The 60,948-nt window shown below is 33.8% G+C and overlaps 12 protein-coding genes and 3 long non-coding RNA genes across 15 annotated transcripts; 11 read left to right on the top strand and 4 right to left on the bottom strand.

Annotated features, from left to right (window-relative positions):
• The first annotated feature begins 2,335 nt into the window (after positions 1 to 2,335).
• On the top strand, positions 2,336 to 3,004 carry LOC106121100 (uncharacterized). The gene is made up of 2 exons (XR_001228033.1): positions 2,336 to 2,441; positions 2,786 to 3,004. It is a non-coding gene; the product is annotated as an uncharacterized LOC106121100 (long non-coding RNA).
• A 3,708-nt stretch (positions 3,005 to 6,712) lies between these two features.
• Positions 6,713 to 9,817, top strand: LOC106121300 (uncharacterized). Its single transcript, XR_001228048.1, has 3 exons — positions 6,713 to 6,812; positions 8,158 to 9,389; positions 9,596 to 9,817. It is a non-coding gene; the product is annotated as an uncharacterized LOC106121300 (long non-coding RNA).
• Positions 9,818 to 13,979: 4,162 nt separating this feature from the next.
• Positions 13,980 to 22,477, bottom strand: LOC106120960 (larval/pupal cuticle protein H1C). The gene is made up of 7 exons (XM_013316431.1): positions 22,396 to 22,477; positions 21,892 to 22,109; positions 20,031 to 20,106; positions 19,548 to 19,674; positions 17,193 to 17,315; positions 14,638 to 14,681; positions 13,980 to 14,285 (listed from the first exon to the last, which is right to left on the bottom strand). Exons 1-7 carry the CDS (start codon positions 22,405 to 22,407, stop codon positions 13,980 to 13,982), a joined length of 906 nt encoding a protein of 301 aa, XP_013171885.1. The 5' UTR covers positions 22,408 to 22,477.
• A 523-nt stretch (positions 22,478 to 23,000) lies between these two features.
• LOC106121298 (vitelline membrane protein Vm26Ab) lies at positions 23,001 to 23,719 on the top strand. The gene is made up of 2 exons (XM_013316903.1): positions 23,001 to 23,071; positions 23,278 to 23,719. The coding sequence occupies exons 1-2, from the start codon at positions 23,060 to 23,062 to the stop codon at positions 23,494 to 23,496; spliced, it is 231 nt and encodes a 76-aa protein (XP_013172357.1). The 5' UTR covers positions 23,001 to 23,059; the 3' UTR covers positions 23,497 to 23,719.
• A 1,886-nt stretch (positions 23,720 to 25,605) lies between these two features.
• LOC106121299 (larval cuticle protein F1) lies at positions 25,606 to 26,147 on the bottom strand. The gene is made up of 2 exons (XM_013316904.1): positions 26,045 to 26,147; positions 25,606 to 25,962 (listed from the first exon to the last, which is right to left on the bottom strand). The coding sequence occupies exons 1-2, from the start codon at positions 26,054 to 26,056 to the stop codon at positions 25,744 to 25,746; spliced, it is 231 nt and encodes a 76-aa protein (XP_013172358.1). The 5' UTR covers positions 26,057 to 26,147; the 3' UTR covers positions 25,606 to 25,743.
• A 4,030-nt stretch (positions 26,148 to 30,177) lies between these two features.
• Positions 30,178 to 30,744, bottom strand: LOC106121297 (vitelline membrane protein Vm26Ab). Its single transcript, XM_013316902.1, has 2 exons — positions 30,647 to 30,744; positions 30,178 to 30,529 (listed from the first exon to the last, which is right to left on the bottom strand). Exons 1-2 carry the CDS (start codon positions 30,656 to 30,658, stop codon positions 30,311 to 30,313), a joined length of 231 nt encoding a protein of 76 aa, XP_013172356.1. The 5' UTR covers positions 30,659 to 30,744; the 3' UTR covers positions 30,178 to 30,310.
• A 2,041-nt stretch (positions 30,745 to 32,785) lies between these two features.
• LOC106121135 (uncharacterized) lies at positions 32,786 to 33,510 on the top strand. The gene is made up of 2 exons (XR_001228037.1): positions 32,786 to 32,915; positions 33,186 to 33,510. It is a non-coding gene; the product is annotated as an uncharacterized LOC106121135 (long non-coding RNA).
• A 5,641-nt stretch (positions 33,511 to 39,151) lies between these two features.
• On the top strand, positions 39,152 to 39,737 carry CPH23 (cuticular protein hypothetical 23). Its single transcript, NM_001312127.1, is given in 2 exon segments — positions 39,152 to 39,181; positions 39,424 to 39,737. Coding segments are annotated over 2 exon segments (282 nt in total). The 5' UTR covers positions 39,152 to 39,169; the 3' UTR covers positions 39,694 to 39,737.
• Positions 39,738 to 41,781: 2,044 nt separating this feature from the next.
• CPH22 (cuticular protein hypothetical 22) lies at positions 41,782 to 43,124 on the top strand. The gene is given in 2 exon segments (NM_001312108.1): positions 41,782 to 41,798; positions 41,876 to 43,124. Coding segments are annotated over 2 exon segments (1,179 nt in total). The 5' UTR covers positions 41,782 to 41,786; the 3' UTR covers positions 43,043 to 43,124.
• Positions 43,125 to 44,714: 1,590 nt separating this feature from the next.
• Positions 44,715 to 45,287, top strand: LOC106120959 (cuticle protein 16.5, isoform B-like). Its single transcript, XM_013316430.1, has 2 exons — positions 44,715 to 44,723; positions 44,904 to 45,287. Exons 1-2 carry the CDS (start codon positions 44,715 to 44,717, stop codon positions 45,285 to 45,287), a joined length of 393 nt encoding a protein of 130 aa, XP_013171884.1.
• Positions 45,288 to 47,027: 1,740 nt separating this feature from the next.
• Positions 47,028 to 47,648, top strand: LOC106121551 (cuticle protein 16.5). Its single transcript, NM_001312115.1, is given in 2 exon segments — positions 47,028 to 47,058; positions 47,255 to 47,648. Coding segments are annotated over 2 exon segments (345 nt in total). The 5' UTR covers positions 47,028 to 47,049; the 3' UTR covers positions 47,591 to 47,648.
• Positions 47,649 to 49,531: 1,883 nt separating this feature from the next.
• Positions 49,532 to 50,122, top strand: LOC106121552 (cuticle protein 16.5). Its single transcript, NM_001312124.1, is given in 2 exon segments — positions 49,532 to 49,546; positions 49,729 to 50,122. Coding segments are annotated over 2 exon segments (345 nt in total). The 5' UTR covers positions 49,532 to 49,537; the 3' UTR covers positions 50,065 to 50,122.
• A 1,585-nt stretch (positions 50,123 to 51,707) lies between these two features.
• On the top strand, positions 51,708 to 52,839 carry CPH20 (cuticular protein hypothetical 20). Its single transcript, XM_013317251.1, has 2 exons — positions 51,708 to 51,783; positions 51,971 to 52,839. Exons 1-2 carry the CDS (start codon positions 51,766 to 51,768, stop codon positions 52,733 to 52,735), a joined length of 783 nt encoding a protein of 260 aa, XP_013172705.1. The 5' UTR covers positions 51,708 to 51,765; the 3' UTR covers positions 52,736 to 52,839.
• Positions 52,840 to 53,866: 1,027 nt separating this feature from the next.
• CPH19 (cuticular protein hypothetical 19) lies at positions 53,867 to 54,522 on the bottom strand. Its single transcript, NM_001312063.1, has 2 exons — positions 54,466 to 54,522; positions 53,867 to 54,381 (listed from the first exon to the last, which is right to left on the bottom strand). Exons 1-2 carry the CDS (start codon positions 54,481 to 54,483, stop codon positions 53,971 to 53,973), a joined length of 429 nt encoding a protein of 142 aa, NP_001298992.1. The 5' UTR covers positions 54,484 to 54,522; the 3' UTR covers positions 53,867 to 53,970.
• A 2,056-nt stretch (positions 54,523 to 56,578) lies between these two features.
• Positions 56,579 to 57,280, top strand: CPH18 (cuticular protein hypothetical 18). Its single transcript, NM_001312076.1, is given in 2 exon segments — positions 56,579 to 56,641; positions 56,926 to 57,280. Coding segments are annotated over 2 exon segments (300 nt in total). The 5' UTR covers positions 56,579 to 56,623; the 3' UTR covers positions 57,208 to 57,280.
• The last annotated feature ends 3,668 nt before the right edge of the window (positions 57,281 to 60,948 follow it).

The following is a 60,948-nucleotide window of genomic DNA, read 5'->3' as shown; positions in this document are numbered from 1 at the left end:
ATTTTATAGAGCGATTTTATGATTTCTAAAAAAAATTCCATAAATGTAAGAATCATTACCTACTTTGTATTTGATTCATTTTAAGGTCTTAGAAGAAATAGGAAAATCTTTACGACTTTCTCATTGGATTTAAAATTTCTTAATATATCTACTGTATTTTAGTATTTTAATATTAAAATTAAAGATAAATGAAAGAAGTTGATTACAATAAACATAATATAATATAAAAAATATATAAACTGATGTCAAACGTTCTACAGCATATTTAGAAAAGATAGTATGGTTTGTTTTGTTATATTTAAGTTTAAATCCAAAATAATAGGATGCCATCAGTCCTAGTTCTTTCGCCACAACCAAAAGAAATAAAACAGTAAACTCTATGGCATCGTAAAGATTGTAAAGGACGTTTGCGAACCTGGCAACAGCTTATTACAATTTACGTTTTGAAATAAATGAAAAAATGAAATAAAAAAATCTAACAATATTACGTTATCCGTAAGATATTACTTATGAATTCTAATGACTACTTATATTTTTTTAAGTTTTATTAACGTAACAAATTATGTGCGTTTTATTAGCGTAAATTTTATTATTACAGATATAATTGACATTTTAATTTTTTAGTTAAGACTATTTTAAAAACGTCCAAATCAAAGATATAACGTATTGTAATAAGATGTTAAGAAATATGCTTAGTAAATTCGCTTAGTGAACATGACACGTAACAGATTTCTTGCTATACTTGCATAGTATAGCTTTAATATTAAGCTCATACGACATTATTAGCCTTGATCTTTGATGTGCGTTGTCACACGCTATTCATCTACAAGACAATAACAGGGAACAATAACACGGTTCAATGAACCCTAAAGATTAGATAAAAGGCTTGTTAATGTTATGACGCATGTAACACGGATACATGTAACAATGTAGTCATAAAGTGATATAGAAAACTGTCGCCACCTTCGATGGAAGAGCTTTTTTGACTTCTGGCTTTGAGTTTAAAACTGAACAGTTCCAAGTCTATTGGACGATCTTTTTGTATTACGAATCGAAATCGTTTGTTCTTTGGTTTGAATATAAATAAACTAACATTTGTCCACGATTGCTCCTGATAGGTTAAGTGGTCTAAATACAAAACACACCAGTCCATTCAATCTACATTTTAGATATAAAGTTCTAAGAATACTAATATTACGTAATATAATAAGTAAATAAGTATGTAAGTGTAAGTATATAGTATAGTGTACAAATTAAGCTAGTAGCAGACTTGTAGTAGTTAGAATCGATTTGTAAATAGAATACTACAATCGAAATAAAATAAACTTTAATACGATAAAAAGTAATTTATGTTTTTAATCCTAAATTTTATGGATGAAGAGTTTTTAAATCCATAACCCAAATATATAATTATATATTTTTTGCATCCAAGGTAAAGATGTTTATATTCAAATTCGCAGACATAACACATTTCGTAAAAAATATAATAATATTAAAAATATGAAGGGATAAAAAGTTGTTCGTCGATGTCCTTGATATGGCGAAATTAATGTCAAAGAAATTGTAATAAATATCGCAAGAATTTCACACCCACTAAATTCGTGTTAGCAATAACGATTTATTATGGCTTACATATTGTAGAATTGTAGAAAAAGCTCTCGATGGGAATAATTTAAATTAGATTACGTATTTACAGTTGCGTTATATTCGAATTAAATATATGTTCAAAAATATTATTTGATGCGGTTCTTTACTAATGAAATCACATTTAACGACGATTATGGTTTTTTGGAATGATGTGGTTGGTTAAAGTCTATCTTTGTTCACTTATAATAAGACGATATGTTACTTCAAAAATCCAACGGACGAAAATAGACGAATCGAATGACACCTCATTCGTTATAATCGGTTAATGGTTGGTTTCTGAAACCAAAATTCCTATATAAAACATATCATCATCTCTAATTATCTTTGACAAAACATAGATATCAATATGTTTTACATACATGACAAACCATTATTCTTTTGTTAGTCGGCTTAACTTGTGCGTAATTTTAATAATGTGATATTTTTGCAAAGTCTCTTAAGGTATTGTCGATTAGACATATTTAGGCATAGTCAATGCAGATGCAATAAAGTTTTATGTTGTTACTATATTCGTATCAGGTATTGTATTTATAATGTCGAATAGTTTGAGTCGAGACAAAGGCGACCTAATTGTCGATGTGGACCTCGTATATCTCTCGTAGTGTGCACCCGATTTACATACGTTCCCAATCATTGTGTTCGTGTTGTTTTTGTCCGTTATGGACGAAGACGCTCCAAGGACACGAAGGCAGTATAAATATTGAAGTAAATTATAATTTTTCGTAGTACAATTCTTTGCAAGCTAAGGTTCAACAAGCTTACAGATACACAATATCAAAATGTTCGGCAAACTGGTAAGTAGTGAACTAGTTTATATATTACTTTAAACTTTTTAAAAACCCTCTTTGAGTGTTTAATTATTTAATATTTAGCTTAGAGTTGAGTTTTTTAAGTTTTATCGTAGTAACTGTGTTGGTAATATATTAAACAGACATTAAGAGTATAAGTGTTAGTAATTTATTAAACGAATATTCCAGTCTTTATCGAACTCTTAACTAGAACACTTTTAACAAGGGATTTACACGAGTGGAATTCTATTTATGGTTTTAAAAACTAATCCTTATTTGTTATTATAGACATTTGGAATACGAACTCAGTATTATCAACAAGATTTTAAGTAAAACTTTTCTTATTTCAGGTTATTTTGTTCGCCATTCTGGCATTCGCCTTCGCGAGACCTCAAGTATACCCTGGCTATAGCTACGGTACCTACTCCGGAGCCAGCTACCCCGGCTATTATGGATATTCCGGATACTCCAACCCCTACTCGTACGGCAGTTACGGATCGTACGCTGCTTCACCTTACAGCAGTCTCGGTTATGGATACTATTAAAGTGGATACACCAGTGGATACAAACATATATACTATTGTCAATTGGCCTGATTTTGTTTTGACTTGTTTATTTGTATATTGGATTAAATTTTAAATCAAATTATTTTTTACTATTAATCTCCCAGATATGATTGCTGATAGAGCTTAAAGAGAACAAGAAGTACAAACTGTGTTGACCTCCCATTCCCAAGTGCAGGAAGATGATGGCTATTATTCTGCTAGTAGGCGATTTTTTTTTAATATTATACGGTGACAAACGAGCAAACAGCCACATGAATTCGCCAAAATGATGATGCAACCGTTACGTATAGACAGCACTTGCAGATGTGATGCCTACCTTTATTTTACATTTAATTACATTAATGAACTTAATGTTGCTCTATACCACAATAAGATATTTAATGTACAATAATCGACCTTCACAAATCCCAGATACTACGTAAAAGGTAATACGTTTATGTTAAAAATATCTCTCAAGGCTCAGATGTTATAAATATTACTAAGTATATATCAAAAGATCTTGTATAGAATGCTAAGAATGGGACGTCCTTGGGACATAAATACGCTGATATCAGATTATGTAATGGACTTGATAAATATAAATGGACAAATAAAGTGATAAATTTGGTACGAACATGATGAGAAAGGGTGGGTGCGAAATTAAATAATTATTATTGGGCACATTAAGCATCAGAATTATAAAGTACAGTAGGACAGTACTTTGTAAGATAACCTTTAAGTCTAGCTAAGCTATATTTTGTGTATATTAAAAAACACCTTAGAATAATATTTTAATCTACAAAAAGCAAATACCAGTTTACTACTTTATTTGAACGATGCGTAAGATTAATTTACCGTACATAAAACAACGTCTGGCTGTAAATTAATAATTAAGGGTGGAGAAGGTAACATTTGGCCGAACCATTGTTTTTTGTCAAAAGTTGACGCTGTATAGCATAGATGCTCTACGCAGTTGATTAATTGCGAACCTACTAGAAAGGTGTCGATGACCACTTGATTGATATTATTACAGGCTCATGATTACAATGACTTAGGTCCAATAAGTAATTAATCTTTGATCTTATCTTATACAAACTGTTAATTGTTTTACACATTTATACGCTATCCTATACTTGGTATTAATATTCATCATCATCATCACATTTCTTCATCATTCTAAAGGGTTGACGCACCAGATTTTCGTGTTCCAAATCGTTACATCTTTTATCTACTAAATAAATTACTAAACCGCAGCTTGATACCTACAAATTCCTTTTTTATTTATCTATCTGTTTAACCGAGGCGATGTGCTAGTCAAGAAGACTAGATGTAGTAGACTAGAAGGTCAAATATACAAGTTTATTTACTATCCTTGCCTCCCAAAATCCATTGTTATTTTTGGTTTGTTCTTTTAGCTTTAAGTGGTGAAATAAAAATTTAAAGTATAATTTGTGCCGTTGACCGTGAGTTTTAGAAAACTGAAATCCCAATTTTGTGAGATTTAATGACAGGGATGACGACATGTTTTATACGGATATTGGTTTCAAAAACCAACGGTTAATCGTTGCAAATAATACTGGATTTCAAATTGATCTAAATATTCAATATTTAATTTGAATATTTAAGTATCAAGACGTATTAAAATAACATCAATTCGTTAACATACGCGTTTCTAAGCGTGGGCCGAATTTAAACGACACGATCCAAATGTTTAAAGAATATTAAAAAGGAACAGTGCTGTAAGCTTTTGTCTCTGTTGCGTACATGTAAAAATATATAAACATATTGCATATATACACATATACAATAGTCGACTGACCGAATGACACTTCTAACTAAAAATATAAATGGAAATGCCTGCAGCCCATGACTTGTGTCCCCGCAATATACTTGTTTTCATGTCAATATATGTTTTGTATGATTGAAGATGACTTACCACTTAGATGTCATATTCACCGCTTGTCGTCCACTAATCACTCTATTAAATCTCAGTTGACTCATTAAGTTTATTCTGCTGCGTTCGAGAGATGCTATCATGACGCAATCCGTATTGCACTTCTTTCCGCTATCGCGTTAATTAAGCAAATATTACATCCGCAAACCGCCAATTTTAAGCGATCCTGTAAGCTAATCTAAAACCATTCGAATAGTTTCGGTAGGTTACTGGGTCCGACTCCCTTACTGCACAATCCCCGCCGCGCTCTTCAGAATCATAAGGGTTTTTAAAGTACCCACTTGTTCGAGAAGAAATCGGCGTATCTAATTTTGGATAGAAAAAAATCTGACCACGAAATACGAAAACAAAAGAATACTAAACAAACATACATCATAAATTTTAATCATTCGCAAAAATATTGTCTATCTGCGTTAAGCCAGATTGACAGCCCGTGTAGTAAAACAGCACATGTATGATACAAAATAATTTAATTATTTTAATGCGCTTGCCAGTACTTACACACGCATCGAAGGAAAATTATTTATTAAATATCGTCATTTTAATTGTAAAATGTGTTTTCGAGCCTGTTGCTAAAGACAGTAGGCCTCATTACCTATTACCGATCTACAAAAAAAGGGTCTTGATCATATAAGGGTTCCGTTTTTTTCCTATGAGGTACGAAATCCTAAAAATACCGTTTTTTGACACCCTTAAATTAAAATGTATAATAACAGTTTTTAATAAAGTAATTATTGTTATTATATAAATTATACTAATTGAAGACAATTAATTTGTTATCAAAAGTTAGGAAACGATAAATATTTAAAATTAAAGTTAATCACATTACGACCTCACAAAAATTTCCGCCATTTCAATACTTTATGAAAAACTATTCTAAGGTGTGAAGAAAAAACATTTAACGCGGATTATGATAATAAAAGCTAATTTTAATAAAAAAGTTAATATATAATTCTATAGATAAAATGGATATTTATTAAAATATGTAAATAAAATAATACTTGTAATTTATTTACATTAATACATATTTATATAATACAACTATGTATTATTTTAACAAAGTAGATGTACTTGACAATGTAATGAAGTTGCATAAAGTAAATACAAATTTTTCGTTTCAAATGTTTTTAAAAACATAAATTTTATACTACGTTTGAATATTATTTCAAAAAGACCATAATATAGCTATTGCTTGCGGGTGCCGCCCATGTGTTCCGCCTCCCCAAAGATAGAGATCATGACAACCTACGATAATTGGACAGGCTTTAAACCTAGGTTTTGAGATAAACATATTGTTATTTCTGTTTTGTCTAAAATAATGACAGGGATAGCAATATGTTTTATGCAGAGATTTCGGTTTCAGAAACCAACAGACATAACGACCAAAATATCCGAACCGGTGGGCAAATGTCAAACTAAATTATGACAGCATACTAGCGCCCACTAACAACGCCAAAAATATCTATAAGATCCTATTTGTTCTATAGTTGTAATGGAAAAAAAAATTCTTATATGTCATTTTCTATGTTTAAGTAGATTTTATATATATTGTGACGGAACCAATCACGAAAGCAGCGCCTCTCTCACTGGTTTAGATATCTTTGTATAACTATAATTTTATAAATAATCTGTCGTAAGATTGTCAAAGCTTGTGATACAGGTTGTCGGGACCCTGCCGCCCTACCCGGATGTTTGTTATACTTCTAATTATTATGTTAGTACGCGATACATTGTTGCTTTGAAGATCAAGGACGCTTTTTACATTACGTTTATCTCGAGGCGTGGTCGTTACATATCCCTATATAAACGCTGCCTGCTGATCCATCAGTATCACTTGACAAGTACGCAAGTAAACCTTTAACAATGTTCTACAAACTGGTAAGTTATAGATATTATTAAAAACATCATATTTATAACTGCTCGACTAACCGTTCAAGAAATAAGATTCAGCTGTTTTTTTTTTAATTTTTGAATAAATTGATAAATATCAATTGTCTTTTATAGTAATCGGTATGTTAGTAAATATTACATTTCTTTAAAATACTTAATAGCGTTCTTTATTTAAAAAAATACTTTATTATTAGAGTCCATATTGCACATTTATAGCATCATTACAAACAAAAAATCTTTTTTATTAATAATACTATAGAATAGAATATAGAAGAATTGACTGATTTTAAACAGACTTAAGAAAGATAATAAGTTAATTGTTTGGGATAGATTAAGCTTACTATAAAGTTACTACGACAGCAAACATGATATGTTCTAAAACGTATTTGCATTGGACTTCTATGAACACACACTACACTGCTGCGTACACTGCTTTAAATGCGAAATTGTTTGAACGTTTTTCAATTAACGCATTTTGAAGTTTATAAACAGAAAATCCTAAAAGATCTAATCAAAGCGTGTCCTTAAAGTTTATACCAATGACACTAGTTTCACCTTCAATAAATATAAACTGCGCACTTGATATAATTCTGTGAATGACATTTAGTTATGCAATATTTATTTAATAAAAGCCGTCCCGATGGGATGACTTACTATCCCAGACGTACTTCAATTGATTTATTCAATTATTTTTTAATATTTATTCGAAATACTTTTGCGTTCGAGTCTACATCTCTACAGTTATCTGTGTCTAGTTGTGTGAGTGTGACCTGTCTTTGTTGGCTTCAAGGAGGTAATAACCCTTAGTAAAGATGTCGTGGAGAAACCTCTGATTTAACATTTGATGAAAGCGTGTGACATCAATTCACGGTCTGTTATTTAGAGTCTCGAGGACGCATAACGTGAAACGTCACGTGCCCCTAAATTAATTGAAATATATCTTTGATTTATTTAAACATACTTAATTTATGTAGTTCTTAGTATTATTTTGAAGGAGGCGAACAAACTTAACTGTATATAAGGTGTCAGGACAATTATACAGAAAATATTTTGATTACCACAATATAATAATGTTTATAAGCAATGGTTGCTTCGCTATTTCGGCGAATTAAGGTCAACACTTTTGACACCTATAATATAAAAATATATATACATGTTATGTTATTTTAAAAAACAAAAAGTCAACAATAAGAGAATATATATTCATAGCTTAGTTGCATTTCATAATCCCCATTATATTCTCTCCTTCTTTCTTCATCACCATAGAGGATCTGCAATATCTAAAACACTTGTTCGTTTGTATTTTTTAATAACTATTTACATTATTTCGCAGTTCGCCCTCTTCGCTATGCTGGCGGTGGCCTTCGCCAACCCCAACCCCAAACCCGACCCCGCACTGGCATACGCGGCTCCAGCGGTGCTGCCTGTTGGCTACTCGCCCTACTCTCCCCTGGCTTACAGCGCGCCTTACGCCGCCGCCCTACCTTACGCCTACAACTACTACGTCCGTTAACTCAACTAAAGACCCAAGCTTACTATGAACCGATTTGCCTAACGTTTTAAATAAATTTGTACAGCATCTATATTTGATTTTTATTATTCCCTAGTCTAATTTAAGTGTATCTCTTTGTAAGGGCGCGGCGGTGCCCTCTCCGTACTCCTCATAGAGTGTGTTGTTAACGTTGTATTTCTTTTATTTTTGTTCTTTTTTCAAACATAGTACGTCTATCTATTTGTTAGTCAAGTAGAATCAAACTCCAGTTGTAAACATTTTTAAGATAAGCGATTAGTCACTGAGTTAGTATCACCAACCGTCCAAGCTATAATGGCATTGGAATAATTACAATTTATTACAATAATTCTCATGGTATAATTATTACTTAAACAAGTCCATTTTGTAAGGCAAGGTAACCTGGTGTATAAATAATGTTAATAAATCTAGTTTGCAGTTAACAACGCATGTATAATAATGCAATTTATATTCTGTACAGTACAAATACGCAGGAATTTTGTTAAATTGTGAATCACTTGGATAATATTCTAGAACAATTGTTATTTCTACAATGATAAAATAACGCATATTTCCTAAATTTTACAAGTAAATCGTATAGATATTTATTCCTGAACACTTTACAACAGTTATGCGATCGTAAGACACACTTTGATTACACCAAAATATTGATTAATTATTTTAAAAAAATGTACACGTTTAGAAAATTAATCCGTTACGTTGTTTATTTGTTTTATTCAAACAGGATGTTAACAACAAGATCGTTTCGAAACTCATTGACTTTTGTTTAGACGGCGAGTCACCACAAGGTCGGTACGAAACAATTTTTGGAAATGAGTAAGTATTCATGTTTATATTATAAATTCTTTTGTTACCCTCGTAAAGTATTCAGCAGAGCCTTGACAATACCATACGAGTCCATGATTCTTTCAAGTATTTGTCATTGTTTCTATACAACCTCCTCCAAATATAAAACGCAGGACGTCTCGGTTACAGACAGTTTAAAAAAATCGTAGTTCTCAGACAACGTTCGCAAAATGGATAAAATATTGCTGGTAAGAATTTATAGATCAATATTGCACAAAAGATTTTACTTTTTACTTCTTTTTAGTCGTTTAGTAAACTAAATAATTTTTTTTAATAAATTTTAACACTAGTGTTTATTATAGAACATCGTTAACAACATAAATATGTCCATGTTCATAACAAAAGAGCAAAATTTAACGCCATTTTTTTTATTAGGTAATTATTTTTTTTCCAGATTACTATGTTATCGCTTTTAGCGTCAACAGCGGCTGAACCACTGTTGTATAGCTCCAGTATCTTTGCATCTCCTTTCACTTCTGCTGCCTTAGTAGCACAGCCAGTAGCACCAGTTGCCCCAGTTGCACCGGTTGCACCAGTTGCCCCAATTGCTCCAGTTGCACCAGTCGCCCCAGTTGCACCAGTCGCCCCAGTTGCCCCATCGTACGCAGTTCCTTACGCATCTGTATCAGATTACAGATATTCGTATGGTTCATCGTTGAACCTACAGGACTATTTAAGTGTACCATTACCGTATAATCTTCCTTACACCTTGACAGATTTGTATTATCGTTGAATGATTTATCTTTATTGTGTTAAAGTATGAAAATTTTACCTGTTTAAATATCACGTGACTCGGCGATGTTTTTTCTTATATGTAAAGTTTAAGAAATATTGTTATTTAATCTTAAATAAAATTATTGTTCATTGAAAATAATGGTTAGTTTTATTTTTCGCATCACATATATATACATATTGATGTACTTGCCACGTATTTCTATATTTCAAGGTTTTATACCTAACGTAATTATTCAGTGCGCCTACTAAGTTTGCATTGCAATATTGTTGTAGATGTTTTGCTCTGCAATAACCAACAGGTTATGTTTGTTAATCTTTTGGATAACAAAACTACAGGCTACTAAAGCTGGAACTTGAAATAAAATGAAAAATGATCAGTTGGGATAAAATTATCCGTAGAATTTTTTCGTACAATCCGTTTAATGATGTCCTCATCTTATATTTTAGATTCACTGATACATGAAGATCATAACTAATCTCGATAGACTGCAAATATGAAAAAAGACAAATCTTTGAATTTATTATAGTATTAGTATAGTATTTAGTATAGTATTTAAAAAAAAAGACGTTATCCACAATAGTATTACAAAATGTTCATTCTGATTGAAAAAAAAAAACACCAGATGGAGATTTCTTTTTATTGTAATTAAATTGCAATAAATTACAGTAAACTTTAGGAAATAATAACTTATGAATCAATTTACATCGTAGAATTATTTGAAATCAGGACGGACTTTCGTTTAAATATAATAGGCATATGGCGAGGCGTATGTGTAAGCGGAGTATGCGACGGGCGAATAGGCGGAGTATGCAGAGTATGCAACTGGCGCGGTGTAGGCAGCAGCTACCGGCGCAGTGTAAGCCGCAAATGGCGCAGAGTAGCTATACACCAAAGGCTTCGCTGATGCGAACGCCAGGAGAGCGACGAACAACAACTGGAAAAAAGTAACACTGTTTAGTACTACATACACACTCTTTTTTTCTTTTGTGGCAACCCTAACAAAATGCGGTTATGGTAAAAAGGAATTTTCAATTTAATGTCTCTGTTCTGAGTGGTCAGAATAAAATGGACAATTTGTGTTATACCTATAAAGATTAAAATTATTTAAGTAATAAAATAGTATAAAAATCTACACGAAAATTGACTAAGTTACAGAAAAGATTCAATACAAAAGATGAAGTACGAGAATGAAAAGTTATATAATAGTTGATTGTTTCCTAAGTTTCAAAAGTTATTTCTTATTGTTTAATGAGAATAAAACGTTTTTAGAAATGCCAGTTTGAAGAATTTAGAGCTTTGAAGTGTTAGAAGTAACACGAAATAGTATTTAAGTGAGTTTTGATTGAATATGAACGAATAGATACAATATAGAGTCGAACAAAGAACTATTGAATTTGGATACATATTTCTGTTAAAAGCAATATCATTGATATAAATTTATTCCAAAATTACTTAAGTCTTACTAAGGCTTCGAATACTGCAAGATGATTTAATATTTTTCTTTGAATATAACTATCACTGATATTAGGTAATATTAAACAAGTCAGTTCACAAAATTTAATTCTTTATCTTTGTATAATGTAACGAAAGAAATAGTAAAGAGTAATTATGTTATTAATAATACTGAAAATTTAAACAAAAATATCGGGGGATGAAAAATACATACGAATTTTGAAAAGATTTCTTGGACATTGTCATTTAAATTAGGTCAAGTAAATTCGTTATTACTTTCAAGATTATTATTAAAATAATTTTGAAAAGTATACTTAGTGTGATAAAAGTAACGCAATAAATAAATAGAATAAATATAAGCGTTGTTAGGCCAGCTTAAATTCTGAGAAAAGCCCATTTTATTATTTTATAAAAATTTACACGTTGGATTCAGTTAATTTTAAACAACTTTAAGTAAGCAACCACCAATTTTGTTTCTAATTATTTTAAGACTAAAGTTACACTGAATTAATATAAATATCACTAATAAAACACCACTTAGTAGCACATTAGCAAAACAAAATAGTACTTACAAGTTTGAACATTTTGATAATTTGTTTTGGATGCCTCTCGAACACTGAGTCAGGTGGCTCTACCCTGGCTTAATATATAGGTGTAGTCCCTCTGTTGGCATCGTTCTTGGCGGCTCCATCGCAAGGACGATCGCTGACGGGACTAACGCGCCTGATATGAATACAACATGGTCTAATGTATCATATACAGGATGTTTGTCAAGGTCTTACTTAATGATATTGCATTGGATTAGAATTGTTTCCAATATTGCATATAAGAATTTGGATTTAGTTTTAAATAAAAACAAGAGACATTTTTAGTGATTTTTATTTGACTATATAGAATTGTGAACCAAAATGTTTGTAAGGGCAAATTTTAAATTTATTCACAATCTTACGTCTATTCTGGTGCTATTCATAAAAGTAAATGTAAGTAAAGCTATATTTTAATATTGTAATTTAATTAAAGTATATGAATAGTACATAATTTTGAGGTCAAATAAAAATTATTAAGAATTTTGTAACATCCTGTTTGATATAAAAATCTAATCATTAGTATCATAGTCCGTGTAGAACATTCGATTCGTCTGTGCTTGACGCATTTAATTTGTGTACATCCTTAACGGATTGCGGCCAATAAAGGTCGCTAAAAATAGCCCTGAACTCTGCTTATTGAGTATTTTATTGACATTGTCGTATATTTGTTACCTTCACGAAGGAGGAAAGTAAAAGAAAGTCCGTATTAAGGTCAGATTTAATTATAAATAATTACAAGTTGTTTTTATCCATGTATTTTACAGATTGTTATTTTGCGAATATTTCAAAAACATTTTTAAACTTGTTTTAAAATGCAACTTGAAATTAGAGTTATATGGTATTCTTCAAAGTTGTTGACATGAAAAAGTTTTATAGTATTATAATAGACATTAAAGCTTATTGTTATCAATTTAAAGAAACAATAAGAAAGTGATTTATAGAATCAAAGAAATACAAACAGAAAGATGTAAGTAAATGCTATTTAAATGCTCAATGATTCGAATATAAGCTGAATAGGCTGATTTTTAATTTGTTTTTTTTTTCGAAATACAAAAAACTAAAACCTATCAGCTGGTTTAACTACTGGTATTTTTACATAAATTAAGTAATATAATATTTTTCTTATAAAACAAAACTAAGATAGACGATATTTGTTCAAAACAAAATTAACTTCGGACTTTGAGTCTTGTATCTAGGACTGAGTTCAATGAACTTTATAGTGGAATTCTTCGTTAAAATGTCTGAAATAAAAATTCAATCAAGAAAAGCAGGTCAAAGAAAAAAAGATTCGTTTACGGATAATTGATTTTCATTTTAAAAATAGCATAGAGTCCTAATAAATGTGCAAAGTTAAAGTGGTTCTAATTTTATCCGAGTTATTTTGAACGTCTCAATGTATTTTGTCCCTCGAAGGTTAAAAAAGTTAGTTAACTGTTACCTAAAACAGCAGCATTTGTTTAATAGTCAATATTTCGCTGGAGAGTTGTTACGAAGTACTGGATTGCCAGAATTATTTCTTCCTTACCCAAATGTCCTATGTTCCCTATAAAATGTTCCTTTTATAACTATATTTTAGTATATAGTAGTATAGTAGTGACATGACACAGCGGCAACGGTAATTATGACGTCAGGATGCCTCCGTCCAACAATCCCTCTTATTTGGTAATACTTAACCACCGTCTATGATGTCATACAATTCAATTGTTCAACTTACGAGTAACTGACGTTCGCAGATTGAGAATTAATTCATGTAAGAAGGAAGCTTAATTAAAAAGTGATATTTTCATGTGAAGTCATCGTATTCATCACTCTGTCTCTTTCTCTACAGAGGGTCGATAAAATGTGTATTAATGTAGTGCCGTTGACACCGTAATGATGAAATTCACTAGATAAATTAAAACGTTTTCGTTTCGTTACTTGTTTTTGTTAGGGAGCAAGAAGAAAAAATATATGAGTTAACTGTATAATTATTTAATCATCTATCGGTCCGTGGGAGATCGTAATCACTTGAGGAAGGCAACTGGAGCTTTGTAAGCGGCCGCTACCAATGGTGAGCTGTAGGCGTAGGGGGCAGCGTATGCGGCAAATGGGGCAGCGTACGCTGCTGCTACTGGGGCAGTGTATGCTGCGGCAACTGGGGCAGTGTATGCTGCAGCAACTGGGGCTGTGTAAGCTGCGGCAAATGGGCCACTGTAGGCTGCGGCAACTGGGGCAGTGTAGGCTGCAGCAACCACAGGGGCCGCCGGGTATGCAACAGAGTGGATGCCAGGTTTGGCAGCAACCACGGCGAAGAGGGCGGCAAAGATGATCTGCAGAAAATAAGTCAAAGTGTTTTACAAATAAGATAAAATACGGTTATTTTTAACACTACTGTTGTCATGTTGTTATGATTTATCTGTACGAATTAAAGTTAAGTTTTAATTGTTATAAGAATGTTTAATGATTATTTTGATGCCTTTAATAGAATATGCTAACATGTGAAGAAAATGTATATGACCATGTAATTTATATTATTATCTTCTTTACCTGTTTGAACATATTGGAAAGGTTCTACTTGTTCTGTTGCAGAAAAGTGAATGATGTTGATAACAGCGAACTTTGAGTTTAAATAGTCCGAGGAAAGAATTAAGTTATTCTTTCTGCGAGGGTGTGTTAACTTGCCGAGAGCCGCGGTGGTGCTCCGAATTCGAGACTAACATTTTGAACTGTGTTCAACGAGAGTGAAGTAGTTACAAACTATGAAAAGAAAACGATAAAGTTGCAAAAAAATTTAGAGACAGTCTATTATGATATTATAGATAATAAAATAATACAGTACATAAATTTATATTAATGTAAATAGCGGTACTTCTAATGACCAAATCCTACAATTACCTATACCTATGGTAATATTCTGAACTCAATTTAGGGCTTAATTACATTAATAGATTACCGTTATGCAGTGCATGTTTCTACTTTGATATTATATTCTGGAGAGTGAATTCAAAGTTTTGACTATCTGTGCTGATATTTTTTGTATGTTATATAGTGTACCATATAATTCGTTTCGTTTTTAATATTTTATTTAATATACTAGATTTAAGACTCTTCATGTAAAATATATAATTTATTTTTATTAATCATTTAATAAGCAGAGAATTCTATAACGTTCAAATCAACTTACTTTACAAATAACTCGTTACTGAAAATGTGTACTATATTATGGTACTTTTTTTTAATTATATGACTTATAAAATAAGTTTAGACTAAGTTAACGCATTTCTTGGTTCGCTCTTGCATTATGCGAGCCACTCAGCATGCTAGAAGCTCGTCATACGTTGCGTCAGAGGTCAGCACGCGCGTGCTTGGTTTACCATTGCTGCGGCCGAGCGGTTGCAGCAACTGCCTAGAGGTCAATGTGCTTAATTCAAGTAGGCCTTTTATTGGTGTTTCGTCCTTGTAATATTGTTATCATTGTTAATTTCTTGAACAGTTGAACATGTGATCTTATTTATTCGCATAACACGTTTTACTGAGACAGATTTTCGCAATAGATGTTTTACCTACGCATTACAGCTGTCGCCCATCACTTCGTGTGGTATTAAAAACTGGGTAAGTAGCCTATTTTTTATATTATACACCGAAATAGCCTAGACCGCTGCTCATGACTATGGATGACTGCCTACCTTAAATCGAAGGAGATGGGGACGCACCGATATAGAGTATATCCCCTTCCTATGAGTCTAATCTTTCGTCAAATCTACTTCTCATTCCCATCCTTTCCTTACAACAAAATAAGGCCTCCGGAATGCATACTTATCAGTCGAAAAGCGGAATTCTTTCCACTTGAAGTTTCTGTGTGATCGTATTGCACCAGGTGAGTCGGCCCTCAGTCGGGCAACAGATGTTGTTGCTGGCGTCTACCCCAGTTTAACCCATTGAATCTACGAGCTCAGCTTTCTAAACTTTTTTTTTTATATCATAAGGTGGCAAAAGAGCGAGCGGCCACCTGAAATCGCTGAATAGCGAAGTGACCGTTGCCCATAGACATACGCAATTGCATATGCGTTGCCTACCTTTAATGGACGGAGGAGTGGATGTACAGAAAGAAAATATTTTCCCCTTCCATGCACCCTCTCATCAGGAAAGTTCACTTCCACTTCCCATCCTTTCCTTATAACAAAAAAGGTGGGAAGGGAAAGAGGACTAAATTAGGCCTCCGGGACGCACACTCATCAGACAAAACGCGGAATTGCTTCCACTTCACGCCTGTCTTCTGTGTGGTCGTGGTATTTCACCGGTCGAGCCGGGCCGATTCGTGCGAAGATGTTAAAGCGGGCTCTACCACTATGTCATCTACTATGAGTTACATATATGATTCTACATAAAATAAGAAGATACATAGATAAAAGATTCTATAAAAAGGGATAGTATATAAAAATACCTATTTACCAAAAATATTATATAATTTGTGTTACCTAGAAAAAATATATATAATATTTATATACTCTTGATAATATTAAACTGAAATTACATCACTTTCCTTTCATCAGCAATGACAATAGTTATAAAATATTCATTGGATATAAGCCTGGGAGCTTTTTGTATGAAAGCACTTTAGTCTTAAATTTAAACACTGTTCGGAGGCATTATAATTTAGGCTTAGCATACTCTTACTTATTGAAATTCATTGTTTTGCTCGAGGATAATGAAATTGTTTTCGAACGTCTATACAAAATAGATATTCATTTTGAAATCACACGCTCATATATTTGTTAAAGATAATTGCAAACATGTTTGTAAATGTTATTCAAATATTTGAATTATTTATAACATATTTAGGTCTATAATAGTAATTTTAAATCTTCTCGACTTTTATTGAATTTCAATTTTTTAATCGTAGTATGTATCTTAAAGTATCATATTTTCTATTGACGATGTGTTCGTTTGATAGAAAAAGTGGGTATTACTAGAATGGTCACTTTTGGTTTGTATTCCGTTTTATAATAAAAATGTAAGCTATAAGTAACTCAATTCATGTGAGTGATTTGATCACCTTTTCTGGCTGAAAAATTTTCATTAGACTTTGGTTACTTCTCAATAGTCACTTATTAGTTTGTTGTTAGAGGTAGAAATCGCTACAAATTAAAATAGTTCATTGGTATTGCTAATAATTTATTCGATTTTAATCATATCCAATAGTTTTTTTTTTGGTTTCAAAGTTGTAGATCTTCAACGAAAGTAGTAGGCGGCATAGGGAGATGCATATGGGTAAGCAGAGTATGCAGCAACAGGTGCGGTGTAGGCAGAGTAGGCGGAGTAGGCGAGAGGCGCGGTGTAGGCCGCGGCTACAGGTGCGGTGTATGCTGCGGCTACCGGTGCAGTGTAAGCCACCGGCAGGACTCCGGGTTTAGCGGCCGCCAGGGCGAGGAAACAGGCGAAGATGAACTGGAAAGTAAGTTGGACATTTTTCATTTTATAAAGGTAAAATAATTCACGAATTCATTTGAGCTGTGAGATTATAAAAAAATTATAATTCATTCCTTTTTCAAATTCAATTTAATATAGTAGTATTTAATAAACTATGCCACTATTAATGTTTATATAATGCCTCGTCTATTATAAAAAAGTTATTGATGTCTTATGCTCGTGTTATAACTTACCAGTTTGAACATTTTGATTGTTGGGTTATCTTTGCTGCTGCCGAGCTAATGATGCCAAGACAATGTCCGAAGCCGAATATATAGTGAATAACGAAGGCCGATTGAACAATGCTATGTTATTCGCCGCCATACGTACTTTGAGTTACGATACGAGCTCGTCCTTTGGCTAGTGCACAGGTAAAGTATTGATGCATAGCGATTGATATTCTAACCGCATCCCAGGCCTTCAATTGCCTACCACTTGATCATTGAACTGATAAGCATATTACGTATGAAATTTATTTAGGAAGAGTTTTCATCGACCTTTTTAATTGCTTATTCTTTTATTACTAATATAATATAATATAATAACTAATATACGCAAGTTTATCTGTCTATACAATAATATATAAAAATAGTTTGAGTGTCTGCATGTGATTTAAAAAAATATATATCTTTGAATATGATAAAGGGAAAACCAATTTTTACAATTTAAGTGTGTCTGTCCTCAAATCTGCGTTTGTTCCGGGAAACCTCTGTAACGAGTGACCGATTTTGACAGAACTTTTACTGGAAGGTTATGTACGCGGGAGTAACTTAGGCAATTTTTTTAATTTCACGCTGACGAATTCCCGAAAAATAGATAAATTCTCTTTATAAAATCTCATATATCAAAGAAGTCATTGATTTTTATACGTGTACAGTATATTAAGCAACTTAAATTTGCTCGTGATCAAAGTAACACGTGAACTAATGTAGTTATCAGATATAACGTGTGTTGATAAATTGACAACTAATTTGAAGTGACTATTCCCTTGTCATTTAAGCTTTGGAATTACCTGTTAACTGAGAAACAACTCCGTAACAATCATCGTCTTCCCATCATCCTCCTGGCCTTATTCCACTGATGTGTGGTCGAAGAATAAGGTGTTTATACACCATATACAACTACATTACAATATGAGCAATAAAACTTTTTCAAACTTTGCTATAACAGAGTTCAAAAATATTGTAAAAAAATTGGACATTTTCATGTCGCTTAAATATATATCCTTTTCACGTGTTAATTATTAGTGTTGAAATCAGTAGAATTACTTTGGATATCAATTCTTATTCTTGTAAAAGTATGGCAATAACAGACTAAATTACTTATACAGTCACGTCTGTCTGTCTTAAAACTGTGATTAAAATTGGCACCGTCCACTTTATTCATACCCGTGCCGAGTAGAGATACATAAACCGAGTTAAAATGTTGAAGATTCTTCAATACATAACAAACAAATAACATGGTAGATTAGAGACCAAAGATGTCAGTTAAAAAGAAAACAAACGAGGCTTGTTATAGTATATGAAAGAAAGCTTGAAGTGCTGCCTGAGAGTCTGAGAGAGGTGTGTCAAAACTAGGTCAGTGGTTGAGTTCCACGTGAAATACAAAGAGTCTTCCCTTTGTTTAAAAGTAAAGGTAATAAAAAGTTTGTGGAAAAGTCTGTGTCTAACTAGATATTAAATGAAGATATAGTTGTGTATATTATAAATGAGAAAGTTTGGATGGATGAATGTTTTTACCAAGTAATTCTAAACAGGCTAAACAGATCTGGATAAAATTTTGCACATAAATATAATACTGTGTACACATAGGCTACTTCATAAGTTTTTATTTTTATCTTGAGCGGACGAAATCGCGGGACGAAGTTAAGTTTAATCTGGCCACTTTACAGCCTAATATTTTGCCACGTTTTGATATAATATATGTGGTCTTTAGCGCTGTTAGAAGACGTAGATATGATACGGTATTCGAAGCATATAAAATAAAATTGAAATATTTTAGTTATTTTTTTATTAACTTAAAAATTCAAAATCAACGACGAAGGTAGTACGCAGCATAGGGAGATGCGTATGTGTAAGCAGAGTATGCAGCAACAGGCGCGGTGTAGGCAGAGTAGGCGGAGTATGCGAGGGGCGCGGTGTAGGCCGCGGCTACCGGTGCTGTGTATGCTGCGGCTACCGGCGCGGTGTATGCCACAGGCAGGACGCCGGGCTTGGCCGCAGCCAGGGCGAGGAAGCAGGCGAAGATGAACTGGAAATTTAAAAAAAACCAATGAAGTCACATGTTTGAAAACAATCAATAGTAGATATTGTAATAAACAAATTATGGACTGCAACTAACTAACCTTTTAAGCACTTTTTAGTTAGCATAAAAGAAAGTGTATTGTTTCGACGAATTGAAATGCCTATTATTAGTCGACACCACTAAGGACCGAGGATAAAATACATGAATAGTGTTTGCAAGTTGTATAAAAATATCCCTATTAAAATTATTAAGATCAATCTTAAGAACTATCAAGATTTGGTCTAAATAATGCTGGATGGAATAATTTCTTTGTGGAACGTATTTTAGGTTCAGTTTACATCACGATAAATTATAAAACTTACCAGTTTGAACATTTTGTTGGATTGGAGTGAAGTGAGTTTGAGAGTAAGTGATAGTGTGATATTGAGAAGTGCGCTCCTTCAAGTTTTATACTTTGTCGACTATTAGGAAACCGTTGTGGTGCGCTTACATGAATAGCAATCAGTTATCACTGCATACAGACATGGGCGGTCGAGGTAATTACCGGCACTTAACATTGAATAATTGTGTTTTTGATTATTGGATTAAATCACATGATTTACTTTTAATGAAGGAGATATCATATACAAATTTTAAAGTTGTAAAATTATTCGGAAATGATCATTTTAAATATATATGGATTAGTAATTTCTCTATCTTTTTAATTAAACTTAAAAGATTTGTCATTTTTTAAAACGGTACAATACTAATAAAAATAAAAATGAGTGAGAGTGACACACTCCTGTGTTCATATTTTTTATATTTTCTGTATTACTTGACTCGGCACCCATGAAAGAGGAGTGTGTTTTCATTTATGTATTTTTTATACAATTGATTTTGCTTGCCCTGTATATTAGTTACTGTCGTTTCGTATTAGTTAAACAAGTGTTTTTGTTTATTTTAATATATTGAGTATACTGTATTTTCCTAACTTTCTTATAGTGATTGATATAAAAAGAGTGAATTTGTGAATGAAATAATTTGAATGTACGAAAATATATAATATAAGAATTAATGAATTATCGTTTTGCATCTAACATATAAAGGAATAAATCGTTAATAGTTTGATTTACGACGAGTAGATTTGAACTTTCCCTGATTTTGACCTGAGCAATGAATGCTTGTTTATCTTATATTACATACTAGCTAATTCGACGCTTAATCATATTTTTTTCTGGAGCAGATATGCTCCAGAAAAAGTTGTGATTCCTTTTCCAAAATATTATTCTATTCTTTATATTGCTACAGGGTATATTGATTCTAATGCATCAAATAATTATATTCTCCGAAAATCCAAATAATGCATTCATCATCATAATCAGCCTAAATTTGTCCAATGCTGGACGTAGGCCTCCCCCATCGATTGCCACAATGCCCTGTCCTGTGCCGCCCGCATCCAGTGCACTCCCAATATTGCATTAATAATGCTTAATTAATGAAGTTTTGTTATTTCCATCAGCTTATAAATATGCCACTCGTAGCCTACCCAAATTAAAGGAGACTAGGTCATAGTTAGTCACGCTGACACAGTAAGGGGTTGGTTGGCTTAACAGCAATCTTTGAATTTTTCGCTGATTTGTGCAGGTTCCATCACGATGTTTTCCTTCCCCGTAACAACGTCGAACAGATGTACTTATAATATTAGGAATTTTAAAACACATTGATATGTGGCGGGGATCGATTGTAACTTATTTTTTGGTCTGGTCTGATCAAGTACACAAATTTATTTTATACTGGGTAATCATTACAAAATTCGTTAACGAATAATAATGAACGTAAAGAATGAACAAAATAAATACAAAAAAGAAATTACGTTATAAACAAACTCAATAATTAAAACGTAAATTAGGCCGGGATCCTAGAGAGATAGGTAGAAATTAGGTGTTCGGCGCGATTCTAGCACACCTCGCTCGACTTTACGACATTCATACATTTACGTATGCGTTTTCGTCAATTTTGGGTGCTTTTAACAGTCTTTCTTAGTACCTTACCAATTTAGTCGGTAAATGTCTACCAAGTACGAACACTATTAATACTAACACACAATTTTGCGACATTTTTTCATTAATTGTAGAGAATCTGAACCATCGTTCAAACGCAACACCTGACTAAGCATATAAAGAATAATTTTATGGGATTATATGAATTAAAAGATATTTTATATTTTAAATATTATTTATTGTTCAACGACGAAGGTAGTACGCAGCATAGGGAGATGCGTATGGGTAAGCAGAGTATGCAGCAACAGGCGCGGTGTAGGCAGAGTAGGCGGAGTAGGCGAGGGGCGCGGTGTAGGCCGCGGCTACTGGTGCGGTGTACGCTGCAGCTACCGGTGCGGTGTAAGCTACCGGAAACACGCCGGGCTTGGCCGCAGCAAGGGCGAGGAAGCAAGCGAAGATGAACTGAAATTATTAAAATACAATTATAAAACCAAATTGATTATGGAATATTGAGTAAAATAAAAAAATATATATAAAGGATCGTTGTTTTGATAAAAATCTGTTTGTATATAATATGTTTTGTTATAATTGACAAGAATTTATACTTAGCAACACATAAACAAGCAATAATTATTTGAATACTAATGTGTTTATTCATTATTAAAAGACTTCATTGAGGGGAAATATCAGGGATGTATCTCGAAAATAGTGTCGGCAAAGAATTTGATTTACATATTTAGAGACCTACCAATTTGAACATTTTGATATTTTTTTAAGTTGAAGGAATCAAACAAATGAACTCGAAAGCAAAGTTGTATGTGATACTGCAAGGAATAATTCATTGCTTTATATACTTAACTCCGAGCGCCGTTCATGCACGTGCTCTGCATATAAAATTATTTTATTTGTACGAAGTTCAAGACTTTGATAATATAGGAACTAATTAGTTCTTTTATCATATGTTAAGCAGTTTAAAAAAATGTGATATAAATTTTATTAATAATTTAGTAAGGCCTACATGTTCTGGTTTAAATACTATAAATGTACTTTTTGTTACAAGGTAAAGATTATTCTTATTAAATTTTCGTTTCTTCAATAACTCTTCGGCTACATTCCATCTAAACTCCCAGCTAACAATCCATTATGCTTTTATTAATATTATTTCCAGACAAGTAATATGTGTATTTATTAATGTTCACCGGTTTAATTACTTATATTTGACCCAAAGTACACACGAATGCTCTTGAGCTCTTAAGGAATTGAACGGTTTGATATTCTACGCAGAACCGTCGACTCAATTTCTTCACTGAGGGCGTAGTATAAATGCTACACAGCAGCCGGTACAATGTCACATTACTCACTCACTCTTGAACTGTATTGTTTGTTTCTACCACAACATAAACAAAATTAAAATGTTCAAACTCGTAAGTTATTATGATTATTTTGCATTAATATTATAGAAAAATCATCTTTTCTGAATACTGCTCTCAACTTGCAATAATTATATGTATTTGAATATGTCAGTATTTTCATAATGTGTGTCAAAGTGATGAAAGAATATATTTATTCAATATTTTAAACCGACATAGGAAAAATCAAATTTCATCATATCATTTTATCTCTTCTACAGTTCATCTTCGCTTGCTTCCTCGCCCTTGCTGCGGCCAAGCCTGGCGTGTTTCCGGGCGCTTACACCGCGCCGGTAGCCGCAGCGTACACCGCACCTGTAGCCGCGGCATACACTGCTCCCCTCGCCTACTCCGCCTACTCTGCCTACACCGCGCCTGTTGCTGCATACTCTGCTTACCCATATGCATCTCCTTATGCTGCGTACTACCTTCGTCGTTAGTTAAATCGAAGAAAATGCCATTTTTACCCGCTAAATATCTAATAAATAAAACAACACTTGAGGAAAGTCATTTCAAGGATGTGTACATTCAGAAAAATGCCTGTATATTACAGCCAAATAACCTGTACGAATGTTTTGATAGTTTATGTAATTTGTTGTTTATTGTATGAACCAATTTGTTGAAAATGTTAAGATTATATTCCAATATACAGTTATATAAATTTATCCTGTGTGATTTATTTTCTACTTTCTATATATTTAAAAGACAGTCGTGTTAGTTACACTATTTATAACTCAGGAACGGCTTTACCGATATGGCTGAAAATTGGTGAGAAGGTAGCTTAGAGCCAGGAGACGGACATAGGATATTGTTTTTTCGAATTTATGCCTTGAAGAGCTGTTTTTTATTTAACTTACTAATATTATAAATGCGAATGTTCAAATGGATGTGATGTGGTGGGTGTTTGAAGATATACCTATAACGGCTGTGTTAATGAACATTTTAATAATTTATGTCGCTTGTAGCTTAAACCACTAAGATTCATGTACAGAATAAAAGCATATAATTTAAATGAAATTGATGTTTTGTGTTTTGTACTAAAATGATGTCTTGCAAAACAATAAAGTTTAGTTAATAAAATTCCTTCGAAATTATATTGCTAAAATCTGAGATGTGAGACACAATCGCTATGGTAAAACACGTCTTGCTTGTTTTGAATTGTTCATCGAGGCAGTAGTGCCGTAAGCTTGTGTCAAGGTCAACGCTCTGTTAAGAATATTTTACTTGCTTGATGCGTTTAAGCCGAACAACCTTAGCTTTAGATAGATTTTGTGTGTTCACATATTTTATCTTATCCATAAACATTGTTAAAAATGTATTATAGTAGTATCCAAAATATATCCAGAAATTCATACATCGCAAAGGAGGTTCTAGTTTGCATACGCAATATATTTAAAGGATAAGACAATCAATCAATAAACCAGAATTATGCAATTCGAAATTGGAAAAGTTGCACTAGTTTTATAATTAACTGTATAATATTAAAAAAAATTGTATTTAAATTTATGTATAATTCTGTTAGTTACTACTATCCCGCTACAACAATATTTGTTGGGTACATGAATGGGCCATGTCGACCAGTGATATACCAAGACCACAAAGAAGCAGGTGTGAAGTGGAAGTATTTGTGCGTTTACACTGTAGGTAAATCCTAATCTAAGTCAGTTCCCGGCAAATATATTTATTTAAAACACGTCAGTAGGTAAGTTGTGTTATAAATTCATTTAAATGTCATCCGAACTTAACTTTTGGACAATGTTCCTAAATATTTTTATAAAACCTTTTCATAAAGCATTTTAGGGATACCTGATCTGTGTGTGTGTGTGTGTGTGGACTGTTGAAAGAATCGTCCATCATCATCAGCTGACTATATGTCCACATTGAGGGAGTTGGCGCCTAGCCTAAGTCAGGCGTGACTAGGCCTTAGTCAAACACGGCGGCCGAGTGCAGGTTCTTAGATTTCCTTAAATTTCTTCGTAGATATGTGCAGGTTGCTTTACGATATTCATACATGGCGGGATTAGAATCTAGGACTTGCATTATACCGACGCTCCACGTTGAAAAATGAACATGATATTAAAAAACATGTTCAATAAAATAAAAAAAATTGAAAACATTTTATTAAGAAGTTCATAAAATTCTTTCAAATGATTAAGTTCTACAACTACGTATTATTATGTATAGTTTGTCTTATGGAAACTTTTATAACTAATATTCCATTCATTGTCTATATGTTTATTAATAAATATCCGTATTGACTTCAATGTCTGTTGATCAACTTTGCTTTTAAGTCCATACCAAAAACTAAGGTGTTTGAGTTGGCCATTTTTCATCTCTTGATCTTTATAACCTGCGATTTTATCTTGCTAATATTATAAATGAGACTGTCGGATGGATGGATGTTTTTTTAAGGTTTCTCCAGAACTTTGACATTTGACATAGATGTAAAAATTACTCTGGAAAAACACGTAGACTATTAATTATTTTTTTAATACCGCGCGGACGGAGTCGCGGGTAACAGCTAGTTAAATATATAAGTGAAAAGACTTTTTATATTTGAATTGGTTTATTTTACATTTCGGAAATTTGTATATTTACAAAAAGTTTCTATTCGTTGACAAAACTAGATCTTCATGATTTTTATATATAATATTGTGTACAAGTGAGATTATTTCGTTTTAAAAAACTTAACGGCGTAAGAAGTAGGCAGAATAAGGAGCTGCATATGGGAAAGCAGAGTATGCAGCAACAGGCGCGGTGTAGGCAGAGTAGGCGGAGTAGGCGAGGGGCGCGGTGTAGGCCGCGGCTACAGGTGCGGTGTACGCTGCGGCTACCGGCGCGGTGTAAGCCACAGGCAGGACTCCAGGCTTAGCCACAGCCAGGGCGAGGAAGCAGGCGAAGATGAACTGGAAATAAATAGCAAACGGATAAGGATTCATCGATCTTAGATCACAAATAGTACATCATTGAAATTTCTTTGATACTTACAAGTTTGAACATTGTTAGTTTTAGTTTGTTGAAGATGAAGGTGCAATAGTTGAGATGCTTATGCCGTTAAAGACAGAAATTCCAGTATTTATACAGAAGCAATGAAGAAATAGTTTAAATTACTTGCGCGGAATATTAAGTTGCCAACTCCACGTGCTATGAATTGTTACACTCTCACATATTTCAATGAAAGTAAGAATACTTCATAAGTAAATAGTAAGTGCGTCCTTGGCAAAGTTTTCCTTTCTAATTTTAATATAAATTTATTCATAAAAAATACCCTTTTAATTAAATCTTAGGATTATGAGAAAAGGAATCTGTTTATCCCCTACTTTTATAAAAGTCATCGACCTCAACACGATCCTTGCGATAACCAACAAAAACAAAGTTTGTATGGAGTTCGATAGAATTAGACTTTATTAAAAGTATGGCATCAGGTAAGGACATAAATAATCGGCTTTATAATCGTATCCCCGAATATTCCTTTCCTTATTTTGGTACTTGGATTTTTATAAATTCCTTTTTAAGTTCAATAACTTACCCTTTTATTGGGAAAGTATACCAGCACGTAGTTTTGTTTATTATAAATACCGATAAAATAAGAATCATATTTTAAACAAATAACGATCGTCAGAAGTTTTTACTTTCAAAATTCAAAAACAGTTCAATAAAATTCCAATTTGCCACAAATTTTATTTACAACAAGATCTGTATTGCTAATACGAGATTACACATTTTGATACTTAAATGCAGTTATACATCTTAGGGATATAAATAAGTTACTATTTCTTATCCTGTCTTACGTATATGCCTTCAACGCATTCTTGCATATTTCGGCCACACAATGCGCAGAGGAGATGAAAGCCTGGAAAACTCTTAGATGGAGCGACCAAGTGAAGGATCACTTATCCGATTTCCACGCAGTCTTGAGAGACGCGCTGGACCGCAGTTGGTGGAAGCGAATGGTCTACTCCAGAACTAACATTGATGCTGACCACAATCCTCAGCCATGAGGGTTCGACTCTAGAGAGATTTCTTATCCTATTAACGTGTAACTTCACTGTTCTGTGGTAATAAAATAAAACTTCAATTTAAACATTAAACTAAATATTATTATAGAAATTAAATAATTCTTAAAACTAAATCCTCCTATCCTACGAAGTAATTAGAATATGGTTCAGCATATCTTTGGTCAGAGTAAGTGCCGGCCGGGGCGGAATAGTCGGAGAACTTGAGTGGAGAGGTGTGTGAGCCGTATGCTGGTGCGTTGAATGTTTCTACATCCGGAGGAGCCACGGGTAATGCACTGACCTGCTCTGAAACCAGAGCAAGGAAGCACGTGAACAGGAACTGGAAAATAAAAAAAAAATTAAATCACCAACGTACTAGGTAGTAAACTTGTGCTGAGACATTTAGTTTGCATCATCAGCTCACTATACGTCCCCAATGAGGGGCTCGGAGCCTGCCCAAGTTTGGAGTGATAAAGCCATAGTCAACCTCGCTGGCCCAGTGCGCGTTGGTTGACTTCACACATATCTTTGAATTTCTTCGCTGATATGTGCAGGTGCTGATGTGTCACGATGATTTCCTTAACCTTAAGAACGTCGCATGTATGTGTGTAAATCGGAAGTGAAAAGCACATTGGCACATGGCGGGATTCGAACTGAGTACCTGCAGATTGCAAGTCAAGTGCGCGCTCTACATTAGTTCGCTTCGACCATTTTTGCATTCCGGTGAATTTATAAAACTTATGGTAACTTAAATATGCATAATATTGAAAATTAAACTTTGATAGAGGAACCTCTTTAGAGCGTTAATAAATATGTGGCGTTAAAAGCCAAATGAACAAATATGAAATATAATCAAACACGAACATAATAGTTAGAATCCTTGGCAATAATTAGTAGAAAATAGTCATTGACTTTTAAATGATCCTGTTGGTATTAGAAGTATTGTAGTCATACAATCGATGTTATGCGCAGTATGGATTTTGTATACGCAAAACTTTAAGCTTCAGAGTCTATGTTCATATAGAATTTCGCACTTCGAATACTTAAAATATGGAAGATTACTTACCAATTTATACATATTTGGTTTGTTTCGATTAGATATTAATTTATTAAATAAGAATTTAAAATCAATTTCCCGCGTGACACGAAATGTAAACAAGTCTTCAAAAGCAGATTCACGTGTGACACCAAATTTTGTTCCCCGTTTCATTTTATACTAAAAGACAAGATGATACAATGACCTTATTTACCTGCGCAGATATAAAAAAGAAATGCGACGTATCTGAATGTTATTAATTTATCCAAAGCATGATGACGTTATACATTTTAAAATGTATTGGATTTTACTGCGGAATGTTTATTATGTTTTTGGGAAGGAGATAACTTATGAGTATAATAAATATGTTGATTCAACTGATAGTGATCGAACTGCCCTAATCACATTCATATAATCTATATAATAAGTAAAATTAGAATGTGTGTATGTAATATAATATATGAAAACTTAGGGTCCTTCAAGAAACGAGCTTATCACCATCTCAAAGGCAACGCATCTGTGGTTCCTCTGGTATTGCTGATGTCCATGGGCGTCGTTCAACACCTCGGTGTTCCCGTTGCTCGTTTGCTCCCTTCTGTTATAATAAAAACATATTTCACGAACATTATTACTTATTATAATAAAAGGCATTTATTTAATTTTGATCTGTTTGTCCGTCTGTCTGCAAATCTTAGTTTGTCTGTCTGACTGTCTGTAATGCTTAGTTTACATTATGCCAGTACAGTAGAATATGTTCCCAGCGCCACAGTCTTTACAGAATGGTCGTGGTCATCATGTATGTAGGTGCCGTCCCTCTTTTCACCAGACGCCTCCAGGACAGTATTTCTCAAAGTCACTGCCAGTTGTATGTTTATGTATATTTCACAATATTTATACAAAGAGATCATAGAATTGAAACTATATATTGCAAAAATATATGTGTTTTTGTTCATGTAATCAAACATATTATTAACCTATTTAACATAGAGGTGATTAAAAAAGTTTTGAAATTATTAAAAGACTTAATTAATAAAAGGTTGTTTTGTACATACAATCGACATTTGGAAAACATAAAAAAGGTATTTTTTAAATTATTGCATTCAAGGTAATCGAAGTTAGCTGAAGTTTTTATTTTGTGCAATTTACAATTTTTCTCTTCTGTTTTTTTTACCAGAGACTAGGATTTTGAATTACATACATACGGATTTATCTTATTAGATGAATAGATTTTTTAAAAAATATTACGGTATTAAAAAAAGAATTAAAAAAAAACGCCACTACGAGTCATCTACAATAATATTTTGTTTATTATAAAATAATTTGTTATGCGAAAGCTTTAGAAGTTAATGAACCTAAAACAAGTTTTCATATTGTTTACATTTTGCTCGAACCGGATATTGACTAATGTTTACTTGGTATTTTGATAAGCACACTATTCGGAGTAGTATTGCGTACGAACAATAAATTTTTTTGAGCTGTTCAATTTAAAATGATTTTTCTAATACTATGGCTAGATCATTTGATAATTGTCATAATTTTCTGGATATGCTTCTACTATCATCACATCTACCACCAATCCGAACTTTATTTTTGAATAGTCTGGTTATATTTAAGTGTTAACTGAACCCTTAATGCATTGCAAGGTCAAAACAAAAGATTCTAGTTTATTAAACCAGGCTAATCCTAAACGACTTTTTTTTTATTCCAAGGGTATCCTCAATATCAAAGTTTTATTAAAATCGGTCCCGTATCTGTAACGCATTTTACCAAAAAATCAATGCCTTTTATAAGCATCGCATTCGCAGTATTAGAGGGAGAGCCGTCTTTTATTTGAATTGTTTCGTGCTTTGGTGTTTTGATCGATGACATATTTGTAAATCCCTTCAAGTTTCTTTGTAACCCTGTTTCTTAGAATATATGAAAGGCAGACGTAAGATTGACACACAGATAATAATATTATATAACAATGGTATTTGTCATATATTTGTATTATTGATGTAATCTGCTTTTAACGAGTGATAGGATAAACACAATAGAAGAGTTGTAACAATTTGTGGTGGTGACGATGGTTTGAATGAAAATAAAGATTTTTGTTTTTATACTTGTTTATTATTTAGTTGTTGATAAATAAATCCCATTTAAGAACTGCAACAATAAGTGGAAACAAAAAAAACATTTAACTCTTTAACAACAGCAAGATGTAGAATCTAGAGATCAAAATCAACGACGAAGGTAGTACGCAGCATAGGGAGATGCGTATGTGTAAGCAGAGTATGCAGCAACAGGCGCGGTGTAGGCAGAGTAGGCGGAGTATGCGAGGGGTGCGGTGTAGGCCGCGGCTACCGGAGCCGTGTATGCTGCGGCTACCGGCGCGGTGTATGCCACAGGCAGGACGCCGGGCTTGGCCGAAGCCAGGGCGAGGAAGCAAGCGAAGATGAACTAAAAAGAAACAACAAAATATTGGAGATTGGTTTGTTTTAAATTCTACTTGATACTTTCAATTTATATGTTCGTGCTTTACACTGAAATTAATATGTTAATATTTACACTACTCACCAGTTTGAACATTTTGTTTGTGGTTGGGTTGGTATCGAAGGTATCGATTGAGTATGTGCTACTAAGAAGCGTCTTCGCCGTTTTATACTTTGGTTGCATCAAACAACAGCCTTGATACGCATGTTTGGAATATCAAGCATTGTTGGAATGTTGGTTTTTGATATTAGCTCAAAACAATTGAACTGCGATCGACTGCGATGGTCATTTATTTGAATTAATTATTGAAATAATAAGGCTATAAGGAGTATCCATGAGTATTTGAAGTCTGGATTGTATCGCAATCTGTAGTATCGGATATTAAATAATTGTCTTCTGCACTAAATAAGCTATAAGAAGCGCAATAATTACTGTTGTAAATGTAACTTTCAAAATACTACTACGAACAAAAAGTTTTCGTGCGGTTTTCATAGCAACATCACTTCATTAATTGTCGAACCAAAATCGAGTTATTTTTTTTCATATTCATAACCTATCTATTATTATTATTGTACAATATATTTCTAATAAGACTTATTTAATTTAAATTAATTAACTAGTGAAACAAATAAAGTATTAATACTAAAGGTTTGAAAGTGTTTTAATATTTGAGAATCGTGTACGCGTGAATGTAAACCTTACTGTAAATGAAGCATGACAATTTAATTAAAGACCTTATCATCGGGTTAGCGGGCTAGCTTGATTAAAAGTTTCGCACCGACATGGGTATTTAGTGCCCTCATATACTAACTATATTAGGTACAGCGATATATTCACTTCATTTCATCTCAGTACTTTTGTTGCTATCGACTATGATGCTTAAAATTGTGAGTTCTATTTTTTTTATTTACGAATTATTTTCGTTATAACTTCATCTATTTTGATTTTTGTTTCTTAAAAGGTCACCAAAGAGGTTTTAGTTAAAAAGAAAAATATGTGTTACTGGCAGGCTAATTATTCTTCTGTTGTCAAGTGCGTTATTGCGATTAAAAATAAAAAAGTAGTTGTCAATTGTTTTATTGTGTGCGTGTGAAGCTTTAGTTGGTTTACGGTTACGACGCAAATCGTATCGTTGTAAAAATGGGAGTAGAGTGAAAATACACTGCTTTTTAAATTGATGTAGAAAAAGAAATAAAATGACCTTCGGAGGAATTTAGTTGGGGTTAACTAATGTTCCCATTTACAATACAAAATGTCATTTCGAAAATCGGCTGTCGTTTTCTGTTTAGATTCTGTTAACCCTCAATAACACAACTGCAAGCCTAAAGAGATAAATAAAAGAATAAAATTTTATTTTATTGTTAATAAATAAATTTAATTCGTAAATATTAAGAGTTTAAGAATATTTTTAATGATAAAATTTTATGATTATTTCAGTTGTTAATTTTCGTCGTGATTACGTCATGTTTTATGCAAAGTATGGAGACCAGAAAACACGTCCATCCGCGTCCACTGATGTTAATGAAAAAAATTATCTACAGACCTACAAAACGTTTGACGCAATGAAAAGAAACAACTGCTATTATCTGGTGCTATTAAAATGAATATTTGAAAATGGAATAAACAGTTTTACGTTGATATTCGTTTTATTACTAAAATTTAATTAAATAAAGCTTGCAAAGTATTCTTATGGTCAATATTAACTTTAATAAAGTATTAATAGTAACAAAATCTATCTACATAATTTGTTTGAGTAGTCTGTCTCTCACTTCTCTCAGGTTTAGAGACAACATTAAATTGATATTAAACAAAAGCCTAGTCTGACCTAAATATGGTTTATTTATAACTTGCTGCGTCTGGTTCATAATTTGTTTTTACACAATACTTGTACGATTTTTATTGAAACAAGGAAATTGAAACAAAGAAACTAGCGATTTAACTGATCAATGATTAGTACAATCATTAGATATGCAGACGTATTAGTTTTCTCTTTATAATACAAAAAGTGTGTCCCTCGAACAAAAAAATATGCGTTAACATAGATTACACTGATATAACTGGACACAATACAGAGAACTAGTTCGAAATCCGTATTCAGACGGTCGTTGTTGTGTCCTTGACCTTATATTTTTACTTGTTGGTCTAGTACACAAGGTTGCACGTGATAATACTGTTAACTAGCAATAGGAGGATATATGGACACTTATCCGGTCAACAATCGTCCATCATTGCACCAACCTTAAGGTTTTTATATATAAAGAGACAGCGTCTACTGGACACCATTGCAAACAAGCAGTGCCTTCAATAGCAACATTAAGGAAAACGAAAAAAACCCTCCAAAATGTTTAAATACGTAAGTGATTTTTTAAATTAATTATATAAATAAAAAAAACATTCTATTAAAAAGTGGAGTGTTAAAATATGGATTATGGAAAAGTACTAGATATTGTTACAATTATTAAATTACAATGTTATTGATCTTCAGACGTTTTTGTCGGGAGGCATGTTTATGTGTATCAAACTTGAAACGTAAAAATCAAGTTAGTTGCCCACATATTAATATAGAATGCGATTTTAATTACCATTTTTACGGTCTGTTTATCATTTTATCTTTCTCATTCAGGTGTTGTTCGCTGCTCTCTTGGCTTTCGCGTCAGCTAAGCCTTTAGTGTACGAGTACCCGGTAGCCGCAGCATACACGGCTCCGGTAGCCGCGGCCTACACCGCACCAGTCGCCTACTCCGCCTACTCTGCCTACACCGCGCCTGTTGCTGCATATTCTGCTTACACATACGCATCTCCCTACACTTACTATGTTCGTTGAAAACAATGAATGTTACTAGCTCGACGACAATCAAGCAAGTCAATAGTACCTAATATTGTAAGATACATCGCAGATTAAAAATACATAAAAAATATACATATTTATTAATGAAGCTATCATGAAATGAACTGTTTTATTTATGCGTTCCATTATCACTTGAAGAGATTTAGCCAGTGCAAATACTTATATTCTATAAGCCAAAACAATTTGAGTCGCAGATTTCAAATAACATTTAATGAAATAAAAATAAAAAAAATTGTTGAAATTTATTGGATTGATATTAAATATACGAGTAATTAATTTAATTGCTGTAATCCTAGAAGAGTCGATACCTTAACGTAGACAGCAAGGAGACGGTGTCGAGTGACAGGTTTTGTTTGCAGCGGCCGCGGCCGGGTCAAATGTATAAGACGCTTACGCGACAGAGGTCATATGGGATTAACGCACGTTTACACTAAACACTTTCGTTTTAATTACACATGTTACAAAACGAAACTAAGAAAAAAATGTTTAGGTATACCTTAATTTTTCTAATAGGTCTTTAAATCATGCTTTTTAATTTAAATGATTAGACAAAATTTAATTTGAACTTGAATTGAAAAATTAAACGGAATTTTTATGTTTGATAACCCCATCATATTAGTTGAAAGCCTACACCTAGAGTAGTTTTAACAGTGGTAGAGCCCGCTTTAACATCTTCGCACGAATCGGCCCGGCTCGCCCGGTGAAATACCACGACCACACAGAAGACAGGCGTGAAGTAAAAGTAATTCCGCGTTTCGTCTGATGAGTGTGCGTCCCGGAGGCCAATTTAGTCCTTTTTTCCTTCCCACTCTTTTTCTTATAAGGAAAGGATGGGAAGTGGAAGTGGACTTTCCGGATGAGAGGATGCATGGGAAGGGAAAATATTTTCTTTCTGTGCATCCTCTCCTCCGTCGATTAAAGGTAGGCAACGCATATGCAATTGCGTATGACTATGGGCAACGGTCGCTTCGCTACTTCAGCAATTTCAGGTGGCGGCTCGCTCGTTTGCCACCTTATGATATAAAAAAAGAGTATCTAGAATATCCTATCCTAGAATATATACTGATACAAAAAATAATTAAGACCATCTCACACGTAAAAGTTGGGAATTTATGCCATAAGATTGCATTCTTGTTTTCAGTACTGGTAATTGACGAAGAGAAAACAAAATTATTCCATATGTAGTTTGATTATACAAGTCGTCCAGAAAGAATATTTTTAACCTTCAAACTAACCTCCTATCATAAAATCTATTGTGAATAGCTGGACGAGTGAATTAGAATATGCTTTATTGGTAATTCAAAACCTAGAGACACAATTCGTTTTATAATCGGTATTCTGTTACAAATAATAATATTGAAATAAAATAAATTCAGAGAAAATTGTGTCTCTATTTTAAAAAAGGTGTCTGGCTTAAAAAAAATAACAAAAGCGTTTGTACAATGAGATTAAATATATTTCATGTGTATTACATTACAAAGGGAGCTACAAAATACAAACGTATGTGTATGTTAGTTTATATCTAGTTTTTAGGGTTCCGTACCTCATAGGAAAAAAACCGAACCCTTATAGGATCACTTTGTTGTCCGTCCGTCTGTCTGTCAAAACTCTTTTTCTAAAAAACTTTTGAAGGTATCAAGCTGGAATTTTTATTTGTGTGGATGTTTTCTATTAATAGAGATTACACAAATTAATAACTTAGTATAAATAATATCTTTCTTTCTATAAAAATATTAAGAGTATAATTATAAATGCTTTTAAAGGCTTAAATAATAATACAAAAGAACCTTACTAGTTTCATAATAAACTTAACACTTAAAGATACATGTGGTTGAAATGTTAAACCCAGCATTTTTGTGAGCATAATTTATAAATACTTATATACGTAAAATAATTTTTTATTAGCGTCATTGCACTACATTCTAAGAGTGGTAAATTGAAGCATTTTTTTAAATAACTTGTAATGAAAATGTATTTAATATTATTAAGATATTCAAGACGGTAAGACAAATGTACTCATCCGTCTAAAGTTGTTAATTGATATTTTTTTAACAAATCAGGTTTACTTATAAGACAACGTCGTCGTGAATAAATCTGTTTCATTGCATTTATTAAGAATCCCAAACGACACTTAGATAAATTAAAATGTTCAAGTGATTAAACATACACGCGCCTTAGTACCTATCTGACCTATTTCTTTGAGCTAGATTCCTATCAGTAGATATACGGTGGCAAACATGCAACTTGAATTCCTCGAAATGGCAAAGCGATCGCTGCCTAGAAACATCCGCAGTTGCAGATGCGTAACCTACCTTGATAAAAATATTAAATAACATCAACATGTTTATTGACAGTGGTAACTGTCCCTGAGAGTTGACTTACACGCATTCTATCTAAGCTATTACACACAGCTATTGTTCACTGGAAAGTTTCGCTTACTTGAATTAAGTAGAAAGTAGACTTGAACGAAAAGTACGCAAGAAAAATTTAATATATAATACAATCATTACTCTTTTTTATACAACAATAAAAATGCAATAACCGTTTAATAAATGACAAAATCTCTAGGTTTTTTATTCATTTGGATATTTAATTAGGAATAAAATGAATCCTTTCTTGCTAACAACATGTAAAAACATAAGCGCAGTTCGTAGAGTTGTTTAAAATAAAGCCCTCACTACGACTACGGTTATTGATAATACCCAAGTATTTCTTTAAACTTGATATATTTAAATATACCTACATACAGTACGAAACATTATGACATTAGATTCTGGAACAAAATGGTTTATTTAGAAGCCAAGTCAAGTAAAGAAAAAAAGCACACAGTATTCAATAAGCCATAGCAATGTCAGTACTATTTTATAAGGTTTGAAAGTTGTCAATAACTTCACCACGTGTAACGTACGATACTTTTTCTTTGCGTTCCTTCTCAAAGCGTTTGAATAAACATAATATTTTTACGGAACCTTTTCATCCGCGATACGAGTTATGTTGACTTGCTTGTTTGTATTTATTTTTGCCTACAATTTTTGATACAGTGCTTTGTTATTTTAAATGTATGTCTGTATAAAATTATGTAAGTACAAAATCTTAGTTAGGCTAAACGGATAAATGTATGAATAATAATTATGTTTTACATTTGAACGTATTAAGTAAAGTAAGAAAACATTCTTAGCAGGTCTTTTTATTCCTACATATGTATGAAAAACGACCCATTTTCAAACAAAATAGGCGCATTTTTGTAGAAAAAAACAATACAGTTGTAAATAAAATTACGACATTTATAGCTACAATTTAATCATACTTTCCTTCTCCTTCGGTTTTTTTTTCGAGGTAAAAAAATACGTCATGAAATCTTAAAAAAAATAGTTTCATTCAATATGTATAACGGAGGATTTTGACTTCTAATGTTGTCTACAGACTATTGATGTGGCATAGTTTCCACGCGGGATTTGACACCCACACGCTGAATTAATTTCCTTAGACTTGTAACATGTAGTACCAAACGTTTCGTAACTGTTTTAAGATCTAAAAATAGTATTATATTCTTAATAAGTGTTGTGATTTGAGTGACGAGTAAGCTACAAATTACTCTCAACTTATTTGATGTTTGCGTCTGATCTATATAAAATTAGATCACAGCTAACAAAAATACTTACGAACTTTTTCAAAGACCAAATTTCCTTGTGGATTAGTGTAAGCAAATGAACACAAACAGTGCATTTCAAAGAAGGAACTTTTTTAAGATTAGTAACATTGCAAAAAGGATGATATGTAATATATGTTTAGGCTATTAATTAAAAAGAGTCAATAAAGTATTCTAATTTAATTTGTTTAAGAAGGGACAAAAATGGCCATATAATGTTAATAGGCATCGGGGAAGGAGGCCTGTCTTTTTTTTTATAAGAGAAGAGGGCAAACGAGCGGCGGGAACACCCAGGTGATCAACGACACCCATGGACATCTGCAACACCAGAGGAACTGTAGATGCGTTGCCGGGCCTATCTTCAGTAGTTAAAACATGCTGGGGATCATGATGATGATGATACTATTCTGTTGTCTAATTAAAAAGATAACCTTTAAACAGACTGTCACTATCAATGTAGTAACTTGTACAATAACATTCAAATAACGGAGATAATTTCATAGTCGATTATTTCCTCGGATAATATTCACGTCACCCCTATCAAGTGCATTATTCCATTGAGCTTAAGATGAAAGGCGGCGAATTGTTACGTAATATCGGAATATGTATCTGTCCGCTCGCCGCTCGCAGGGTGCCCGTCGGCGGCCGGTGACAATGAGCTGTGTCGTGTGCAGACGACGACACGACTACCTTTCAATACCGTGAAAAGTAACATTTAGACAAACGAATCGACGAACGAACATTTCGAAGTGTTCGTTCGATTCGCGAACGTGCTTTTAATGTTATTAAGTTACTTTAGGTTAATCTTGCCGTCAGTTCGCACTATTAAGACATTCGTATGAAATATTTTGTAAATGTAATGAGATAAAAAGATAACATATGTTTTATGAAATTTTTATTAGCGAGAACTTCTGTCTGTGATGATTTTGTTGTATACATTACTATTCTTTTCTATGACTTTATGAGTTTAGAAAAAAAATATCACAAGAAAGTCAAAAACATCTTGAATGTTCACACATCAAATATAATATATCATGATCTCTAAGGATACCTTTTTTATTTAATTTATTAACAGTCCTGAGTGTAAACAGTCCATTACGTAATAGAAATGCTGGAGATAGAAAAGTAACGACAGGACAAACTATCGCAAATTATAACCACGTATGTTTGATATGCATTTGTAAAAACAGTGCAATGAACTTAAATGAACTGGAAATCATAAAAAAACATAACTTAATTCAAATTATATTATGTCATGTTTCATTCTCTCCGAAATACACATATGCCAATAAAAATATTTGGGATATATGTTTCGTCAGTGGAAATCCTTGGTTATATTATAATACATGTTTGCACATGTGCAAGGAGCAGGAGATATTACGTAACAGGGCACATGTGCCGCCATGCTGCTTAATAATTAAGTATATCGGGTTATTGTACAACTTAATGCCACTTACTCTTGTAACTTTAATAAGTATAGCTACATATGTATATAGCTACGTATTATACAACACATTGTTTCACAGTTGTTGTGAATTGTCAATTATCAATAAAATATTAATTCAAAAATTAAATACTAATTAATTATTCGTTCTTACGGTGAGAGAAAGCATCGTGACAAAATCTGCATATATGTTTTGCGAATAAATACACAGGTCATTGTTGGTTAATCCATCCGCACCGAGCTAATACGGTTGACTAAGATGTAATAAACAGTTAGGCTAGATTTGAGCCCCTCGGTAGGAACATATATGAACTGACGATTTTAAATACTATTGGCAATTTGTTAACTCATTAAGAATGCTGTAGTTGACGAAAGATTCGAACGTATTGATTCCACATCGAGAATATAAAATCCAATAATGTAACATCACTTCCCTGAGCGTCAATCAAATAGAGGCTTCCAATAAATTTCATTGAACCGTTTATTCGTCTGAAAGTGGCGAAATGTCCTTACTTTGATTCACATCACGCCTCGGCCAATGCCAGAGGAGACGAGTGTTGTACATTGCGCCATGTCGCTCGCGACATACTATAAAACGGTCAGGCAAACTCACACTAGATATCAATCTTCTTCTACAGAAGCAGCAAACAACCCAAAACCAACAAAATGATGAAAATCGTAAGTAAAATTTGTAGTTTCATTTTTAAAGTGATTATTTAGGGCAAATAAGAATTATCTTGATTGTTTTTCTCAGGAATGGTTGATCTTTGTGCTACAGTCACACAATGATAGCATGCCAGAAAATTCATTCACATATGCTGTGAAAGCAATCTTGAAACCTCGATTAACCAGAAAATAAAACCGTTCTTATTTTTGTAATTTTAGGTGAGTAATAGACTATTGTTTTTGACATTTCACAGTTCGTGATCCTCTCAGCTCTGGTCGCCATTGCGTGCGCCAAGCCTTCTGCGGCGATATTCGCTGCTGCCCCTGCTCCCATCGTAACAGCCACCAGCTCACAGTACTACCACCGCATCAACAACGGCCTGGCCGCGTATGTTGCCGCGCCCGCCGCTTATGTTGCCCCCGCCGCCTCCTACGTTGCTGCTCCGTACGTTGCCGCACCTGCAGCATATGTCGCACCAGCGGCCCGATACGTAGCTGCCCCTGCACCCATCGTTGCCGTTTAAACTGCCTAACCACATGACCTGAAATAAAATTATGCAAGCTTAAATCGCATTTTTTAATATCGTTCTAAAATCTTTCCCTTTGTGTTACTGCATCTTACTGCGATTCCTAGAACCGATATAAACATTTAAAAAAATTAAATTAATTGTCAGTTGACCTGAGGCGAACTTTCGAGAGCGCCTTCTAAAAAACAAGTAGCAAAAACTTTTTGCTGGATATGTGCTATATTATTTAAGCTACACTTTATATTATATTACATTATGTATAAACATTATTATGCTTATAACTAGTATCATGTCTACTTTTATTATAAAAATGAAAACAATTTAAAAGAAATAAAAAATACAAGCAGCGATCATTGACATTTAGAAAAGGACAGAAGTAACGTACTAATGACGGTGATAACGGTTATTTCTTAAAGGCCTAATTTTACCAGAAACTTTTATTTATAACAAAGGGATATTTTTAGAAAATGATAAACACGTGATCTAACCCTTTGACTGCCGATGACTGATATTTTAATGGTAAACGTTATTGCAGAATAATTTTTTACCCTTAAATGTTACGATGACTGCTTCCGGTTTAAGTGCCGAATGTATTATTTATTGGTGAAGATCGGTAGGAAGTCTACCTACATATATTTCAATAATCATGATTTCTGGTAATGTCTTATATCAAAGTGCGATAAAAGGGTTGAAAAATGTTTAAGCTAAGACCTATTTGAAATACTTCTACGTTATTTATTGTTAAGCCAACTATACGCTACGTTTCTGATTATAAAAAAACTACAGACGAATTGATAACCCCCTTCTTTTTGAAGACGGCTTTAAACTATTATTTGATTAAATCAGCGTTTGATTGAATTACTACATTTTGTCGTAGAGCAACAAGTTTTTACCGGAGCAAAGAACTCTTTACATTTCAGTAATTTATCACAAAAAAAGGAAATTAAGCTAACAGAAAAGTAACAAGTACACTTTGAAATACATAATTGACTTAATATACGACGATGAATTTTATTCAACCGTGAAGTGAAGTCCTTATTGATATTCCGTTGATATTATTTTGCTCTACTTAATGCGAATTTCCACTGTGGAGTGTCACCTGTAAATTGTTATTTCTGTTTTTTACAAAGGAAATAAATGGGGTATTAATATATTTTTGTACATATATTTCAACAGTGGAAAACTACGGCTACACTTATTTCTTTGCTGTAATTTAGTTTTATACAAATATTCGCCGAAATCGAATCTATCTGATAAGTTATAATATTTTATTTCGTATTCACTATTGTGCGAGTTCATAGACCCTTTACATATAGGGGTCAACTGTTAACATTTTAGGTCTACTACAGATATAATTATTATACAGTTTACAGGGAAAATGAATCTATTAAACTTATTGGGAGGCCATACATAGCACCTTATATGTAGAACACAACCGGAGCAGTCGACAAATAGATTTGATTTTTTTTTGTGAATATACTAATATTTCTTTTACCATTCCAACAAAGCTTTAGGCTTGTGCTAAGATATGGTTTACGACAAAAGTCGAATGGCGGGATTCGAACCCTCGACCACGTGATCGGAAATCCGTACCCTTAACCATTAGCTTCTATATCTATATCTACTCAGAAGTTTCGTGGTTCAATTATAATTCTAATTAAATATAGCATTTAATTTCCTGAATACTAAAGTACATTGACATCTAGCAGTTTATCAACAGGAATAGACGCGTTTTGCTAAAAAGTAAATATTATTTGCATCATGATTTAAGTCCATAGTGTATTGTTAAACGTTACTGAACCATTACATAACGCACGGTGTACTAATTAAGCGAATACGACCATTATTGGTAAGGGCAGTACTTTCCCAGTGCCCATGTCTATCCATTATTATTCCTACGACGTCGTTTCAATACGATTTTTGTAGCCATCAAGGTTCCTTACCCATTGGACCATTTGGTATTCCGTTACACCCACAACGTTGCCACACAACAATGCAAAATTTGTTACACCTATATATAAGTGAAGGCTTCATTTTTAACTGCCCGCATTGCAAATTTAATAGCGGTCATGCGAAGGATCGGTAACAACATGCTAGTGACGGTACATAGTAAACCAAATATTTACTTTGCTTAAAATTAGGTTAAAGGATATAAACAATTTTGAATTGTTTGTTACAGGTTATTGTTTTGTCAGCAGTATGTGGACTGGTGCAGAGCTCAGGTGTGAGCTTGGCGGGCCCAGCCCCGCCTGCTCCTGTCGTCACAGCTGCAAGCTCCCAGTACTTCGAAAGGACATTTAATCGTTTAGTAGCAGCGCAGCCGGCTATACAACCAGTGTTTCCAGTCGCGCCACCTCCTCAAGTGATACCAGTCGCTCGAGCTCCACAATTCATACCGGTGGCACCGGCCCATCCAGTTGTACCCGTTGCCCCAGCCCCAGTGATACCAGTGGCTCCGGTGCCAAATGTGTTTCGGGTAGCACCAGTCCCAGGAGTGTTTCCTTTGCAGGTGCCACGGCCAGTGTTTGTCCAACCGGCAACAAAAGATAAACCAGAACCAGTCGCACCAACAAATCCTCCACAGAATGCACCAACTGATCCGAATGTAGCAATAGCAATCGCTACCGCTAATGCAGCGGCACCAGTCGCTACATTCCTGCTCCCGCCTTATCCATTTGGACCACCGCCTTCTTTCGGTTTTATACCATCATCACCAACTTTCGTCCCTGAAGAAGATCGGGAAAATGAAAGCACAACTGAAACCAAATCACAAACTGAGGCAACGACTACTGAGAAAGAGAATGAAACTACAACTCCGGTTCCTACAAATATCGACAATAATTTCGTGCAAGCGTTACCATCAAATAATAATGTGAATTTCAGAGAATATTTGCCCCCACCATTCCAATTACTATTAACACCTGATGCACCGCAAAGACAACCTCAGCTACCTCCTGTATCACGACCAACTCAGCTTCAACCAAGACCGACATATTTACCGGCACTATCAAGACCTCACACGGGTAGACCACAGAAGGTAAAAACGTCAGTCGAAGTCGTGCCAGTACCGCTTACGTATATCGCGCCACCACCTCTTAAGAAACATCACCCTGTAAAGTTGGTGAAAGTAACCAAGCACATCCATACATTTATTCCAGCAGGTAAAATAATTATAAGGCCAATATCTCATAGAGTACATCCTGTTGGGAACGCCGTATACGCTAAGGCTTACGTTACACCCATATCCGGGAAGAAACTGGCATTCTACCGTAAAACCATCTCCAAACGTTCAAAAACAAGAGATATCGAACCGACTACCCTAAGACCTTTATATAAATCCTCCTAGTCTACAATTTATAGTCATATGATGTTACATTTAACCACTTGTTAAACTATCACTTTTTGTAAATAATCGTTATAAGAAATTTTGTATACGATTTGGAGTTTGTAAATAAATATTTATACTTTTGTAATTTGATTTGTTTCCTTAAATATCTTAATCAATTATTTCATCTACCTCATAAAAAAATGTAGAACTTATATACAACATTATATAGAAATTTCATAACTTCGAATATAACAAACACGAACATTTGAAAGTTCTTACATAAATGTAATAAATACAGGATGCTAAACAAGTAAAAAACTGCATGAAAAGAAGATATGACTTTATGAATGCTTTGGTCTTTATTCTTAATTTTTAAAATAAATTATAGGAAGGCATTACTTATGTCGCAGCTGTATTCGGGATAACATAGAAATCTATGATATTGAATAAAATATTAAAAACGAATAATTACCTAAAATATATTATTGAAAGAAGTCCCTTTAGGAAGAAATTACTTCGACTCTCTCAACTTAAAAATTTATCCCACCTCTAAACGGATCAACAGAATGCATTATTTATAAATTAGCAAACACCCTTTAACCGAAGTTATATTAGTATCATCGATGTAACTACACGAGTGATTTTTTAACGAAATTAAATATAGTCGAAACTATTGAAATATTAATTATTAAAATTACACCAAAATTCAGTTATAAACCGTTTATGTTTCAACCCTTTGACAGCTCGTGATTGATATTATGCACGTCAACGTGGTTTTAAAAGAGTATGTTTTACCTTTAAATATGTATATCCAAAACTACTTGCTGTACAAAAACTTGGTTATTAATTACTCAAAAAGTTAAATAAATATTTTTAAGTTAAAATTAAATTAAAGCTCTATCTAAGTCCATTAAGGTTAGGCCTTAGGGCCTTAATTAAGATATGAAAATAAAATAATATTCTTATGCCAGAACAAACACTTAAATTATTAGCAATTACTTAATGAAAATTATTAGATTCCCTGTATTTACAATTTTTTCCGCTTTGATTTTCTTTACATTTTCTAGTAGAATATAAAATATGGAATCAACTTATCGATGGTTTCCTATACCAAAATCACTGTTACACCATAACGTTCTCATCTCTTTATCTTTGACAAAACAGAAATCACAATATTTTTTATAGAAGTATTTTGGTTTCAGAAACCAACGATTAGTTCCTTTAATAATCAGATTTGATGAACTATTATGAGTTATTTGTATAAAAAACAAAACTACAAATCAATTTTCAAATCTCCCATTTGACCATTACCAACAATTTGTATTTCTTTCAAGCGATAAGTCAGAGTAGTTAAAGCCTTATTTCAACACGATGCAAAGGCCTGATTTTGTATTAGATAAGATCGTTTATTATTTGCCCCAGTATAAACGACATATGTAATAACATAAAACTGTTCTGCCCTTTACAAATCATCCAAATAAAGTGTTATCAGTCTTCCCAGCTCCGTTTTCGTAATCGACTTGGTTGCGCGTCCCCATTGCGTGCCCGGCGTCTAGAGTCCGTGCGACATCGGTAGTGATGAAACTACACAAGGTGAATCTCAGTGCTTTGTATAAAAGGTATTGTCCCCAAACATTTAGTATCACTCACATCATTTGTCCAACGCAGATCACCAAACAAACTAACCAACATGTTCAAGGTTCGTACTATAGTTTGTTACTCTTTTTTTAATTGTACCTTTTAACGGTTTTCAATAAGGGCAATATTTTACACAAAAGTCCTCCATCTATTAAAGTGCGTCTCTCAAGATGACATTATCTATCATAAAGATGATCTTCTTGCATAAGACAAGATGTTCAATTTTTTTTTATTTGTTCAGGTACTTTTCCTCGCCACCATCGCCATGGCTGCCGCAAGCCCCAGCGTGGTTCCCGCTGCAGTGGTGGCACCCGCGCCTCTAGTAGCCGCGCCCGCGCCTTTCGTGACCGCCTCCAGTTCACAGTATATCGCACGCAACTACAACGGAGTGGTAGCCGCGCCGCTTGTGGCTGCGCCAGCACCATACGTTGCCCCGGCTGCGCGCTTCGTAGCCCCTGCCGCGCCCCTCGTCTCAGCCGCCGCCCCGTTGTACGCGCGCTACGCTGCTCCCTATGTGGCTGCCCCATACGCAGCTGCCCCTTACGCAGCTGCCCCTTACGCAGCTGCCCCTTACGTAGCATCTCCTTACTTCGCTCCCTCCGCTCCCTTCGTCGCCCTGAAATAAGACTGAATCCTAGATGAAAATTGACGAAAGTTAACTATTACTAGTATCGAATAAATACATTTGTACCTCATAAGAAAATTTCTTTTATTCGCCCTACAAAAAGTAACCAACATGTACTGTTTTATTACCCACTTTTAACCCCATCTTTCTTTTGCGCAAAGAGGTTTTACTCGTGTGTTTTCGACTTAACTCTTCTGGTAAACAGTTTCCGTAACCTTTACGTGTGATTAAATAATTTCCTTTCTCAAAAAGTCTATGCAACAAAAACAGTTTAACAGGAGTGTAAAAACTTAGTAGACAAAATTAAAGATACTTTACAACTGTAGAGTTATTAAAAGATGAAATAACTGGATGAGTTTTAAAATTATATTTGACATAGAGTTCAAAACAATAGACTTAGCCTTAGCGTTCCTATGAATTCGTACATCATAAAATACGTTTTAATCAAACTGAAAATGATCGGAAAAATAATTAAATATATTTTTACCCAGCGTAATGAATGAGATACGTAATGATTCGAAGAAAGAAGAATCACAAAAATCTCATAAAAGTGACAACTATCCCATGTTTAAGTATTGATAGAAGTGGATGTAATGATGTTTTTATGTTATATATTATGGTATGTTATATGTTCTTCCTGTTGGCATGCCAGCTAAGGTAATACTTTCTTGGGGCACTTTACTTCAACACCGCTTATAATTATTTAAGAAATTATTGAAACATTATTTTAAATCACTCATCTCTCTGATTTTATATGTATAAAAAGGCAACTATTATATTAGTTTCTCATTTTACTTTCCTTCAAAAATGCAAGTTGCGTGTAAATGTAATAAGGAAGACAAGTTTTATGTTTAATCTATGGACACATATGAGTAGTGTGATAGAAATGAAACTAAACTATCACATAAGATAAGGTAAATACCTTATGTCCTATACTGAGCGATGTTTTTTAATAAAACAAAAAAATATGAATCGCTTAATGCATGTACCAGTTGTCACTGTTGTCAGTACTTAGTACGTGTATTGGTTGGATTGGATTGGATCTTGTGTCGTTGCCTCATCTAGAACGAAGGATTACAGAAGAAAACGTAGATTATAAACTCGTCGTGAAATAAATATTAGCTCTAAAATGTAATCAACAGACTATCAAGGAATAAATATAAAATACCAGCTTAAAATTTCAAACAACAGCTATATAACGAGACACTCTATGTAATTACCTATAAAATAATATATAACGACCTTAATTTATGTAAATAACCTGTTAGTAAAATTACGGTATGAATGACCGTTCTTTATAATTTGCACAGCAAAAATACTACGCATATGATCAATAACGGTTAAACATTTTTATCGTACAAAATCGAACTAGGATTTTTATGTCTAACAATATTACTTTTTAGCCCATTGCTATTAACAATCATATTTTAATATTCAAGAATATGTCACGTTCCAAAATCTGGTTTTTAAGTTACATTTTACGTTAGTGAAATAAGTAAGTAACTGAGGAAAACAACGCGACGTGAATGTTTAATCTTGTAAGTGCTCCAGATCATGTACTATGTGCGATGTTTGGGACTTTTTTCGATTTTTTGCTAATGCTCAGTGGCACAAACTTTTCGTAAACAGTATTCCGTGCTGTCATTATGTCGACACACAACACAAGGTGAATCTCTTCGTCAACTGCAGTATATAAAACCAGAGAATCGTCTTTCATGCTTATCATTCTTATCTGTTCCACGCAGACTAACATACAATCAAAATGTTCAAGGTATAGTTTTTTTACATTTTTTTTGTGGGGAGTGTAAAGTTAATTACATCTTACACCCTGAACTCTTTTATTGTTGTCCACATGAAACCATTTTCATATAAGGTATCTTTGCCTTAAAGTTAGGGTTAGCCTTTGGTTTTTCACTCATTAATGTTGTAATATTTAATTGTTCAATAATGTGATGATGTTTGTTCAGGTACTTTTCCTCGCTACCATCGCCATGGCTGCCGCCAAGCCCAGTGTAGTCCCCGCTGCAGTGGTGGCTGCTGCGCCGCTCGTGGCCGCTCCCGCCCCTGTGGTGACGGCCTCCAGCTCGCAGTACATCGCGCGCAACTACAATGGCGTGGTGGCCGCACCTCTGGTGGCGGCACCGGCACCCTATATCGCCCCGGCTGCGCGCTTCGTGGCCCCTGCCGCGCCACTCGTCTCTGCAGCCGCCCCGCTGTACGCGCGATACGCTGCCCCATACGTTGCTGCTCCATACGCGGCTGCACCTTATGTGGCCGCACCTGCCCCTATTGTAGCTTATTAATAACGACCAAACCAAATCATATTGTATAATAGAAAAAATAAAATATTTTCGACATTTATAATAGTTACAATTTCATTAACATCCTGGTATCTGTACCTGTCTTGGTATATATATTGCATACACTCATTAGGTCAACTCCGCTCTTAACTCTTAAATAGGGTACTGTATTTTTTACAAACTCACTAAATTTCCCGTTACGAACCAAGTACTAAAATTAAAAAATTAACTGGGTTATTGAAACCATAACCTACACGTATTTTTACAATCTTGTTTCTTTACTGTCAATTTAGAATAACACTGTCAGTTGTAAAAAATTGTAAAGAAGTGTATGGTTTTGTGTTTTAATTAATGATAAACTAAGCGGTTAGATGTTACGATGCAAATCATCGTAACGTGTATGTACGTAAACTAGGAAATAATTTTAATACAATAAAGTTACTTATTATATAGAAACACGTACACTAAGAACTATGTGTCAAGATTGTTTAAAGTTTCAGAATGTTCCTTTAACTTTACAAAGGGAAGTCTTAAGGTTTCGAGCACCTGGACATAAGACGAGTCCTTGACATAAATGGGTTCATAACAAGACTTACATTTTGTTATGTCGGTGATATATATATATATATACATCTAAGGGATCAGAAACTCTTCCTAAATTAATTATTGTAAAATAAAATATTACTTTTAAAACTTATTTACTAAATATAATAAATACGATCAAACTTCTGTAATTCATCTCGATTGACTGAGGAACTTGAAACTTGAGGAAGGACTTAAATTGCGAGTACAACCTAACAGTTGCACCTCGCCAAATTTATAAAAAGTATGTTTAACTAACTGCCAATCTTCCTTATCGGAGGGGAATTTCAATAAGAAGACTAAATGCAATACGTTTATGACACCACACATTAATAACATAAAATTGCATAATTGTTAAAAAAGGAGCGTCGGTGGCTCCGGGGTTAAGCACTTCATTTGTAGTATGCAGGTCTTGGGTTTAGTCCGTCCATATACCAATGTGTTTTTCTTTAACTTTCTTACGGTGAAGGAAATCATCGTGATACAACCAGCATATATCAGCAAAAGAGATTCAAAGATATGTGTTAATTTCTAGAAGAAGAAGGTGGCGACGGGGCACGCCACCCGTCACGTTCCGTCCCCCACAAGGGTGAAAAGTGGATTGCGGGGGTTCGCTTAGCCATGCCAAATGGAAGTCCGTGGTCTCTGTCTATTTATTAGGAAATTAATACATTAAGCTAATACGTGTCATACACGCATCGTTAATTAACTTGATTACTTACTAAGCTATCATTATTCATCACATTCAACTTTAGATGTATTGATTTCCTTTAAGGATAATAAACATAAATTAAACGCTGATCATTTATTGATCCAATTGAATTAGGCTTAATCACCATAGGCGGTACCTTTGATAATACTAAATATAACCGGTTGTATTTAAATTTACTTGTATGACCTTGGAAATCTATAGTAATAAATATTTGTGACTTCGCTCACTGTATTCAAGCTTTTTTATATTACTTAAAGTAGTGGTGAGCAAAAGATTTTCTAACCGTCGCAACATTTGGACTACATTTTATGTGAAACGTCAAATTATCTTTTTTTGACCATATTTATATTTTTAATATAATTTTTAGCCTACTAAGTAGTAGAGTCTAAACATGGCTAATTCAAAAAAAATTTGTTGCCCCGTATTTGACTGAGCTACATCGTAAGTTAATTTATACTTTAAGCACACTAAACGGATTTTTATGCAGAATAGTAATTTGCTTCATTGCATTTACGTTAAGCGTTTTCGTGCAACAGTAGTGACGAAATTGTACAAGGTGAATCTTGCCAATACTCTTTGTATATAAGATACGTATTGTCAACAAACAGTACATACCACTTGCATCTCTCAGACCAAACAAATAAAACTAAACCAAAATGTACAAGGTATTTATCTCATTTATACATATCTGTTATTTATTTTAAAGTTTTTTAATAATATCCATATACATTTATAATGCAGCAGCTTAATTAGAAAAAACTTCGACTTAATATGACCACTAATATTGATTTCCAATCAGAGTAGCTGTAGGTAAATATTGTTAAATCATGTTTTCTTTTCTTTATAGATAATATTACTGGCCACCATCGCCATGGCTGCCGCCAAGCCCAGCGTGGTTCCCGCTGCAGTGGTGGCTCCAGCGCCGCTCGTAGCCGCGTCAGCCCCCGTGGTGATGGCTTCCAGCTCACAGTATATCGCACGCAACTACAACGGCCTGGTGGCTGCGCCGCTGGTGGCTGCACCTGCGCCGTACATTGCTCCGGCAGCTCGTTTTGTAGCCCCTGCCGCGCCTTTGGTCTCAGCAGCTGCTCCGTTGTACGCGCGCTATGCTGCCCCCTATGTTGCTGCTCCATACGCAGCTGCACCTTACGTAGCCGCGCCTGCCCCTATTGTAGCTTACTAAGAATGACCTAACCATTTTGTACATACCAAATATACCAGTTAAAAGAATTATGCTATAATGATCAGTTTTATTAAATTTTCCTTTACCTTAAGTGATGAACGCTACATATTAATTGAATAAACTAAGTAACTGCTTTAGATTCTGTTATGGAATTTCGTTTCAAATGCTAAATAATAAATATGTACGTTAAGAAATTTTCATAAGCCAAAAGTAATAATTTAATTGAGTACCATTATTCCTTTTTTTATTGCAAAAAGAAACTTTGTAATAAATGTTGTAGTAAAATTGTTTTGATATACCATCATGACAATAGAATGTTTACAAAGTGTTTTGATTTATTCGTCACCGATCGTAAACAATTTCACCAGGTCATCAGCGTACGATGACGCTTGAATACAAAAATAGCTTCGCGCCAAATGCTTCATCAAAATTCACTTCAAATATGGCTATTCTTGATACGTTGCGATATTTAGATCGCGGCTCGACCGTGGACTAAATATGTACACGTATAAATCACATTTAGAATGGGGTCGCTGGTTTTTCCTTAATTTATTACCATGTTATGTCATGTAATTAGAATCATACATATCTATCTATTCAGTAAATAAAATTGCAGCATTTGTATGTCAGTCTGTTCGCAATTCCGAATTATTGTCGGCTAATCTTCGAAACGGCTAGACTACCGTCTAATGAACCCCATCAATTGTGAAGTTTTTAGCCGACTTCAAAAAGAAGTAGGTTATTAATTCGTCTCTATTTTTTATGTGTGTTGCACCGAGTTTGATTTTTTTAATCTAAAGGTTTTAATACAAAGATTAATGCGTGATGAAAACATTTACATTAGACTAAAAATGGAGGTTTTCATTAACCCTTATTGTGGCAAGATTTCTGTTTTGAAGAAAAGTTAAAAAATATTTTATATGATCGTATATTTTTATAAAGTTGTATGTATGGTATACTATACAAAATGAACATAAGGGATAATTAAACATAGTGGAGGATATGCCTAGCCTTAGTAGGTCTTTTAAATATGTTAAAAATTTATACATAAAAAATTATATGATAATATTTTAGTATGAGTAAAAGAATCATATGTTCCGAAATACATATTTGAATCTTATACATTTATTTCTTAATTACTGAATCGTCTTGTAAGAATTTACTCTGGTCTTTATTTAACTGTCCGCACATAATCTAATGTAGGAATTTTATAAAAACAAAAGACAAATTGACAGAAGAAATAATTCATTCAGGTTATATAATATAACAATAATTTATGCGTTGTATAAGACACACAACTATTTACTTCCATCCTTAAATGCATAATCGGGCCATAAAAAGTATATTTGCACAGTTCAGTGAGTCTGTTTTAATACCATAAAAAGTACTAATCAGTCAATCAAGTTCTTAAAGACTTGATATTACAACTTGCACTTGATTACTAAACAAACCCTTACCCAGAAACCTCTTTATGTTATATAAACGGTCCGTTGATGGTCAAGTGTGGCTCGTTCGGTAACCGATGTCCGTATTGACTCATAATCGCGCACGCGCAGGTCCCTGCAAAGGAAAGTGAAAACAATGGCTACTGATATAGACGCAATGCTTGCAATACTATGAACTATATATTAGACTTGTGACACATACATACTCACACAACACATTGTACCTCGACTCATCAAGTCGCATTTGATAGGAAACATGTCACTCCTGAGATTAGTAAGTATTCATACGTAAATATTATATGCGCCATAGTATCAACGATCTTTAATCAAATGGTTATTAAAATTTGTTCTCTATCTGTGGTAAAAAAGTACATCTTTTAATATTATTCTGTTTATATCAAACGCCACTATTACTCCTTGTAAGTCTTAGATAAAACAATGTTTCTTATTTTAATTTACAGGTCATTTCCAGCTTCGCCATCATAGCTAGCTGTCAAGCTAGCGGAATTGGTCACCTTGTACCTGCAATAAAATCAATACCGATCGTTCGGTATGCTCCGTTCTACAATTTTCCAAATGGAGTGAGATCGATTCATGCAGTAGCTCCTCCCGCGCCGGCCTTCGCTCCTGCATTACCTGCACCAGCACCGCTGCTGCCAGCTCCGTTAGCAGCACCGCTACCTCCATCTGCCTTACCTGCGCCATTCCTGCCGGCACCAGCTCCGGTGTTGCCAGTACCCGCATTCGCTCCTGCACCAGCGCCAGTATTCGCTCCTGCACCAGCGCCAGTATTCGCTCCTGCACCAGCGCCAGTATTCGCTCCTGCACCAGCGCCAGCATTCGCTCCTGCTCCAGCGCCAGCTTTCGCTCCTGCATACGCCCCGGCTTTCCGTGTTATCGCTCAAGCACCTCCAGTCATCGCTCCCGTGCTTCCAAAAATAGCTCCTGCTGTCTCAGCCCTTCCCCCTGTCCCTGTTGTAGGACCTACCCAGTTCTTTAGAGCTTTACCCTCTCTCCCATCCGTTCCGTTTTCACCTATCGTAAGACCTGTCGCAACAGCGCTCCCGGCGCCTTATTTCACGCCAGCTGTGGCTTCGGCTCCCGTGGCAGTAGCAAGAGCTCCGATAGCACTTCCCTATGCAAGCCACTTTCCCCATTACTCGAAATACTTCAGCCCTGCGCCAGTGTTGTCCGGTCCCATAGTGAAGCAAGTCGCGTGGAAATGATTCAATCTCGAACTCGCCGTGACTCGGGAGTACTGTTATCTAGTCTAATTCAGTAGTTCTTAATAAATTGTTGTTCGTTGTCATAATTTTAATCTTAAGGCTGTTTTGTACGTATTTTACTAATAAATGTTATGATTTATATCTTTGAAAAGGTTTTTAAATTATTCAAAAAGAAAAAAAGGTTAATGGAAAATTCCAAAACGATGGTGAAAATAATTCGGTATTTTTGAAGTGTCATTTTTAAATTAATTGGGAATACGTTGAATGTGAAACATTTTCGGCGTACATCTATGATCTACATAAATCTTATTAAATAAAGTCGTTTTTCGTGCCCTCTATTTGGCTTCAATATTTTGCTCAGCCACGAAATAGATTAAAATAAGGCCTTGACGTGTATACATTTCATTATAACTAATTTTTAGTATACTTTGTTAAAAAGCGTATTTCTGAATGCCTTCAAAACAGCGGTTTTTGGCTTACTTAGGCTAAATCCGTAGAGTTATATAAAATAATCACAAAATATGATACGAAAAGTGAGCGATGGCATATTTCTATCTTTTACGGTTTTCTTACAATAACCACTTTTGCTTTATATAAAGCACAAATATTAGAAGCGCACGTCATTTACGGCGTTATTTTTTTGTTGTTAATATTGGTAGTTATAAAACATATGTGTTCGTTATCAAGAGAATTAAATTAGATTAGAATTGCCTTTTAAGTATAGAATTCTGATAAATAGTTTAGATCTTCTAAGCTGTCACGATCATAAACAATAAACGTATAATCTAAATAGCATCTCGCGGGCTGGGCACGGCCGTGTTTACAAGTTTTTTTATTACTTAACCCCTTTAATATACGAAAAGGGTACTGATATGACAGAAAAGAAATCAGATATATATTCTTTCCCAACCAGCCGAAGCCCGGGTGTCTTGTTAGTTTTATAAAAATTTCTAAATATATCAGCAATTCCTAATTATTTTCATTAAATGTTTTATATTATTGATATGAGAAAAGATAATAAAAGGAACATAGAATGCAATAAATTATAGAAGATCATCTTTCGTATACATACATAGCGACTTTTCAAATTCGATCAACCACTTTATCATATTATTAACCAAAATAAACAACTTTTTAACAATGTATAACTTTAATAGTCAATATAAAATGTTTTATAACATACTTAAAAATATCATAAGTCTTTTTAAGGAAGGCCAGTTGTGTTCGTTTCAATTCTATCGTACAAACGCTGGGGCGACACCGTACGCTGTGCGGACTAGAGGAGCGGCGTAGGGGTAGGGGGCGGCATATGCGGCAGGCACTCCATAGGGGCTGACGGCGGGGACTCCGTAAGGGCTGACTGCAGGGAGAGCGTAAGGTGCAGCAGCGTAAGCGGCGGGGGCGAAAGGCGCCGCAACTGGGGCAGCAAGAGGCGCAGCGACTGGGGCAGCGAGAGGTGCCGCAACTGGGGCAGCGAAGTAAGGACTGACGGCCCTGTTGACGACGCTTATCTGTGAGGCATAGGGTGGGATATTTTGTGGCACCGCAGACGCGTATCCAACATGTGCGGACGCCACCAATGGAGCGGCTAGGGCGGGTGCACTAGCTTCGGCTCCGAGGATGACGGCAGCAGCGATGAGAACGATCTGCGGAAAAAATAAAAAATATAATTCGCAACCTAAAATACAATTATAAATACAATTTTATTTTTGGTAATTAAAGTTTCTTACAGATTTGAAAGCGACCATTTTGCTTGATTTTGGAGGTGTACCTTCCTTAGTGAAACGAAGAGGTGATGTGTGACTGCCAAGAAAAAGTTTCGCTTTTTATACTATTCACATTGTGATTCAAATTACGTTCCGAAATAAGCATTTGACGAATTGCGGGCGGTCAATTGGGATTCTCCGAGGCGCACTCGAAGAAATGGATCACATTGGAAAACTTTTTTTAACTTGCGAAATTCGAATTGATTCCGATGCATGCTTGCATAGATATTTATATAACTTTTTAAACCTACTTTGAACATACATACACACATCATAGAATAAATTTATTTAATACTTAACTGTGACCCAAAAACATAAGCATGCATCATTAATTAGCGGACTGAAAATAATCGTAGGCTTGAGTCCACCGTTCGAATGTAGCCAACCATCTTGTAATAAGCTTAAACCAGTAAAATATAATTGTATGAAATCAAGAAATCGGTTGAAACATGTAAAAATGTTTTAGGATTATCCTGTGAATATTATCTATCAGAAACACAAATAATAAATGTTAGATTCACAAACAAACTTACACGAGCCTTGGCTTTCTCAGTAGGGCAATAATAATATTATTCAGTTACTGTTTAGTTTGTCGTTTATTATTGTAGATATACGTATGTTCTTAGAGACATTTAATTTCGAACGTTATCCATTGCAATATTTATATTATACAAGTAGTAGCGCGCGACTCCGTCCGCACGGAATTAAAAAACAACTTCCACACTATGATCTACATCCATGCCAAATTTCATCGAGATCCGTTCAGCCTTTCTGGAGATACCTTCAAACAAACATCCATCCATCCATCTAAATTTTCGCATTTATAATATTATATATACAGTGGTCGTTATAACAACGTTCGTTTTTAATGAGACAAAGAAGCAGTGCCGAAAAATGTTGAATGCATCTATATGTATTTTCCGCCTTTCCTTCTTAGAAATCTGCAATAATTTATATTCACGAACAAAACAAAAATAAAATGCACAGTTAATTGTTTGAATACTTTGTAGCTAATAAATGAAACTATTTTTAGACACAACAGACAATAAAATAAATGTTAATAAATAAATTATGCCTGCAATTTATAAATGTTAGAGTATTATTGGATATATAGTTTTAATGGAAAATTAATTATGCTAATATAGGGTTGTCAAGTTTAATTTTATTACGAATAGTTGTTACGGATAGTTTTTATTTTTACATAAAAATCGTGTGAATCTCATTTTAATTAGCGTACTTCGGAGATTTAAGCTTTAGCATTGATCATTTTCATCATTTATCAACTAAATTTAGAATCGTTAAAAAGACTACAGATTTAATCTATTCTGTACCTTTTAGGAACTACATAGAGTATGTTCTTGATTACATTTTGTGAAAAAAATGATAAAAATTGTTTATTATTTTTTAATAAAATATTGTTGTTTAACAACAATGAGAAGTAAAAAAATGTAGAATAATGGAAAATATTTATTACTATTATAAATAGATCAGTTAGATAACTCATTAAATACATTAGACACATTACTTGCATTCCTGCACACTCGTGGAGGTTGCTTGCACGCATTTAAATTATCTCGTTCTTTTTTTAAATGTTAAAAAAAAATTGCAAACCGTTTAGAAATAATTGTAAAACGAACTCGAGGATGCATGCAATAGTGTTAAGCCTCTCGGTCAATTTCTGCATAGAATCTTAAAATATTTTCACTACTATACAACAGTTGGCAACGACTATGCTTTAACTAGATTTCTCTTGACAACCCTGACCCGGTTGTTTAAAAAAAGATTAACAAGATTATACGACAAAACATTGTTCTGCGTACCTTTGCTGTCAATTCTGTATGAGGAAGTGTTTTTCCTTTTCGGCGGTTACATAATATTAAGTGAAATTGGTGCGAGTTAGCCTAATTGTAATTCATCGCTCGTCGATTCGGTCTGGGTCAAAAATCGTGGAACTAACAGTAGTGGTGTCCTGCACATTAACAGTCCGGTATATTCAATGATTGTGCGGTTGCCCAACGGAATCACGACTCGGTATATAATGTCACGATATCCTGAAGACGGCACAGTCCATCTGATTCTCTAATCTTTCTCACTTGTGAGCAGTCACAAAAACTCAAGCACAATGATCGCCAAATTCGTTGTGAGTTATCATATTTTTTTTTAATTAATTTCATTTTTTGAATAAAAACTAAAGATCGCCTTTTGGATAAGTGGCGCTAAACTAGTGCAGTTTTGCATACTACGAATCAACTAGATTGATAAAGAAGATGTCTAACAGTTGATCCAGTTTGGTATCACCGAAACGTTGTTATTACGTTACCATTATGTTGACACACACTTTAATATTGGCCTGGCCTATACCTTTAAGACCATGGGAACAATTATTTTGGAAAATCAGTATCTAATTGGATATGTTTTTATTAGGTTGTCCTCGCCCTCGCCGTGGCCGTGAACGCCGGAGTTCTGCCGCTGGCCGCAGCGCCCGCTGCCGTGGTTGCTCCCGCCGCGTACGCAGTGGCGCCTTACGCCAGCTCGTACTCCGCACACGCTGTCAACCATGCCGTAGCTGCCCCAGTTTACGCATCAGCTCCAGTCGTTGCCCCAGCTTCATACGTCGCTGCCCCTGCACCCTACGTTGCGGCCTCACCATACGTCGCCGCCCCATCTCCCTACGCCAGATACCTGTCTGCCCCAGTCTTAGTATAAACGAATTTGGTGACACCATTGCCTAGTGACTTGCTCAAACGATATGAATTACTATTAAATATTTTATAACCTTTACGTTTGTTTAATTTAAACAACATCATTAAACGACATTTTAATTTTTTTTTAAACATTATATATTCCAAAATGTATAAGGTACACACACCGAATTCAAGCATAAAGTTCTTCAATACAATAAGTATGTGAATACCACACAAATATAAGTTTTGTGTGAAAAAAGTTTATCGTTTGAGGCAAAATAGTTCTACAAGTATATAATTTCTGTTAATTTAACATGTGAGTATTTCTATAGCGTAAAGTTTTTCGATAAATAATTTCCGCTCTCTTTCATACATGAAACATCCAAAGATCTTATAAATGGCAAACTTTGTCTACTGGACCCGCAATCGTCAGCCGACCTAAAAAGGTTCAGGGAAGAGGGCATTGCCCTTTGATTTAGAGACAGCAAATAAATCGTCCCCCAGTATTAAGTTACAGGACACGGTAGCCCTTCAATAAAAATAAAGCCTACTACAATTCATTTATTTACAAGCCTAATACGATACAAATGCTAGGATATATTGATGAATCTTTTTTATTTATTTACTTGTACTAATACGCACATGTTATTCGTAATTTAAATGGCAAACGAATGTTTGTTAATTAAACGAACGTTTAAAAGTTAATCTGTAGATTCAAATTTATTTAATTTGATATTTTATTAAATTAGGATAGGCAGGAAGATTTAAATTAATTTATAAATAACTAAGCGACAGACGTATGAACAAATCTTTTCGGAGATGGAACAGGGGACGGAAATTTCTTGAAAATCAGTCTACATTTTTTTTAAACACGAAAGAATATTTTTCCTTCAAACATTGAAAAAGAGAAAAATGTGTTCCAACTGCAATATCATTTATTCTTCATTAAAAGAAAACTATTTAATTATCTAACAATATAAATTGTATAGTCATTAAAATCAGAAACAAGGCTGTGATTACCGCAAATAGCTTGACAGATATCTAGAACACACGATAAGAAAATTATATTTCTTACGTTCAAATACTTGCGAATATAGAAAATATGTAACAGAAAAATACCTTTAAAATAGTGAGAAGATTTGACATCGGTTAAAGTCGATTTATTAGCGTGAAACTAAACAATAATATCGCGATAAGAAATGATAACGAGTCAAGTTGACCACAAAACAGTGTCAAAGTAAACGCCCTGCCCTCCTTTAACCAACTGTCTAATCACAAATCATAGAGAACTAACGAGACAGAGACATTTTCTATAACATTTATTTATTTAAGGCATCGTTTTTTTCATATTCAAAGCAAACCTAACCACGTTAATAATTAACATTGATTTTTAAACCAAAATTAAAACAGATATGATGATTGTCATTATAATACACTTATTTCCTGTTTAATACTAGCACAAGTGACATCAAAATTAATAAGTTGTTAAGCATATTAACTCTATATGTATGTTTAAAACACAAGTTAGTAGACTAAATAAATACGTGACATGATAAACTAAATAACTCTCTGCAGACAAATTACTCTTTACTGTGCAGAATAAGTTACGTGTGTCGAACACTACAAGCGAACAATTTTCATGTAAGGATAAATAAATTTAAGCTGACTTACACATAGCACAAATGAGATTTTAGATTATTAAATGGTTTTGATACTTTACGTTTAATTTCATATCAAAAGATTAATCTGATTATACTAAAAAGAGATGAATGATTTGGTTGAAAGATGATATGATTAAAAAGGGACTACTGAAATAATGGAAGTTTGATCGTTCAAGATCGATATGTAAAAGGATATCTTGGTGTGAACGAAAAAACCATGTGAGTAGGATAAGTATGCGAAGATGATGACCTAGAGATTAATCTAAAGTTACATTCTCATGCCGGATGTGAGATAGTTTTAACAACAGAGATGTTACGATATAATTTATCTGTCATCTTTATGCACATCGAACAATTATCACATTTTCATTATCACGGTCAGTTTAATATGTCAGCACATATAATTAACTTCTTACAAGTGATCCGGTCTCAGATATAATCCATAATGCTTGATATGATCAGTGTGTTATTAAATCTTATTGCAACAGCCTTGTTGGTAATTTTATTAACATTTCATGCACAAAAGACAACGAGAAGAGAACGTGTACTTTTTAACATTTAGTATAATCATCTTAAATATCATGTGTCATCGATATCTACGTATAACTTTTAGAAATTTTGATTATTCCGAAAGTAAGAGTTTTCCTTTGAAATTATTATTTCATATTTAAATGTCAAATATCAAGATACATAGACAGTTGTATATCTAAGATAACGAACGCACGAAACGCATTAAAAATAAGATCAACCACAGAACCATGTGTAATGTACTGACTGACAAAAAATATTAAAAAAAATATACATTTTAGGTTTTTGGTCATGTTACTCTATTTTATTTACAAAAATCTTTCCCCAGTTGCAAATTGCTTGATAGTTAAATCCAAACTATTAAACATTCTTGAATCTATAGACTCATGTCAATAAACGTTCCATAAAAATGCAATCAAAATTATTAACTTTGTCTCTTTCACTTGTTTGAATGATTCAAGTTATGAGAAAGATTAAGACGAAGTGATACAAATATTTTCATTTTGTTTTATGTTGTTTACAGCATACTGTTTTAATACAAGTAACGAGGAAGGTTAACTGCCAATCAGAATGATAGTCGTTAATTAATAAAAATGTGGCAATGACGCAACTGACGAATGATATTACTAGTATAAACAATAGATTGTGATAATAAAAGCTAAAGCATGTTGCAATGGCCAACTAATGCGAAGGTTTTGAAAGCGGTACGACTACTTATGAAATCCCTTGAATTTGTACGTTCTTGTTCCCTGCAACAATATCACAATTATAAACGGTTTTATTACAGGCAATAAGGAAGTATATATGCGTATATTATTTTTTTAATTTTTAAATTCATAGACTATATGTGGAAGTTATTGTTTTCACAATATCTATTGTTAATTTAAAATTTTTCAATTTAAGAATATTTAAATCCCTTAAATGAGATTAGATTGAAACAAACACGTATGTACATATATTCATTGCTTTATCCAGCGTCTGTATACGTTTTTCATTTCTAGAATATCGCGATATAGTCGCGTTTTCTCAAGTCCTAGAGCATCGTAAATTCAACTAAAAGGTTATAGTAAAAGGGCAGTAGCATTTTCCTTTGTACTTATAAAATTAACTACCGAGACCGACACGCGCTGAACATGTGCGATAACAATCAGTTAAATTTCCATCCCGCAGTTCTTCCATCATTAGAAAAGCTTTAATACAAAAGTAACTTAACATTTAATTTTATATATAGAAGGGCTTATTATAAAGAAATTCATACGGGTGACGGCGTTAAACTCTAACAGCTGGTTAGCGACAATTTTATGAGATACCACAAACATAAATTTAAATGATGGAAATTTATATATTTTTAGCCTTCTCAAATAATTTTGGGTTACAATTATTTCTGAAACATGAATAAATTAATTTCGAGTATGAGTACGCAGATGTATACGTTACATAATAATAACCATTCTAACGACTTATTTTGCTGTCGCTACTAACATAAGGGCCGTTATAGATGACCTAGGCCCTTAGTAGGGGTAGGGTTAGACCGATTTAGTGAAACCATGTGACTAAGCACTATAAAAGCTCGG

This window comes from Papilio xuthus, unplaced genomic scaffold (genome assembly GCF_000836235.2).
Source record: "Papilio xuthus unplaced genomic scaffold, Pxut_1.1 DF826945.1, whole genome shotgun sequence".
In the NCBI taxonomy this organism is placed as follows: domain Eukaryota; kingdom Metazoa; phylum Arthropoda; class Insecta; order Lepidoptera; family Papilionidae; genus Papilio; species Papilio xuthus.
This window is presented reverse-complemented; position numbering and strand designations above follow the sequence as displayed.

What these genes read in the sequence shown, in the direction of transcription:
- LOC106120960 (XM_013316431.1), bottom strand. An exon ending in CTACACCGCGCCCCTCGCAT is followed by an intron (nt 17,316 to 19,547) that starts ACTCCGCCTACT and finishes CCGCAGCATACA; the next exon opens with CCGCACCTGTAGCCGCGGCC. An exon ending in CTATGCCGCCTACTACTTTC is followed by an intron (nt 14,682 to 17,192) that starts GTTGAAGATCTA and finishes CGTTGAACACAG; the next exon opens with TTCAAAATGTTAGTCTCGAA.